General features: G+C 44.7%; 2 protein-coding genes across 3 annotated transcripts in view; one reads left to right on the top strand and one right to left on the bottom strand.

Annotated features, from left to right (window-relative positions):
- CCDC177 (coiled-coil domain containing 177) overlaps positions 1-2,080 on the bottom strand; it is a 7,739-nt gene extending 5,659 nt beyond the window's left edge. Inside the window, exon 1 of the mRNA XM_075282936.1 lies at positions 1,988-2,080. The gene's annotated coding sequence lies outside the window, so the exon portion shown is untranslated. The remainder of the gene's footprint in view (positions 1-1,987) is intronic.
- A 20,942-nt stretch (positions 2,081-23,022) lies between these two features.
- SUSD6 (sushi domain containing 6) lies at positions 23,023-58,978 on the top strand. 2 transcript variants are annotated; one of them, XM_075283006.1, is made up of 6 exons: positions 23,023-23,247; positions 34,876-35,041; positions 50,385-50,582; positions 50,665-50,803; positions 53,081-53,505; positions 55,884-58,978. In XM_075283006.1, the coding sequence occupies exons 2-6, from the start codon at positions 34,933-34,935 to the stop codon at positions 55,907-55,909; spliced, it is 897 nt and encodes a 298-aa protein (XP_075139107.1). In that variant the 5' UTR covers positions 23,023-23,247; positions 34,876-34,932; the 3' UTR covers positions 55,910-58,978. The 2 variants fall into 2 exon arrangements, with proteins under 2 accessions (XP_075139107.1, XP_075139108.1); XM_075283007.1 differs by having other exon boundaries at positions 23,023-23,251; positions 34,881-35,041.
- The last annotated feature ends 13,111 nt before the right edge of the window (positions 58,979-72,089 follow it).

Raw genomic sequence — 72,089 nt, 5'->3', positions numbered from 1 at the left:
TTTTTTTTTTTTTTTTTATTAAATAAAGCAGTATGTTGTTGCTTTTCTGGCATTTTTCCAATAGGCTTCTCTACAGGACATTAAAAATGCATGCTACAAATGTAACATATTAAAATGCTTGTAAAATGCTATGGACTACTAATGCATGCATTTGGTAATTCAGGTGGATCATGTTGGTATATATTACTTACTTTTGATGGTACAGAATAGTTGTATTTGGCACTGCAAAAAATCTTTACATAATGTTCCTTCTTTTGTTACTGTTTAAGTCAGCGGGTTTTCAGATCCAGACATATGCTGTTCCTTTGCATATATTTACAAATTTGTTCATCAGAGAAGTAGACCTGCATCTCTAATTAATAGTGTCGCCTAGAAATTTACATGTAAACTCCTTTTTTTTTAAGTCTTGATAAGGCCTTGTTCACACAACTGATTTTTCATGCTAAATTTGCAGTTTGCCCTGCCATGGATCCATATACTGATTAGCCCTGTTCATTGGGGATAAACAACTTATGGCTACCCACTACAATTTAATGCTATTTAAATGCAGAAACTGCATCAAGAATCGACAAGTCAATGTGATTTCTGGGAAGTGCATTTCACACATTCTCCAAAATTATGGAATACATGTGAATATTAACCCTTGTGAAGATTCCCTAATGACTGTGTTATGCATTAGCATATAATATGATGATGGCAATTACCCCTTTATAACAATAACATTGCAGAGAAGGAAGTCATTTGCAGGTACTTGCAGAGTGGAAAGGAAATTGCAGGTACATACAGAGTAGTAAGACATTTGCAGGTACTTGCAGAGGGGGAGGCATTTGCAGGTACTTGCAGAACAAGAAGGCATTTGCAGGTACTTGCAGAGCAGGAAGGCATTTGCAAGTACTTGCAGAGCAGAATGGCATTTGCAGATACTTGCAGAGTAGGAAGACATTTGCAGGCACTTGTAGAGCAGGAAGGCATTTGCAGGTACTTGCAGAGCAGAATGGCATTTGCAGATACTTGCAGAGTAGGAAGACATTTGCAGGTACTTGCAGAGTAGGAAGGTATTTACAGGTACTCGCAGAGTAGCAAGACATTTGCAGGTACTTGCAGAGCAGAATGGCATTTGCAGGTACTTGCAGAGTAGGAAGGCATTTACAGGTACTTGCACAGTAGGAAGGCATTTGCAGGTAGTTGCAGAGCAGAAAGGCATTTGCAGTTACTTGCAGAGTAGTAAGATATTTGCAGGTACTTGCAGAGTAGTAAGATATTTGCAGGTACTTGTTGCCACCTCTAGGCACCATGTGCAGTGCAGGAGCTGTTCATGGCTACCTGTATTCTGTATATTAGATAAATGTCTAATTTGCAATTTCACAATACGATTGACTGTTGGGGTAACACTAAATAGGATTACTAATTTGTAATCTATGCCTTCACATTACATATGGTTGGCAGGTTTGGGCATAAAGTGTAACAAATATAACACAAATAGTGAATTATGTATAGTACCAACATTCATTAAATATAGACATAAAAATACAGGAAATAGCCAGGGCCCATCTTTTAGATGATCACCATAATATTAAATCATGAATTTCCAATTGCTTTTGTACATCACCGTGTCCTTATAACCAGTTTAATGTCACTACCTCTGCCAGATGCTTCACTAATCCCTACTAGTTCTGAGAGAGAAATAGATCAATGCAGGATGGATAGGGGCATCAAGGAGGAGGGCACAGAAAGCTAGTGAGGTAGTATGAGACCAAAATGAACAGCATACAGAATATACAGATGACACCACCTTATACCATATTATCCTATACCTTCCTATTGTTATTGGTAACATTCTAGATCTACATAGAAATACAGGGCTATACATTTAGTTAATGGATGCAGGCTTTATACATGAAACACAGGAGTATACACACAGCAAGGGTTAACCATGGAAATATGATGAGTGTAGCATTCAATCACATCATGGAGGATTTCCATTTACCTTCATCTCCCACTTCAGGATGTCGGGTGTGTATAGCAGAGGTTTCAGCACCACAGCAGTGGACAGCGACTAGATAATAGCAGGGAGAGGAGGCTGTGAAGAACAGCCAGGGCTCAGCACAGGAGGGAGGGGACGAGAACAGGGATCAGCTGGTGGCAGTATGCAGGAGTGTATGAATACAGCCAGAGACTGGAGGGAAAGAGACAACTGCTGGGAACAGCCACTCTATGGAGAGGAGGGAGGGTAAAGCAATGATCAGCATGGCCATAAATAGGTAGGACACAGGAAAGGCTCCAGTCATGGACACATACAGTAGTGACATCAGGGGCTGCAAAGCAGCTGGTTCTATGTCATTGGGAGGAATGGAGAATACAGGGTAGTCATAGATGCATTTACTGAGTATGCATAGCCTTCAGAAAAAAAATTAGTAAATAGGCTCCTGTCTGCTGTCAAGTTGCTAAGATTCAGTTCTCTAGTTACAGCTACTCAGTGTTGTCACTCAGCTTTCCTAAAGTCCGGAAGAACAAATCAACATAGTTACGCTCTGATGCATATTGTAAGATATGTTGTTCAGGAAAACTGGGTAAGAACCAATGCATATGTATTGTTAAAGGGGTTGTCCAGTTTCAGCAAATAAATGTTATTGTTTGTATAATGAGAAGGTCTACAATTTTGCAATATATTTTCTGTATTACTTCCTCACGGTTTTTTCTAGATCCCTGCTCTGCTAGCTGTCATTGTTTGTTTACTTCCAGTACATGGTTGTGTGATAGACACACAGGTACAAAGCCACAGCTACAGTGTTAGGGTATGTTCACATAGAGTTTTTTGCAAGTGGATTTCGACGCAGAATCCGCCTGCAAAAACTTCAACCATTCATTTCAATGGGTGTCCCTTGCTTTTTTCCGGCATTGATTTTTTCTGCTAGCGGGAAAAAAAAAAGCGGCATGCCCTATCTGCCCGCGAATTCCGTGGCTGAGCCAGCTGCGGCGTCCGTGGCTCAAACTCACTCCTGATTAGGCCCATTCATCCGGGACTAATCAGGACTAATCTGGGACTAATCAGGAGCAGGATACTGATGCACTCCCATTGTGTCTAGCCGAGTAGAAAAGTCACCATGGTGGAAACTTACCCTTAGGGGGAGTTCACATGTAGGAATTTGACACATATTCCGCCTCAAATTCCACCTGAAATCTGCTCCCCATTCATTTCAGTGGCAGACAGTAGCTGATTTTTTTTTCTGTGGGTTGATTTTTTCAGGTAGCACAAAAAAAAAAATAAGCATCCTGCTCATTCACCAGGCAGATTCTGCTTGAGAACTTCCTTATAAATGAATAGGAGACAGAAAATACACCTTTGGTACAGAATTTGTCAAAATCTGCTCGTGGGATCTGGAATTTGGCACTGCCTAATGAAGGCAACATAGGCAAAGTAGAGTGGCACTCTTCTCCAAATTTAGCATCAAATTCCACTTCCAATTCAGCACCAAAATCAGCTTCAAATACCTACATGTGAACATACCCTTACAGTTACAGCTCAGTAATCAGATGTCCGTGCACCTGTGGGTCCATCACACGACCATGGATTGTGTCCATCACACGACCGTGGATTGTGTCCATCACACGACCGTGGATTGTGTCCATCACACGACCGTGGATTGTGTCCATCACACGACCGTGGATTGTGTCCATCACACGACCGTGGATTGTGTCCATCACACGACCGTGGATTGTGTCCATCACACGACCGTGGATTGTGTCCATCACACGACCTTGGATTGTGTCCATCACACGACCGTGGATTGTGTCCATCACACGACCGTGGATTGTGTCCATCACACGACCTTGGATTGTGTCCATCACACGACCATGGATTGTGTCCATCACACGACCATGGATTGTGTCTATCACACGACCATGGATTGTGTCCATCACATGACCATGGACTGATTTTTATCCACCCAGAATAAACGAAGAATGACAATAAACAGAGATCTAGAAAATCATGAGGAGTTAGTACAGAAAGTATATTGAAACCATTTTCCTTAGGAAAAATTTGATGGAAAATGAAAATTTCAAGTGAACATGGCAATGAAAGCGGTTGTCCTGTCTAGATAAAGCCCTTCATATAGTGGCCGTATACCTCCAATCCCCCCTAACATGCACATTTGGATTAGTGTGTATTCTTAATGGGGAAGAGAAAATAAGCGTCCATATCTCATTTGGCATTCAACGTGCTCTAACCTTTTTAACCCCAACATCAGGTATCAGGTTAAAGTCAGGACACCCCCGACACATCAGATAGTAGGCCAAGTGTAATTGGTGGCCGATGTTAATCCACCTCAAATATCTGCCTCTGATTCCTTTCGGGGGGTACAAAGGCTTCTTTTTTTTCCAATGAAAAAAAAAACGTATTCGATTATTGGGTGGATTTCCAAATTGAAGTGTAAGGGAGCAGACATTTTTCTGCTGTTGCCAGGAAGACTCACATGGTAGATTTTGCATGGCAGGATCCACCACAAAATCCGCTGTGTGAAACTTACCCTAAAGCATATTAGAATAAATCTGCCAAGATCAGCAGATCGAAGGGGGTCTGGCTTCTTTAATTTTGTAATTTGCAATATTGTCACTGCCCCTCTGGGCACATGTAGTATACATGAATGGGCAACCATATAATGCATGGTGTAGAAGAGAGCTTGTAAGTAGTTTTCAGTAAGAGGTCCTAAGTGCAGAACCCTTTGTTATGACGCCCATGTATTGCCAATCCTTTAATCATAAACTAGATTATTTTCTATGCATTTTACTTAGAAATATCCGACATGTTTCACAACACTGAAGCTGAATATATTTACGGTAAATACATGGAAGGAGGAGGATTAAATATCTTGTACATGCACCTGGGCCCCTATTCCTGGAGGGCACATAGGCTTCTCTAATACACAATAGCACTATGTGTGTGTGATGTGAAGACGCAAATATACAAATGAATGGAGAAATATTCTTACTAAATGGACCTTTGCCATGCTATAGATGAATACTTTATTTTTATAATGTATATAGATGCTCCACAGCATGACTTCATAATATACAGCAGTGTATAGATGGTTAGGTTATATAGAATGTGCATTGTAGTATATTAGCTGCTATTAACACAGCCAAGCCTCAAGAGAGCTTCTCCGTGTATGTCCATATCATTGAATCACTCTGATGTGTTTGATAGTAGATATGAATACTGTTGTAGCCTAAATGCAGACATGTAACATAATAGCTGTACTTCCCTTTCATGCTGGGAATGTAACTAAGGATAAAGTGGTTGTTACACCAAAGCAACTTAACCCTTGTTCACAAAATAGGGAATGTTACAGATTTCAGATAGTTACAGATATCTTTGACAGTCCCGTTGAAATGAATAGAGTGGGGACACTCGCTTCCAAACACTGCACCATTCACATTGGGGAGCAAACCAGCCCTGTACTTGTTAACATTGGGGTCCCCAACAGTCAGACCCCTATTGATCTGTAACATATTTCCTATCCTGTGGATAGGGGATAAATTGCTTTGGTAGGAAAACCCCTTTAAAAGGATTTCCCACCAACACTTATTCATTATCCACAGAGAAAGGATAATAAGTTATCACTGAGAGTCGGACCATTCAGGTCTCCAGCAAGGAGTGGTCACATGTGTGTGAATGGGGTGTTAGTGCACATGTATGACCATGCCAGTCCCATATGATTGAATGGATTGGGTGATGGTCATTTATGCACACTACTGATCTATTCAAATAGGGGATCCTGTGGGGTTCCAACTTTCGGAGTCCTAGTAGCAGAAGCCTCAGTCCCAGCAGTTGGAGTCCCCTTATTCCCTACCCCATGAATGGTGTTTAGGAACATGAAAGTGGGCATTGCATCATTACTTTTTAGGGACAATATTACTTTTATGGGGCATACACAGAGGACATTATTAATTTTTAAGGTAAACAGATTTTTTTTTAATGTAGGGCCTTATTACTGGTAAAAAGGGGATTTATTATTGTCTAAAAGGAATTATTACTTTGTAGGGGCGCACAATTATGGGCATTATTAATATGTGGGAGCAAAAAAGGGAACCTGTCACTGTGTGGGGCATTATGGGGAGCACTATTACTATTGGAGTCAGTGGGCAGTGTAACTTTTCTGGGGCACTGAGAAGATCGCTAGTACCATCTGAGGCACTATTATTTTGGAGGCACTATTTATAGTGGCATAATAAATTATTATATGGGTAATTATAGTTATAACAGCATTATATTTGAAGGCAAATGGGGCACCAACTGGCACAGAACAGAGGGTAGCGGCATGGTGGGAAGTATATATAGGTAGGGAGGGTGGAGTAATACCGGAGGCAAGGATGTCTTTTCAGCAGACTGTGCATCCATAAGCAGTGGCTGGCAGAATTTTCATTTTGTTCAAGGACAGATGAATAAAGAAGAGTATAATGAGAGAAGATGTCGGCTGTGAGTCACTGGATATAGCTGTATTGAATCCACTTATAGGGATCCACATTGTTATTATAGTTTATTTCTATAGCACCATTAATTCCATGGTGCTTTACATTTGGGGGTTACATACAGTACACAAAATATACAGGTAGATATAATGCTAACAATAACCGACTGGCACAGTGGGATAAGAGGGCCCTGCCCGCGAGGGCTTACGGTCTATAAGGGTAGAGGGATAGAGAAAGGAGGTGAGGGGAGAGACTGTTCAGATGGTGATGTGGTGACACATTCCAGAACATTCTGTTGAAAGATAAGCCTTTTATAATCAGAAACTGCCTCCGTGCTTCAGACAGCACAAGTCGAGGCCTGAATGGTGGAGCACATAGCTAATATTTCTGTCCTCCACCATTGTATTCTGTGGACGCAGATAAAGTTGAAATCAGGACCCACTGCCACTGTCCCACTGAGAGAGGGCCCCCCTGCTGCCATAGGGCCTGGTGCAATTGAACTGTTTGCCTTATTGCTAAAGCGGTCCTATCTATAAATACTTTGCACTATCCCAAGTCATGCCAGAAAAGCTGCTAAGAACCAGTAGGTGGCGCTAAGTATTTTTGCTTTTCATTTGCAAGTTATTTGAAAATCATGAAGTCAAAATACGGAAGGAGAACATGACATTCTATTAATACTTGAAGCAAATTTTTCCAGGAAACTTTGAAATATTTTTTTATAGATATTTTCTATTTTTGTGTAGTTACCATTTCAAACAAATTTCAGGCATGTCATAGTGACATATCAGATGTTAGGATTGTGTGGAAATGATTGGACTGAGATCCCCACCAATTACTAAAAGCAAGAGCAAGAGGTATGCAGATTCATAGCAAGGCTATGGAGTTTTATAAAGCTAGCTTCTGCCCGCAACTTCATCTGTGTTGACTTCAGAATTGGGTCCAGAAAAAAATGAAAAATGTGTCAGTAATAAAAAAAAATTAATGGGATAAAAAAATTCCACCTGTCATATTGCTTGCATTGTAATAGAGACAAATAGCTTGCTCAATCCTCCTCAGTTCCACTTGAGGAGAAGTCTGTTGACTTATGACTACCTTCATAGCTCTCGTTTTTTGAGAACTTTGCAACAAATTAGATTTTTATTTTCATGGCATGTTTAAATTAGGAAACTGACAGGTTGGATTAAAGGGGTTTTCCCATCTCAGTCTCTCGGCACACTTTCTGCAGTGTCAGCTTCTCACTTCTTCCATTTCTCTCCCCCTTCCTTCCTCTAGGTGAACAGGACATACAATAGTTATGCGGATCAGATAATCTGCAGATGCTTGTACACAATGGACTCAGTGTTATCTGTGTGTTTACCTAGACAGATAACAGACCAGGCTTTATCAGCAAACTGCAATTAGCTGAGAGAGTCCTGCCGGCAAGAGCAGCTTAATATTAGTAGGAAATTATAGTATATTAACATAAGTCGTGAAGCCATGTCATTTACCAGGATAAAACGTATCCTATGTGTTAATTCAGGTGTACCAAATTTCATCCAAATCCGTTCAGCTGTTTTTGCATGATTAACAAACATCCAAACTTTCACTTTTATAATATTAGTAGGATACATCACACACTTGGTGAGTGCACAAACTAAAAGCTAAGTACTTCTACCCCTCTGTTTGAGAGACCATGGGGGTCTCAGTAGCTAATGTCACATGTTTATTTATTTCTCTTAGGCTACGTTCATAGCTGCGCCACAGCTGTTAAACAGAGAACACTGGGGTAAAAAACAGCATTTGAATAGTTGAATATTGAGGGTCTATTCGAATCGAATTTCAAATATCGAATATATCACTACTCGTTCATCTCTAATGAGATGAGAATATTTTATTGAATACCAGCATGGCAGAGTGACAACTGACTAAGGCTGAGTTCAGACTGGGTTTTTTGGTCAGGATTTTGAAGCAGAATCCATTAAATCAATGGGAGCCAGTCATTTCCTTTTTCCGCTCGTGTATCCTTATTTTTTGGACGAAGCAAAAGTGCTGCAAGTCCAAATTTTGTTTCTGTCCAAAAGAGCGAATACATGGCGGAAATACTCCAAACATGGCTGGTTTTAAAAAAAACATTTTTTTTTTAAACAGTAAGTTTTTATCACAAACGCTGATTAAGTGCATAGACACGGGAGGATGTGGCGGGAACGCATCGTGGTTCTTACAGCGGCGCTTTGAACAGAAAGTTCACAGAGCTTTTCACTGCAGACTTTTTTTTTTTTTTTTTTTAAATATAGATTATGAGCCCCACATAGAGCTCACAATGTACATTTTTCCCTATCAGTATGTCTTTGGAATATGGGATGGAAATCCATGCAAACATGGGGAGAACATACAAACTCCTTGCAGATGGTTTTTTGTCCTTGGTGGGATTTGAGCACCAGGACTCCAGCGCAGCAAGGCTGCAGTGCTAACCACTGAGCCACCGTGTGGCCCCCTGCAGACTTTCTGTTACAATTATATCTACGGGAAAGCCGCCAGCAGTTTGAAAAACAAAGTGGGAATGGGATTCGCATGAATCCCATCCACTTTGCACATACTGTAAAACGCCACAATTTTTCCAGTGGCGTTTCTGGCCCGAGAATCTGTCAGCAGGATCACCCAGAGTAAACTACCATGTCAATCAAAATGATATGGGCAGAAGCAAATGGTGTAGGGGTGCGGAGGCACGAGCAGAGATGGGGTAATTGTAGGCACAGATGGTTTGGAAGGAGTGTTTCAGCCCTGTGCAAGTAAATAATGGGGTACAAGCTGCAGCAATCCTGTGTACAAAGTGGAGTGAAGGGGTGCAGCAGTTTTTTGTAAGTAAAGAAGTGGGTGAAGATTAGAGTAGTGTAAATTAATGACAGGACAGCTGTACCTCTCTGCTCCATATTTTACACAGGGATAGCATTAGAGATGAGCGAGTAGTGAAATATTCAATTCGAATAGACCCTCAATATTCGACTATTTGACTGAATATCGAATCCCATTATAGTCTATGGGGAAAAAATGCTTGTTTCAGGGGAAACCCAAATTCGACTAATTGGAGTCACCAAGTCCACTATGACACCTCAGGAAATGATGCCAACACCTCTGGAATGCAACTAGGACAGCAGGGGAAGCATGTCTGGGGGCATCTAACACGCCCAAGTCACAGTATTACCCCACTATCACAGCTTATCGACTAGACACTCCAAACTCAATATGGAAAGTGGAAAAATACTTAGAAACCTTCTTTCCTCTCCATTAGTATGGACAGAATGACAAATTTTAAGCTAAAGAAACATTAGCATGAACCCCTTTAAAGCACGTTGCCCATGACAACCACAGATGGCATAGGCAAGGGGGAAATCCAACAGCCCCCACCCTTAACTGTCATTGTGTGTGTGATGTGGTGAAACCTCCAAAAATTACTTTTGAGGCCCTTCACGTGAGCCCTTCCAAATTAAATTAGAGACCCTTCAGTTGAGCCATACATAAATTTACTTTTCAGGCCCTTGGGGTGAGCCCTCCCAAACTTAGCTTCAGGACCTTGGGGTGAATTGAGCCTTTAACCAGCAGAGAATTAGGCCCTTGAAGTCAATTGAACTGTGTACCAGCAGAGTATGAAGCCCTTGAAGTGAGTTGAGCCTTGTAGTAGCAGAGTATTAGGGTCCATTGACACGGAGTAATGTGCCGCGTGATGTGGCACGTATATGGCGTGTGAGACTTTGCGTGCCGTAAAAGCTTCCATTGATTTCAATGGGAGCCTGGATTTTGCGGCCGCAAAATAACGCGGCGTATACGATCCAGGCTCCCACTGAAATCAATGGGAGCTTTTACGGCGCGCAAAGTCTCACGTCTTATACGTGCCACATCACGCGGCACGTTACTCCGTGTGAATGCACCCTTAGGCTCTTGGGATGAAATGAGGCTTGTAGGAGCATAAAATTATGCTCCTATGGGATGAATTGAGCCTTTTAGGAGCACACTATTATGCTCTTGGTATTAATTTAGCCTTGTAGGAGCATCCAAGGCGTAAAGCGCAAGTTCCAGCCACAAGTCCAACTTTGACACCCAATACATGTAGGGCGCAGAGGGATCGGAGAGGACAGGGCTGTGGTCAGCCAGGTACGCAACATGCGCCTATACTTGTCCCTCCTGGTGACGCTAGGCCCCTCAGTAGTGGTAGTTTGGCGAGGGGGTGCAATTAAGGTGTCCCAGACCTTAGAGAGTGTGCCCCTGGTGGGTGTGGACCAGATGGCAGTTGTTAGCCTCTTGGAGGAACTCTCCTCTCTGCCGCCAGTCAGAGTTTATGGAAACATTTCCATCATATTTTGCACTAGTTGCTTGTGGCAATCATGAATGCAATTGGCCCTCCCCTCTACCGGAATGAAAGACGATATTTTATTTTTATACCAGGGGTCGAGGATTGCAAAAATCCAGTATTGGTTGCTCTCCATGATTTTAACAAAGCGTTTGTCACTAGGAAAGCAGCCCAACATGAAGTCATGTTACTTGGCATGATTTCGCTGCCCCCACCAGAAGTGTCACTGTCCATTTCCTCCTCCCCTTCGCCCCATCCGCACTGAAGTAATGGGACGCACTGAACTTCCCCTCTAGCCTCGTGTGTGACAATGATAAAATCTGCCACTTTATCCTCCTCCGTCATTACAGGCTGAGAAGCTGACAGGAGTGTGCACTGACTATCCTGCTGGGATGGGTCTGCTCCTATCCCCGACTCCTCAGCGTGCAATGCGTTATCCCTGATGGTGATGAGGGATTCTCACATGACACACAGGAGTGGGATGTTACACTCACTAGTGCGTTGTCACAGCTGACCCTCTTCGTGGACTCTCGCGTAGTATCTCGCATAAGTCTGCCATCCATGGCCACTTATGGTGCAGAAACTGTGGAAGTTGACTTTGAGGAACCCTTGGGTTTTGTAGATGGTACTCTATCAAGGGTTCTGCTGCTCACACACCCTGTTCAACATCTGGATCGTCGAGTTCCAGCATGTGGGGACGTCGCACAACAGCCAGTGTTCGGGCAGATGTAGGAGTTGCTGGAGGGTTCTGAGGCTAGCAGCGGCTACAGTAAACTTACAAAAGTGGGCGCACAAGTGCCACACTTTCACCAGTAGCTCATGAAGATTGGGATACGTTTTTAAAAACCGTTGCACCCCTAAGTTGAAAACGTGGGCCAGGCATGGAACGTGTTGGAGGATGGCAAGCTCCAGAGCTGCTACCAGGTTGCAGCCGTTATCACACACGACCATGCCTGGGCCCAGGTGCAGTGGCGCAAACCACATTGCTGTCTCATCGAGGATGGCATCCCTCACCTTGGAGGCAGTGTGCTGTCTGTCGCCCAAGCTGATGAGCTTCAGCACGGCCTGCTAACGTCTCCCCACGCCAGTGCTGCAGCATTTCCAGCTCGCAGCTAGGGTCGATGTTACGGCGGAGGAGGGTGGTTCAGAACCCCTGCCAGGAATCTTGGGCGGGGAGAGGAGGTAGGCCGCACCACATTGCGATCCGGTCCCAGCCTGCACCACATTCACCCAGTGTGCCATCAGTGAAATTTAGTGTCCCTGTCTGCATGCTCTTGTCCATGCATTGGTGGTCAAGTGTACCTTAGTGCACAGTTCGGAACTAAGGGCCCGCCTGATGTTACAGGACACGTGCTGGTGCAAGGTGGGGATGGCACACCGGGAAAAGTAGTGACGGCTAGGGATGGCATAGCGAGGTGCCGAAGCTGCCATCAGGTCACAGAAAGCCTGAACGGCAACATCTCCAGGGCCAGCAGTTTGGAGATATGCCCATTTAAGGCTTGGGCATGTGGGTGGGTTGCGCTATATTTTTGCCTGCACTCAAACGCCTGGGAAATGGTGGGTTGCTGGGAAGAGGCGCATGATGGTGTAGGAGAAGGAGTGGAGGCAGGAAAACGGGAGGATGAGGGTGAATTCCCCAAAGTGACAGAGGCAGATGTGGAGGTGTCCTGGCTGGTGGTCTGGACTGCAGCGACAGCACTGGACACAGTGGAAGAGGCAGTGGCGGCAACGCCAGACGATGATTGTCCTGCGTTTGCTCTCTCCCACTGGGCCCAGTGCTTGCCTTACAAATGATGGCGCATGCCTGAGGTGGTAAGGTTGCTCTTTTCAGAGCCCCTACTAAGTTTAGAGTTGCACAGTGTGTAAACCGCAATAAATTTCTCCTCCGCTCATACATTGAAAAATCTCCACACCATCGAGGAACGTGGCCTTGATGGGGGAGTTTTCCTCGAGTGGCTAGGACAGGGAACATCTTGGGCCTAGCTGGGTCTGGTCTGGCTTCTGTGAAGCAGCTGTCCTCTGCCTCTGCCTGAAGCCACCTTTTTTGGTGCTGCGCTTGCCTCCAGATCTACACTGCTTTACCCGCTAGACATCACCCTTGCCCAGGTCGGGTGCCTCGTTGTCCACCATCTCCTTTTCCAATTCCTCAACCCTGCTCCTCCTCCTGCACACCGCACACGACAACAGCCTACCCTGATGGCAACTGTGTCTCATCATCATCACTGATGACGGGTTGCGGGTCCACAAACACAAAATCGCCAGGAGATGGCGGATGCTCCAGTGTTTGGGCATCAGTACACACAAAGTCGTCTAGTAGCTCCTGGGATTCAGGAAGTGGTTGAACAGAGGGAGAGACAGTAAAAGGACCTGAAAATGGCTCCTGGGAGGGGGCAAAAGTGGGATGACTCTACTGGGAAGATTGGGCATGTTGGGAGGAAGGAGGGCCAGACTCTTGGCTAGGAAGACAACTGGAGGTAGTGGCTGACTGGCTGGTGGAAAAGCTGCTGGAAGCATTATCCGCTAGCCACTATAACACCTGTTCCTGGTGCTCGGGCCTGGTCAGTGTTGTACCCTTCATCCTGCTTAATGTAGCCTTCAAGCCAGGGATTGTGGAGAAGCGCAATGCTGACTGCCCCTCACCAGTAAGGATTGGATGCGCTGTAGCTTAACCGCAACCTTGCTCCCTAGCTGCATTTCCACGCTCCCGTTCCTTTGCGCTAGCCTAACGCATTTTGAGATGTATACAAATGTATGTTTTGTATACATGGAGGGTAGATATATTGAGCATATCTACTGCCATATATACCGGATGACAGTATACAGGTTTCTTCTCACCCAATGGGATAGTTAGAATGAGCGAGTTCACAAACTGATGTATACAAATGTTTTTGGCTTTTTTTTGCATACATGGAGGGTAGATATATTGAGCATATCTACTGCTGTATATACCGGATGATAGTATATAGGTTTCTTCTTACCCCTATGGGACAGTTAGAATGTATACCAGTGGTAGGGAATTTGAGCCCTAAAAAGGGCTTTTGTGAAATTTCTGCAGATGAGTGTACATAATATTGGTGTATATATACTCTTCAAGCAGTTTTAGCTCTGAAAAGAGCTTTTGTTTTTAATTTGTCCTGCCTAACCAAACCTAAATCCTCTTTAGCCCTCAGTAGTATGTCTGCCCCTGTCTCACCAAACCGCATCGGACACGAATATGGCTGACACTATTCTTATAAATCGGAGGTCACCTGATTTAGCCAGACAATGACTTTTTCCTATTTTTTTCCGATGCCTACGTTTTCCTGTCCCACCTTCCCTGTACAGTTATTGGTACAAAAAAAGCGCCAGGTAAGGTGGGAGGGGATACGAATATTTACTGCGTATACCGTGTGGTATTCGATTGGAATCAAATATCTTGAATACCTTAGTAGTCGATCAAATACCTACTCAATCGAACGGTATTCTCTCATCTCTATATAGCATCCATTCAGCTATTAATACGATTTTACCTGCCAAATCAATGTAAATACTGTGTCTACAGCAAGTCTACATTATTTTCAACCTAAACATGTGAACATAGTCCTAGACCTGACCTCAAAATGAAAAAGAGATCCCAGAACAGAACAAAATAAAAAAAAATGTAACTACAAACCTGCAAATATGAGGGGCAACATGGCGGCTCAGTGGTTAGCACTGCAGCCTTGCAGCGCTGGAGTCCTGGGTTCAAATCCTGCCAGGAAAACATCTGCATGGAGTTTGCATGTTCTCCCCGTGTTTGTGTGGATTTCCTCCCTGTCTACAAAGGCATACTCATAGGGAAAAAGAAATGTACATTGTGATCCCTATATGGGGCTCACAATCTACATTTAAAAAAAAAAACAAAAACCTGCAAATATGGTACTGTAAAGTATGGGTAGTAATCTTCATGTCACTTATCTTCTACCGCAGTCTTGTTGTCCTCCTAAGCATATGTCCTCCAAACCCTTCCAAGTTTCAATGTTTTCTTTTCTCACAATTTGCATGCTTATCGCTCATCCTCTTCTAGTATCCTCCAAGGAATGCTTGGGAATCAGCCCATTGCATCAGTGCCCCTATCTCCTGTATTGATCATTTCTTACATCAAAGATTTATTAAGAATAGCAGCAGTAGTGTCTTATGATAGACATGAGCGCTCCAGGTGCCAGGAACAATTAAAGGGAACTTGTCAGGTTGATTTGAGACACAAAATCACCCACAAGTCATTATGGACCGGTGGATTAGTGTCCTAAATAACCTTCAACAAAGCCAAGGTCCAGTACATACACACTGAAACTGACACGGTTGTGTCTATGCCCGAGCAACCATAATACTGAATGCTTCATGAACCTCTATGGAAATGAGGTAGGAAAGCTGACCCTGGCGCTACAACGGCTGACTAGGCCCTGCCTAAAGGTGTTTGTCAGCTGTACCCAAGATAAGCTTGGCCCCGACAACTAGATCTCTGAATGTGAAGACAGATGGGGAGAGAGCTGAAAAAGGCTAGGGCAGGGGTAGGGAACCTTCGGCTCTCCAGCTGCTATGAAACTACAACTCCCAACATGCTCCATTCACTTCCATGGAAGTTCCAAGAACAGCAGAGCAAGTATGCATGCTGGGAGTTGTAGTTTTGCAACAGCTGGAGAGCCGTACGTTCCCTACCCCTGGGCTAGGGACTGGGATACTAAAGCCGGTCACCCCTAATGAAAGAATAGGTCCAGCTGCAAACAGTAACAACTAGGATGGGACGTGCTGGAGAACTAACAGGTGCAGCACAACCATAAGCACACAACAGGAATTGAGGAGGGGAAAAGTGGAGTAGTGAGGAAGGGGTATCACAGGACAGGGGGAAAACAACCCTGAAACCCAAAACAAAAACTCACTAATACCAAAACAGTGACAGGCAACCAGAAATGCAGGACAGGGGTGGAGTAGAAATGTTGAGGGTAAAACAGACTCTCACACAGAACAAACTCACACCACTTCCAATCCAGCTCCCGAGACCGTACAACTCCAACAAAACAATCCTCCTAAACTGGGCCAAGAATCCTAGTTGGTAACAACAAAAACCAGTGAGGACTGAACCCAGCAGTCAGCCTTATACAAACCCCAGAAAGACTTGATAGGTTGATGACAATGTCCAACACCTGAAGCTCACATCTACTGAGACACCAAACCAGCTCGAGTATACACTGAGGCAGATGCCCAACCCCTGAGTCCACAGCTCAGTGGCAAAGAGAATTACCAGAGAACCACAGAACACCGGCTCCAAACACCACCAGAAAATACACAACAATTTTATAAAACAACTCTGGTCCTGACAACTTGTTAAGTATGAAGGTTTTATAAAGTAGCCACTATGTGCAGGATTACAATAGAAGTGGGCTATTTAGGATACTAAACCACTGGTCTATAAAGCACCATGGAATTAATGGTGCTATAGAAATAAACAATAATAATAATAATAAGGACCTAAGAGTGTTTTTTTTTTGTCCCAAATAGAACTGATTGGTTCCCTTTAAAATCCAACCCCAATTCCAATACTACTGAGCAGTGTATATAGGTTTTAGAACAACATATGCTCCCATCAAGGCAACGTCTCTTTCAAGGAAGGCCATGCTTATTTCAGTATGACAATGCTAAACCTCTTACTGCGTCCATCACAGCAGCATGGCTTCTTGGAAGAAGAGTCTGGCCGCTAAACTGGCCTAACTGTAGTCCAGACCAACAGAAAACATATTGTGCATTATAGAATGGAAAATCTGTCAAAATGACCAAGGGCTGTGGGTCAGCTAGAATCCTACATCAGACAAGAATGGGACAATATTCCTCTCCCAACACTCCAGCAATTCGTCTCCTCACCTCCCAGATATTTATAGACTGTCACTCCAACTTTTTTGAGATGTGTTTTTACTAGAAATGAGCAATAGAGTTGAGCGAGTACTGTTCAGATCAGCCGATCCGAACAGCACGCACACATTGAAATCAAAGCACGCAGCCGGCACGCAGCGGGTTAAGCGGCCGGCTGCTGTCAAACCGGAAGCACCAGGTGCTTCCATTCATTTCAATGCGTGCGTGCTGTTAGGATCGCTGATCCGAACAGTACTCGCTCAACTCTAATGAGCAAGTAGTGAAATATTCAAGATTCCAGATTCGTTTCAAGTAGAGCCTCAATATTCGACTACTCGATTGAATATCGAATCCCATTATAGTCTATGGGAAAAAATGCTCGTTTCAGGGGAAACCACTATTCGACTAAAGGAGAGTCACCAAGTCCACAAGTAGCAGGAGGAGAGTGTTTAGGAGGAGAGCTGTGCAGTTAACGCGCACGGACCCTATTATAGTCTATGCAGCTTGCAGTTGCGCTGATAAAAAGTAAGCTCCCTCGTAACCGCAAGCTGCCAGCTCTCCTGACTAGCAAAGACCTGCCTGCGGCTAGTCAACACTGGGTCTGCAGCAGGCTCGTCCTTGCTAGTCGGAAGAGCTGGCAGTTTGCTGTTACGAGGGAGCTTACTTTTTCTCATAGAAATGCATTAACCAGCGTTGATTGGCCAGTGTACACCAATCAACGCTGGTTCTGCCGGAGGCTCGTCTGTGAGGAGGTGGAGTCTAAGATCGGACCACAGCAGTCTCCATTGTGGTCCGATCTTAGACTCCGCCTCCTCACAGACGAGCCTGCGGCAGAACCAGCGTTGATTTGCCGAATGCTATACAGTGTATAGCATTCGGCAAATCAATGTTGGTTCTGAATCAAATCTTTACTGCAAATAGCGATTATCGTTCAATTATCCTACTCGATCGAATACTACTCGCTCATCTCTAGTTTTTACCATAAATTTCTAAATTACTTGATTTTTTTAAATGAAATGGAAAAATCTTTCACCTTCTCACTAATACATACATGAGCACACAAAAAAAACATAAAATCTGCCACATATTTTTGATCAAATGAAAAATACTCCTCAATGTCTCAGTGCATTCTCCTCTCCTGGAGGGACAGGCAATAGGTATGCGAGGTCCTTGGCACAAGTCCACCTGCTCCACTCCACACTGTCATGCTGGAATTATACAAGCAGGTTTTTTCAGCCAAAGCCAAAAATCGAAAAAAGAAGTTATGGAGAAAATATTTCTCCTTCCTATTGTATACATTTGAGTTTTTTCCATTTGCATGTGTTATTCCAATACAGACAAAACTATATAAATTCAATAACAGAAATGTAATATTTTACCAAACCATTTGTAAATAAAAGTGGTAAATAGTATATGTGCAAAGCAGGAAAAAAAATCAGAACACATAAAAAAATCTTTATTTAAAAAAAAAATAAAAATAAAAAAAAATAGTACTTGTCACCGGTAATGAAATGCTAATGTAAACGCTCCAAATTGCCACCAGATCAATTCACTACCAAAAAACTAAATTTCGGGCATTCCTTGTGTCTGTAAGGCCTGGTTCACATATGCGTTCGGTAATCCATTCGGTGAGTCTGCATAGGGACCCCCCTGAACGGATTACCGAATGCATTGGCAAGCGGTGAGCTTATGAGCCCATACGGACCCCATAGAATGTAATGGGGTCCATGTGGTTTCTGCGCGGTGTCCACATGGAATATGCAGACAGAAAAGTACCTCATGATCTACTCTGCTGCCCACATGACTCGTGCAGAGACCGTGCGGAAAGCACATAGACCCCATTATAGTCTATGGGGTCCGTGTGCTTTCACTGCACACCGCTTGCCAATGCGTTCGGTATTTCCATCGGGAGGTCCCCGTGCGGACTCCCTGGACGGATTACAGAACGCAGATGTAGACCCGGCCTAAGGATTGATTTTAAAGAGCTCCATCTGCACAGTAAAGCACCTGACGGACTACTGAGAAGATGAATTCTTGACTGGCCAATTCTGTCCTGATCTTGCTATATTTTAGTGTTCCAACTGAATCAAAAAATTCTCCCCTCAGCCTCATCCAACGTGCAGTCCCATGTAACTACATCACTCGCTTCCCTTAGCCTAATACAACGTGCAGTCCCATGTAACTACATCACTCGCTTCCCTCAGCCTCAACCAACGTGCAGTCCCATGTAACTACATCACTCTCTCCCCTCAGCCTCATCCAACATGCAATCCCATGTAACTACATCACTCTCTCCCCTCAGCCTCATCCAACATGCAGTCCCATGTAACTACATCACTCTCTCCCCTCAGCCTCATCCAACATGCAGTCCCATGTAACTACATCACTCTCTCCCCTCAGCCTCATCCAACGTGCAGTCCCATGTAACTACATCACTCTCTCCCCTCCGCCTCATCCAACATGCAGTCCCATGTAACTACATCACTCTCTCCCCTCAGCCTCATCCAACGTGCAGTCCCATGTAACTACATCACTTGCTTTCCTCAGCCTCATCCAACATGCAGTCCCATGTAACTACATCACTCTCTCCCCTCAGCCTCATCCAACGTGTAGTCCCATGTAACTACATCACTCTCTCCCCTCAGCCAACATGCAGTCCTATGTAACTACATTACTCTCTCCCCTCAGTCTCATCCAACATGCAGTCCTATGTAACTACATCACTCTCTCCCCTCAGCCTCATCCAACGTGTAGTCCCATGTAACTACATCACTCTCTCCCCTCAGCCAACATGCAGTCCTATGTAACTACATTACTCTCTCCCCTCAGTCTCATCCAACATGCAGTCCCATGTAACTACATCACTCTCTCCCCTCAGCCTAATCCAACGTGCAGTCCCATGTAACTACATCACTCTCTCCCCTCAGCCTAATCCAACGTGCAGTCCCATGTAACTACATCACTCTCTCCCCTCAGCCAACATGCAGTCCTATGTAACTACATCACTCTCTCCCCTCAGCCTCATCCAACATGCAGTCCCATGTAACTACATCACTCTCTCCCCTCAGCCTCATCCAACATGCAGTCCCATGTAACTACATCACTCTCTCCCCTCCGCCTCATCCAACATGCAGTCCCATGTAACTACATCACTCTCCCCCCTCAGCCTCATCCAACGTGCAGTCCCATGTAACTACATAACTTTCTCTCCTCAACCTCATCCAACACGCAGTCCCATGTAACTACATCACTTTCTCTCCTCAACCTCATCCAACATGCAGTCCCATGTAACTACATCACTCTCTCCCCTCAGCCAACATGCAGTCCTATGTAACTACATTACTCTCTCCCCTCAGTCTCATCCAACATGCAGTCCTATGTAACTACATTACTCTCTCCCCTCAGTCTCATCCAACATGCAGTCCCATGTAACTACATCACTCTCTCCCCTCAGCCTAATCCAACGTGCAGTCCCATGTAACTACATCACTCTCCCCCCTCAGCCTCATCCAACATGCAGTCCCATGTAACTACATCACTCTCTCCCCTCAGCCTCATCCAACATGCAGTCCCATGTAACTACATCACTCTCTCCCCTCAGCCTCATCCAACGTGCAGTCCCATGTAACTACATCACTTGCTTTCCTCAGCCTCATCCAACATGCAGTCCCATGTAACTACATCACTCTCTCCCCTCAGCCTCATCCAACGTGTAGTCCCATGTAACTACATCACTCTCTCCCCTCAGCCAACATGCAGTCCTATGTAACTACATTACTCTCTCCCCTCAGTCTCATCCAACATGCAGTCCTATGTAACTACATCACTCTCTCCCCTCAGCCTCATCCAACGTGTAGTCCCATGTAACTACATCACTCTCTCCCCTCAGCCAACATGCAGTCCTATGTAACTACATTACTCTCTCCCCTCAGTCTCATCCAACATGCAGTCCCATGTAACTACATCACTCTCTCCCCTCAGCCTAATCCAACGTGCAGTCCCATGTAACTACATCACTCTCTCCCCTCAGCCTAATCCAACGTGCAGTCCCATGTAACTACATCACTCTCTCCCCTCAGCCAACATGCAGTCCTATGTAACTACATCACTCTCTCCCCTCAGCCTCATCCAACATGCAGTCCCATGTAACTACATCACTCTCTCCCCTCAGCCTCATCCAACATGCAGTCCCATGTAACTACATCACTCTCTCCCCTCCGCCTCATCCAACATGCAGTCCCATGTAACTACATCACTCTCTCCCCTCAGCCTCATCCAACGTGCAGTCCCATGTAACTACATAACTTTCTCTCCTCAACCTCATCCAACACGCAGTCCCATGTAACTACATCACTTTCTCTCCTCAACCTCATCCAACATGCAGTCCCATGTAACTACATCACTCTCTCCCCTCAGCCAACATGCAGTCCTATGTAACTACATTACTCTCTCCCCTCAGTCTCATCCAACATGCAGTCCTATGTAACTACATTACTCTCTCCCCTCAGTCTCATCCAACATGCAGTCCCATGTAACTACATCACTCTCTCCCCTCAGCCTAATCCAACGTGCAGTCCCATGTAACTACATCACTCTCCCCCCTCAGCCTCATCCAACATGCAGTCCCATGTAACTACATCACTCTCTCCCCTCAGCCTCATCCAACATGCAGTCCCATGTAACTACATCACTCTCTCCCCTCCGCCTCATCCAACATGCAGTCCCATGTAACTACATCACTCTCTCCCCTCAGCCTCATCCAACGTGCAGTCCCATGTAACTACATCACTTGCTTTCCTCAGCCTCATCCAACATGCAGCCCCATGTAACTACATCACTCTCTCCCCTCAGCCTCATCCAACGTGTAGTCCCATGTAACTACATCACTCTCTCCCCTCAGCCAACATGCAGTCCTATGTAACTACATTACTCTCTCCCCTCAGTCTCATCCAACATGCAGTCCCATGTAACTACATCACTCTCTCCCCTCAGCCTAATCCAACGTGCAGTCCCATGTAACTACATCACTCTCTCCCCTCAGCCAACATGCAGTCCTATGTAACTACATCACTCTCTCCCCTCAGCCTCATCCAACATGCAGTCCCATGTAACTACATCACTCTCTCCCCTCAGCCTCATCCAACGTGCAGTCCCATGTAACTATATCACTCTCTCCTCTCAGCCTCATCCAACGTGCAGTCCCATGTAACTACATCACTCTCTCCCCTCAGCCTCATCCAACGTGCAGTCCCATGTAACTACATCACTCTCTCCCCTCAGCCTCATCCAACGTGCAGTCCCATGTAACTACATCACTTGCTTTCCTCAGCCTCATCCAACATGCAGTCCCATGTAACTACATCACTCTCTCCCTTCAACCTCATCCAACGTGCAGTCCCATGTAACTACATCACTTTCTCTCCTCAACCTCATCCAACATGCAGTCCCATGTAACTACATCACTCTCTCCCCTCAGCCAACATGCAGTCCTATGTAACTACATTACTCTCTCCCCTCAGTCTCATCCAACATGCAGTCCTATGTAACTACATCACTCTCTCCCCTCAGCCTCATCCAACATGCAGTCCCATGTAACTACATCACTTGCTTTCCTCAGCCTCATCCAACGTGCAGTCCCATGTAACTACATCACTCTCTCCCCTCAGCCTCATCCAACGTGCAGTCCCATGTAACTACATCACTTGCTTTCCTCAGCCTCATCCAACATGCAGTCCCATGTAACTACATCACTCTCTCCCCTCAGCCTCATCCAACATGCAGTCCCATGTAACTACATCACTTTCTCTCCTCAACCTCATCCAACATGCAGTCCCATGTAACTACATCACTCTCTCCCCTCAGCCTCATCCAACGTGCAGTCCCATGTAACTACATCACTTGCTTTCCTCAGCCTCATCCAACATGCAGTCCCATGTAACTACATCACTCTCTCCCCTCAGCCTCATCCAACATGCAGTCCCATGTAACTACATCACTTTCTCTCCTCAACCTCATCCAACATGCCGCCTCATGTAAAACAAACCTGTCTCTCCCCTTCCATCCTCCATTACCACATGACAATCCTCTCTGCTTTCTGTTATCCAGCTCCATGTACTCGGCTCCGGCTTCCTCTATACAGCACAGAACAGTGATGCCGAAACTCCGCCCTCCTCGGAGAGGCCACGCCCCCTGTGACATCATACCTACCAGGAGTAACTCCACTCTAGTCACGACCATAGGAAATTAGTACATGGGGATCACATGACCGCTCCAGACCACGTGACTGATACGTTACCACACCTACCAGGAGTAACTCCGCCCATCTCCAGATACGGCCGCCCAGTGACAGTGTACACAAAAGAGAACATGGCCGCCATGTTGTGGTGACACAATAGTTCTCTGCTACCGCTAGCAATGGACGTCAGGAGGAGGAGCGCCCACTAGCGCCCCCTCCTCCTCCTCAGCTGCGGCCGTCATTTCCGGGAGTAGAACAAGACGGAACAGCCACGGAAAGACTGACACCGGGACTGGAGGCTCTGTACCGGGGAGACACTGTGACACGGAGGCGGAGGAGCCGGGAGCAGCCGGTGAGTACAGGGAGCTTGTGTGTTATATACTGCCCTGTACCGGAGAGGAGGAGGAGGAATGTATACAGGAAGAGCCGGGCATTGTATACATCTGTATTGTCTGCTGTATACTAGTCCTAGAGGATAAGAGCACCTATGTCGTCTGTATACCGGTGTTATCGGATAGGAGCACCTATAGCCTCTGTGTACACGTCCTGTAGCATAGTATTGCCTGTATGGTGTGTCTACTGAACCTATAGGATAGCTTCGCTTGTATGCTACTGAGATAGCACTGCCTGTGTCCCCTGTATACTGATCCTATAGGATAGCACTGCCTGTGTCCCCTGTATACTGATCCTATAGGATAGCACTGCCTGTGTCCCCTGTATACTGATCCTATAGGATAGCACTGCCTGTGTCCCCTGTATACTGATCCTATAGGATAGCACTGCCTGTGTCCACTGTATACTGATTCTATAGCATAGCACTGCCTGTGTCCCCTGTATACTGATTCTATAGCATAGCACTGCCTGTGTCCCCTGTATACTGATTCTATAGCATAGCACTGCCTGTGTCCCCTGTATACTGATTCTATAGCATAGCACTGCCTGTGTCCCCTGTATACTGATTCTATAGCATAGCACTGCCTGTGTCCCCCTGTATATTGATCCTATAGCATAGTACTGCCTGTGTCTCCTGTATACTGCCTGTGTCCCCTGTATACTGATTCTATAGCATAGCACTGCCTGTGTCCCCTGTATACTGATCCTTTGAGATAGCATTGCTTCTGTCCTTTGTATACTGATTCTATAGCATAGTACTCATCTGTATACTGATCCTATAGCATAGCACTGCCTATGTCCCCTGTATACTGATTCTATAGCATAGTACTCATCTGTATACTGATCCTATAGCATAGCACTGCCTATGTCCCCTGTATACTGATTCTATAGCATAGCACTGCCTGTGTCCCCTGTATACTGATCCTATAGCATAGCACTGCCTGTGTCCCCTGTATACTGATCCATTAGGATAGCACTGCCTGTGTCCCCTGTATACTGATCCATTAGGATAGCACTGCCTGTGTCCCCTGTATACTGATCCTATAGGATAGTACTGCCTGTGTCCCCTGTATACTGATCCTATAGGATAGCACTGCCTGTGTCCCCTGTATACTGATCCTATAGCATAGTACTGCCTGTGTCCCCTGTATACTGATCCTATAGGATAGCACTGCCTGTGTCCCCTGTATACTGATCCTATAGGATAGTACTGCCTGTCTCCCCTGTATACTGATCCTATAGGGTAGCATGCCTGTGGCCTCAGTACTATCCTATAGGATGAGTATACAGTCTGTGTACCCTATATACTGATACTATAGGATAGTACTGCCCGTATCCCCTGTATACTGATCCTTTGAGATAGCATTGCTTGTGTCGCCTGTATGCTGATCCTATAGGATAGTACTGCCTGTGTCCTTGTATACTGATCCTATAGGATAGTAATGCCTGTGTCCCCTGTATACTCATCCTATAGTATAGCACTGCCTGTGTCCCCTCTATACTTATCCTATAGGATAGTACTGTCTGTACCCTATATACTAATCCTATAGGATAGCACTGCCCGTGTACCTTGTATGCTGATCCTATAGGATAGCACTGCCTGTGTCCCCTGTATACTGAACCTATTGGATAGCATTGCTTATGCGCTCTGTATACTGATCCTATAGGATGGTATCGCCTGTGTCCCCTGTATACTTATCCTATAGGATAGTACTGTCTGTACCCTATATACTAATCCTATAGGATAGCACTGCCCGTGTACCTTGTATACCGATCCTATAGGATAGCACTGCCTGTGTCCCCTGTATACTGAACCTATTGGATAGCATTGCTTATGCGCTCTGTATACTGATCCTATAGGATGGTATCGCCTGTGTCCCCTGTAGACTAATCCTATAGCCTCTTTATCTCTCTTTACAACCCATCTGCACTGGTTATCTGTGTTCTGTACACTTGGTCCTGTAGGTTATTATTACTTATGTTAGCTGTATAGACTCTGGTTACGTGTTTTGTCCTCTTGTTGGCTATTATTACCCGTGTTGTCTGTACTCGTTGCCCTATAGGTTGTATTTAGGTATCTTATCTGTTTATTGTAACAGCCTGTTATTATCTATATTATAGATTTCTAATGAGATGCCACAGTTCTGAGTAGGCAGATATAATAAAAGTATACAGACAACATACATAATAGTAGCCTATAGTGCTCACTATACAGACGTATAAGTAATGAGTAGAAACTCCGAATGGGAAGTCATTACTTATGCTGTCTGTATACAGTTCCCTATAGGTTATTATTATTACTCCATCCTATAGTGTGAAATCTTGTCTTGCTAGAGCTGTCAGTGCTGTAGCTTATCTATGTTTTCTGTATGTGCAGTGCTGTCGCCTTGTGTGACATTGTATGTCCTAGGGTGAATTGTAATATCTATGCTTGTCTTATGGTCACAATGCTTGGTACGGTGTTCCTTCCACCGCATGACCTGTACCCAATTGTGTTCACATATGAATGTCGCTCACTCGAGCAGAAATGCTGTTTATATCCTGTGACGTCAGTCACTTTGCATATTTATCTCCATACTCTGGTGGTGGCAGCGACGGCTCCATCTGTTATTTTATGCTAATGGATTACATGTGCATCGATAACTGCATAGGCAGCAGTCCGAAAAGAAATAAGACTGCCCCTTTAGTATATAGATTAGTATATGTACGTGGTAGTAAGCGCTCCTTTACTAAAGCCTTGGAATGGCCACATCTAACGTCTCACATTTCCTTTGCAGCGTCAGGGGTTTGAGAAGCCATACTCACTTAAGGGGGCGTCTTGATCAGATATCTACATTAAACCACCCGGTGTCTGCTGAGATGCTACCGGAATTCTTATATCCCTATAGTTTCCCTGCTTTATTATTTTGTAGTTGTCTCTTAGGTTAAGACGGTCAGACCACATGGTCCGTGGCAGAAATCCTGCTCAACCCCGGTGACCAAAGACTGAATGATTTTTCATGCAATTACCTTAAAGGGATTCTATCATTAAAATCAATTTTTTTTTCGCTATTCTTCTCCTACCTTTAGAAAGGCTATTCTTCTCCTACCTTTAGATGTCTTCTCCGCGCCACCATTCGGTAGAAATCCCGGTTTTCGTTTATATGCAAATGAGTTCTCTCGCAGGACTGGGGGCGTCTCCAATGCTGTGAGAGAACTCTCCAGTGCCGCCTCCATCTTCTTCAGGATCGGGCTCTTCACGCGTCTTCTTCCGGAGCTGGGTTTAAACTTCTAGGTCTTGGGCACAGCTGCCTGCACAGACCACAAGAAAATGGCCACTTACACAGCTGTGTAAGCGGCCATTTTTCTTGTGGCAGCGGGCATGCGCATCAGCGCTAGAGACCGCCCCCAGTGCTGCGAGAGATCTGACGAAAACCGGGATTTCTACCGAATGGCGGCGCGGAGAAGACCTCTAAAGGTAGGAGAAGAATAACCTTTCTTAAGGGTACCCTGATGGACCCAGGTATAAGTTAATGGGGTCTGGCACACACTGCTGGTGTCCATTATATGATGTATACACTGCTCCGATCATTCAGAGTATATAAAATAGCTTGTTGCCAAATCGATTATTGCAGGGGACCTATTGACTATTACAGAAGCCGTGGTCCTCTCAAGACGGCTTCTGGCCTTACGTAATTGAGAGAATCCCAATTTGGAGACCCTCCCCATTATCTCAGCATGGGCTTCTGGTTGTGAGGGGGGTTTGGGGGTAGTTATAAAACCTCTTGCATTATTGACTAGCCTTTTGGCAGCAGTAAAATAATCGGCCTAAATGAGATGCCATAAAGCAGCTTGAGGTGCAGCGGTTTATGGCTCTCCTTGCTCTGCCCTCTGCCATATCAGCGCTATGATGTCCTGTGTAAGCAGCTACTGCCATGTCCTGCTGTAATATAAGACCGCTCCTGCCTCCATTCTCTCAGAACAAGGATAACATTTTTTCGCCTGACATTTCAAAACCCTAGCGTAAATTTATGAGGCCGCTCTTGGCAGCCTTAGAATATGACTTCATATTGGATAGACTTTAAAGGATCCACCAGGGGATTGTTCAGATAGCAACGCCATAATATAAAGTTATCAGAACTGCCCATTTAACCGTGAGAACTTCCTTAAAATAGATCTGGAATGGGGGGGGTGGATTTTACAAGTTCTCCATAATACTTTTGCAACCAACTGTAACACTTAACTTCCTTGTTTCGTGTCCGAAAGCAGGAAGTGTTAGCAAAAAGTGTGGACGTATAGGATAAGGGTGCGTTTGTGTCAGACATTGATAGGAGGCATGTCAACAGAACGCAGGAAAAAGGAATGAAAGCAACTAATGTGGAGGGAACAATGGGCAACCGGGAAGATACGGATGCTGCAGAGAGTGGAAGTGGTGTGTAGCCATAAAAAACATGGCAGCTGTCCATGGTCAGTAACCACATTACAAGCAGCTCGACAACTGCCAGCAATTGAGTAGCTGTCAGTCTCTGCTTGGTTAGCCATAACATAAAAACCACCTGCCTAATATTGTGTAGGTCCCCTCCCCCTTATGACCTTGTGAGGTATGGAATGTACAAGGGATTGTGATCTCTTATACCGTTCCTTAACTATTTTCTTGCAGTTTGCCAGGGGCAATTTTCTGGTAAAAGAGAGCACTGAGATACTGTTACCATGTAAGGGGGGAGACTTGACATCCACGTGAATGCAAAGACCCAAGGTTTCTTGCCAGAACATCAGGGCACCAGCTTGCCTTCCGTGGTGCATCTTGGTGCCATCTCTTATCAATCTAAACAATTTATATGCACTTGGACATCTTCATGATGATGAAGAAGAGAATGGTTTTATTTTTTTCTTCTTCACGCTAGGCTAGCTTCTTTTATTGCTCTATGACCGCCTTCTGACCCATTGTAGCCACTTTTAGTGGTCAATGTGGGCACTGACTGGTCTGTTGCTATACATATCTGCGTTCGGTTTTTCATTTGGGGAATCCGCTTGGGGACCCCCGAATGGAAACCTAATCTGCATAAAAAAGCAGTTACCTAAGAAAACCCACGGACCCCATAGACTTTTTAATGTGGTCCGTGTGGTTTCCGCACAAAAATGCAGAGAGAAAAGTGCTGTGTCTCTCCGCATATTTCGTGCGGAGAGGGGAACGGAATGGCCCAAACACAGATGTGAACCGGACCTTCCTTGGACTACTTTTGATAGGTACTAACCTTTGTATACCAAAGACGCATGACCTGCTGCTGGTAGATGTCCAGTTTAGCCCTTGACAGTCACCCTGATCCCTACTCTTGCAATTTTTCCGGCAAATCCTCTTGCTGCTTCATATATGCCACCCCTTTACAGGCGCCTCTGTAACAAAACCTTCATTGAATGTTTAATTCAGTGTGTTGGTGGTTTTATTGTTATGAGGCTTCAGACTCAGCCTTGTTTTCTTTCCTCTGTACAGACTGATCAGAAGTAATACTATAATGCAGTGACAGCTATGGTGGTCACCATGGCAGCTACAAAATTACTGCCAGCGTCCAGGTCCTGCCTGTCCTGTCAATCCTGTCTGCGTTCAGCAACTGTGAGATTACGCCCACCGCTCAGCTGTATAGCAAAGTGTCATAGATCAGAATGGTGCAATGTCAAGAGATATAGATAGATCTTATCACATGAATTTACTGGCGATAACCTAACCTGGCAGCCATCTAAACTGTATCAGGCGAGAATTGAAAGTGTATTGCCACTTTAAGGGCTAGTTCACGTAACACTTGCAATACATTCTTGGCTGACATATAGTCCAAACATATGGCTGGATTCTGTACTGCAGTCCAGCATGACTGTAAAGCACTGTTTTGGTCTGACAGCATTGACGTCACGTTACCAGATTATGTGGTCTGCATCATACTCTGATAAAATGGTGACCATCGTGTGACCGATCTTGGTCCTGAGGAAGAAAAATGGGGAAAGAAAAAGTAAATTATTCTGCTTATGGGGGTACCAGTGTCGGGCACACACTAAGACTGGGTTCACATCTGCGCTCAGTAACCGTTTGAGGATTTTGTCCCCCATTCCACTTAAAGGGATTCTACTAAAGATGAGCGAGTACTGTTCGGATCAGCCGATCCGAACAGCACGCACGCATTGTAATGAATGGACGCAGCCGGCACGTGGGGGGTTAAGCGGCCGGCGTCAAAGCGGAAGTACCAGGTGCTTCCATTCATTTCAATGCGTGCGTGCTGTTCGGATCGGCTGATCCGAACAGTACTCGCTCATCTCTAGATTCTACCATTAAAATCTTTTTTTTTTTTTTTTTTTTTTTTTCTCGTTCACACGTAGGAATAGCCTTAAGAAAGGCTATTCTTCTCCTACCTTTAGATGTCTTCTCCGCGCCGCCGTTCGGTAGAAATCCTGGTTTTCGTTGTATGCAAATGAGTTCTCTCACAGCACTGGGGGCGTCCCCAATGCTGCGAGAGAATTCTCCAGCGATGCCTCCATCTTCTTCAGTAAAGTCCTCTTCACACTTCTTCTTCCGGCGCAGGCGGTCAAACTTCGTCCTCGGGCAGTCTCGACTGTGCCTGCCCATGGCCACAAGAAAAATGGCTGCTTACACAGTAAGTAAGCAGCCATTTTCTTGTGGCCTGTGGGCATGTGCAGTCGGCTCTGCCCGAGTCCTAGAAGTTTGCCTGCCTGCGTGTGAAGAGGACGTTCCTGAAGAAGATGGAGGCGGCACTGGAGAGTTCTGTCGCAGCATTAGGGATGCCCCCAGTGCTGTGAGAGAACTCATTTGCATACTGACGAAAACAAGGATTTCTACCGAACGGGCGCGGAGAAGCCATCTAAAGGTAGGAGAAGAATAGCCTTTCTTAAGGCTATTCAACGAGAAAAAAATTATTTTAATGGTAAAATCCCTTTAAAAATGCGGAGAGAAAAGTCCTGCAAGCACTAGGAGAAAACTCGGCGGAGACTATTATATTCTATGGGGTCTGTGGGTTTCCGCGGGTAATCACTTTTTAACAAGATTGGGTTTCCGTTTTTCACGGCCCTGAAGTACGGAAGCCCCAACGCAGATGTGAACCTGGTGTAAAAGTTCTGAGGGTCTTTTAGCTTTTCACTTATCAGGTCATGGATGACTATTCAGCTCAGACTTCCCGCTGCTATAGAGGAGATCTGCCTTCTTAAACTATGTTTGGCAGTGTTTGTGTCTCAGTATTTGAGGATGGTGGGTTGTTTGGCCGGCAGTAGACCTCCAAGAGCTCGGAACTAGAGTGCCCAGTAATCCTGCCTCTCCTAGAGCAATGGTTCTATGTCATGGCACATACCCTTGGGGTACCTGGGCCAGGGGGTGAGAGCCCCTGGTCTATATCCTCCTTGTGATGAATTATTACATATGTAAAAGCTGGAAACATAGCTGAGACAACAAGTGGGTCCCCTTTTACTTTTGTGCACCCGGATAAAAAAGGATAGTGCACGATGTACTTACAGGATTATCTTTACCAACATCACATGGTATGTAGAATATGTTCATGATGCGGGCAAGCAATTTATGCAATGTGTTGTTTTTTTTTTTGTTTTTTTTAGTTGGACTCTGTTCACCTCTACAGGACTGCTGGGGGTCACTGATACAGAAATACCATAAAAGTGAATGTAGCACTGAGCATGCCCACTAGTGTGCTGTTCATATAGGGCACCTACAGACCCTTGTTCTCCAGATCGCTGGGTCGGGGGTTCCAACGATTAGACATTTATCCTCTGTCCTGTGGATAAATCTAAAATCTTTTAAGCAGAATACTCATTGCCCCCTGCTTCAGAGAGACTAGAACTTGCGTTCTTTCTGTTCGTCACGGTTTTTGGCATTTGATGTGACATATTGATAGGATAAACGCTGCTTTACGGTGACTCATTCCTCCTCCTCCTCCTTTAGTTCTGTCTGAATTTCATTCCCAGATATTTTGAGCTTTGTATTTACTTTCTGCTTTCCTGTCCTATTTTTATGTAGAAGCAAACTCCCTAAAAGGAAGAAGCGTTTCTGTATCTCGGACCTCCGGCTAGTTTCTGGAGAAGGATGAAGAAAATATGTTTTGTGGGAAGGGTCTGAGCTATTCTTTGTTTAGGGAAGCTCCAGTTTGTGTCTGTACAATATATACCAGGGAGTGACATGCAAAGTAAAGGTTGTTAACCCCTATGGCTATTTACCACCGGTGCGACTGGTTTTACTGACAACAACCGGATTTCTAAGAAATAGAGTTCCATCTTTTCTCTTACAATTCTAGGTACTGCAACTAAGCCTAATGCTATAGGCTTAGCCAAATAGAGTATCATGCCTACTTATTGGTGAATAAAATGCAAAAACTGAAGTGTAGACCGACATAGGGAGAAAAGCATAAGAGGATGGGGATGTGTTTATACAAGGCAGATTTATTGGGAATAAAAGATTTAGGAAAAGTGGGGCCCGGCAGCATAATGAGTCCCAAAAAATAAATAAACAAAAATATATATATATGTATATAATACATATATATATATTGTGTAACTTTGTAGGAAATTGGTCTACATAGATGGTCAATATCTGGAACAAGTAACATGTGGGTGATATGGTTACAAGAATTTCTCCAGAGTCTGTTATTTATGTCATTTCTGTACTATTGGAAGTGCCCTCCACACCCTCCCATTAATCAATATGTTACTCATGTTGGAGAGAACATAGCTGGAAGAATATACTGGAGTAATAATATATTTAACGGAACACCAAACCTAGAAAAACTGAACATAAACGTAGTTGCCCTCGTTGTTTGCTAGTTGGCAGTATCTTCTACTTGATGCTGGCACACATTCTTGTAGAATCCCTCCAGAGATACTGCTGATCTTGTCCATCTTGTGCTGGTGACCAGCTGAAGGGGTGGAAGGTGGCAAAGGGGACCTGCTTTCATAATATGTATTCATGGTAGTAGGGAGAGGCTCCTGCTGCAGCTGGTTGTCTTATGACCACACACTGGACATTGAGGAGCAGGAGTGTGGATATGGCTGAGCTCATGAAACACCTAGTGAAGAATTATTTATGTCATTCTCAGTTTTCGGCTCCATGCACAGGATTGTGTGTATGTATGGGGTCAGAGAGACAACATTATGGACACATGGTGGCACTTGGATTATATTAATTTGCCTCCTCTGCCAATCATGGAACCATTTGCTGCATTAATAAGCCTGAGGTGCAAAATGAACAGTAAATGGACCTGTCTGCAATTTCGGTTCTTGGCTCTCTGCCCCCCTACATGGACATGTGATTATTATACACAGCCTTGTGTATGGGGCCATAAGAAATACATGGGTCACTCTGCTAGCCATTAGAAATACAGCTAGCCCTCTGACTAGGTGGAGCCTAAACTGTAATATGCGATAAAATAGTAAGGACTGTGAGATGTGGCTTTTTTTTTTTATTGTTGTGTATTTGCTTTTAGCGTTCCTTTTAAGCAGAGAAGATATTAGCATGTCAACACATTTATATCAAGTCGACTTGAAGATCCGCACAAATGGATGTGATCACAAGGTCGCTGCGACGCAGCTTTAATTGTTTCCAGTGAAGGAAAAATGGCAAGTAGTGGCAAGTCAGAAACTTGGCAGGAGTCACCATGTTACTGGTGAACTTTCTTCCTATGGGAAAAGATTGATCTCAAAATCTCCTCTACTGTTACGTGGCTCTCCTTTTCACCGTTTACAGTGATGGCCCCGGGCGTGTATTCTGATAGCGAGAGAACTCTCCTGCATTCATAGGCATTTACTACTACGCGGTATCACAAAACAGGTATCACTCTATAATATACACATGTTGGGACTTGGCTTTGGAGCTGGCTTTTGGTGATTTGTAACTCAAGGAGGTGGGGGTTGTGTTATCCTTAAGCTTGTCCAGCAGGTTTGGAGAAATTCTAGTAGATGACGGAGCCTGTTGGAGCGCTCCAGGAGATAGTGTAACTTTCTTAGGTATTATTGTGAAATGGCTGTGCTGCGCTCCTTGGTTTAGTTATATCTTATACTGTGTGCACCCAAGCATAGGCCACATAGGATATTTTATTAGCTTGTGGTTTGTACTTGTACACATTTATACACCTGTTACTGTGTATCATGTTTTATTATGTGTGCTATTATGCTTATAGTCAGTTTTCCATTACTATTAATGGTCTATGCTACAGCAGGATAGGTAATTAATATTTTCTTCCTGGAAAACCCCTTTAAGAGTCTGTGACAAGCTTGACAACCAGTAGAATTCTGCATGCAGTTTTAGGGGGCGTTCACACTAGCGTCGGTGTCCGATGCTAATGTCCGGGCAAAATCTTGTGCGGACATTAGCATCGGACATTAGCTGTGTCCGTTACATTTTGCATTGATTTAAATGGGACATCAGGTGTGTTCTTTACAGTCCGTGTCTGTCCTTAAGTGTCCGTTCCCAAAGATGTCTGACTTTTCAAGCGGACAGAAAAAACCTACATGTAGGTTATTGTTTAAAAAGAGACACAGACTGTAAAGGACACTACATGATGTCCCATTTAAATCAATGCAAAATGTAACAGACACAGCTAATGTCCGATGCTAATGTCCGCACAAGATTTTGCGCAACATTAGTATCTGACACTAGCTGTCAGACACCGACGCTAGTATGAACGCCCCCTTAGATGGGCAGCATGATAGCTCATTGGTTAGCACTGTAGTCTTGCAGCCCTGGAGTCCTGGGTTCGAATCCTGCCAAGGACCACTTCTGCAAGGAGTTTGTATGTTCTCCCTGTATTGATGCAGGTTTCCGCCAACATCACAAAGACATGCTGAAAGGGAATGTAGATTGTGAGCCCTAAATGGGACAGTGACTGACAACGGCTATAAAGTGTTGCAGAATATGATGATGCTATATAAGTACAAAATAAAAAAAAGTAATAGACTGTATTACTCAGGAACTACCTTATAAATAATGCTGTTTTTGCAAAGGGACTCAATCTTCTACACATTGGCAAAGGTCTGTTTCCAGCTGCGGCAGTTTTCTGGTGTGGAGGGATGATATTGTGACGTACATTTGGACCAAGGTCCTTTCTTGCTCCAAACATTTTGCTACTGACCCTGATCTTGCCCGCCACATTGTGTGAATGTGCGCAAGCTTTCTGGTGTGAATTATAATGGAAATCTACTTCAGTTCCTAATGGTGTAAACCTCCATTATGGCGCTGGGGCGTGCAGCTAATTTATGAAGCCAGTTGGGTCCTTTATTAAGGTTGTGTATCTGTCTCACTCTCTTTTAATTATTATATAATATAATTAAAAACATATGTTGGTATTTATCCAGGTATTGCAGCTGTAATAGAGATGGTAAAATGCACCCACATTACTGATGTCTAAAAACCTGCCTTTCTTATGGCCGGGCTATGACGCTCTGTCTGGAAGACGGTAGTTTACGGTCATTGTACCGTGATGTCTGAATGGCAGCAATAATGGCAATGTAATGTCTTTTACACACAATGTAAATGAAGCCGCAGAGGACTTCTGCTTTTTATTTCTTCATTGTGCATTAACAAAACCTTGTTCCTTTTTTGTTTCCTCAGACCAGGTGCTGGTTGTCTTACCTCTGCCCTGGCTTACAAATCTCGTAAGGTGGTAAAATGTGGCCCAGAATACCAGAAAGAAGCCAGTGGTGTGACGCCTGGTCCTCTAGAAGAAGTGGATTATTAGTACTGCTGCTATCCTGTCTGCCATATAGCTTCAGCTCAGGTAAGAACATCTTTAATGTAACATTAAGGAGGAGATTTGGGGCTGATAGAGGGAGGTCGGCTGTCCAGGGTGTGCACCTTTGTGTGCATAGACAGCCCCTGAATTTCAGTGGGGAAATGTTATGCTTTACTTCTTTTGTGGGGCATACTGAACACTTGGGGTCAAGTACACCCTACAGATTGCATCTGATCGCAGGGAGTCTAAGGTAGCCCATACATATGTAAGTCAGCTGAGCCCACTGATTTTTAACAGGTTCAGCCAATCATCTAACGTGTATGGGGGCTTCCTGAATTTTCTCTATGGCATAGGTCAGGAGGGATAAGGATCGGGCTGTTGTATTTTATCTGCCCAATCCTATTGTTTACAGGGAGAAAAGCAGCTGCCGTGAATATAGGCATGTAGTACTTGGCCAAACCGAGCATGCAAGTGTATAGAAAGATGGAGGGATGTGAATACCTGGCCTAAGGCAGGATATACACATTATATTTTGTTTGGCCAAGAGCTATTCCTTCTGATCCTGCCTCTGTTCATGAACTATTTAGCCTGAGAACAAGAGAATCACGAATGTTGATGTCCTCCAGTCAAAACTTGTGGGATTCCTTGATGGTACTCTGTTTATGGCCACCTTTAGTGCACCCTTTCAGCTGCATATTGTCAGGTGACTTGTCCACTTTGTACAAATTTAATTTATTTTTTGTGATAAAAGCCTGTGAGTTGGCCAAAGATCTTGGAGATATTTCACGGATTTGATCAAAGTTCGGCAGTCCACTATTATCACCCCCCCCCTCCCCCTATAAACATTGTGAAAACGAAAGTAATGACTCTGATATTACTTATTGCTGACTGCTTCTTGTTACTTGCAGAGAATCTGCCCTTGTTAAAGGACACACACTCACATTGAGTTTTTCGGTCAGGAATCCGCCTCAAAATTAGTCTTAAAAAAAAAAAAGCCTCCCGATAGATCCGGATTGGGAGGCTTTTTTTGGAGGTTGATTTTGAGGCAGATTCCTGACCAAAAAACGCAGTGTGAGCTGAGCCTCCTCCTACAACTTCCCAAGTCTTTAGTCGGCATTACACAAGTCTGTGGTTTCCCCTGCTTTTTCCACCGTCCCTGTGAGATTTTCTTAGGAATGCAATCTTACAAAATATCTCTCCAACTACCTAAGCTATAAGGAAGTCGTAAACCTCACTCAGTAGGTAGCTTCATTGTCCTCTTTGTTCTGGATGCCAAGCCTTATCTTTTTGGCAGTGTTGTCTCTATTAGATGAAGTTTCTTGTTTGGTGACTTGTTATTGATTTAGCCCAGACAATAACTGAAGTAAACTGGGAAAAGGTCTCAGCGTATAGGCGAAGCTGATCACTAAGGCTCCATTCACCTGACAAAGGCCAACAGTGTTCTTTTGGCCTCTGCTTAGTATATGGCAATGGGCCACAAAGAAGGAATGGAATGGCATAGTAGACTGCGCAGTTTGAGGGATCCTATTGTGACGTGTACTGCTGCACAGTACACGTCACAATAGGATCTTATAGATGACAAGTATGCCCATGAAGTGGGATGCTTCATAACCCAAAATTGTATAGTGGAAGTTTTACCTCAACTGAAAGGCCATGGCATGATACCATCAGGTCCTTATAAAACCAGCTGTTTGACTAGTCTGAATCCACACACCGCGCTATTAAATACATGTTCCTCTGGTTTTATAGAGCAGGGAGGCATCATACGTTTTTGCACTTTCGCTCAGCACAGTCATTGCCTAATGCGGCTTTCGCATTTCTGAAGCTCGCCTTATGCATTCAAGGACAATTCTCATGACAGACATTTTAGGCATAATATATATCTCCATATCATAGAATGCCATAAATGTCTCATCATTGTGGGCTCATCTGTGTGTTTTATGCCAATCTCTAGAATAGAAGACCTCTGACTAGGTCATGTGGCTTCTGGCCGCTGCATCATGCGGCCAGTAGAGTTATAGCTTTTGGCCGACTGACCATTCCGACATTTAAAAAAATAAAAAAACAATGGGTAAAAGTAAAGCAAGCTACGGTACTACTTGTCTTCTGAGGCTGACATATTGCTTGGGGGGACAAAGGATCAGACATATTAATTCTGCTTATGGGGAATGTTCAGGAGGTCCCTATATACTTTAGATTGTGAGCTGATCCTGCTGAAGGTTGGCCTACTCTTTTATATGATAGATAGATATTATATAGAGATAGATATTACATAGAACAAATTAAGCCTATTTATGTTTATGAGCAATGCTCTTAATGGTTTGTAGTGGCCGGCCTCTATAAGATGGAGGGCTCTCCTTGACTATTGAACCTTCTGCTTCCTTGTTTCTGTTTTTTGGGGCCTCTAGGGGACCCAATGAACGAAAACCTCATCCACTTAAAAAGTGGATAGACTACAATGGGGTCTGTCGTGTTTTTCAAGCAGATTTGGGAACGGAGACCCCGAACGTGAAGCAGGCGCAGGTATGACCCTAGCCTAAGTAAGATGTCTCCATTTTGCCCATGTCATTCAGATGCTTGCTGACTACATTTTGTAAGTGAACCTCTCGGTGACTTAAGGGTTAAGGAGTTCTTCATCAGCAGTAGGGGCAGAGACTTGCTAACAGCAGGGGTCCCAGTCCTCATCTTGTAAATTACTCCCAGGCCCTGATAAAAACCATTAACCACAAATGCTCTCACAAAACCATGCTGGTGGTCTGGCAGCAAATGGTGGCTAGAGATGGGGGGGGGGGGGTGTTTGGTTATTATTAGGGTATATGAGACACCAGGCCCAGCTCTAGAGGGGTGACTACTTGTCCTGTGTATAACAACCTTTGTGACTCTCGCACTTGTTAGGCGTGTCGGGATATGCTTGCAGCAGGTTTAACCTGTTGTGCCTCATTTACTGAATATCAGTCAAATGTTTTTCAGTATTTTGACCTTGAGGAGCAACTTTACATTATGTTACTTATTATGATCATTTTTCGCTCATTATTGTGCTTCTGCACTGTATTAGTATCAGACTGGGGATATATAACAGTATGATGTGGGGTGCAACATTTTTACCCCATCATGGCCTACAGGCATATAATAGATATAAGATGCACACAGCAGATTTTTTTGCATTGGAAAAATCTGCAGTGGGATCAGAGGCTGAGCTTCGTGTTTCTGCCATGTATTTGCCGACTGTAGGGGTGCAGATCCTTGTACAGCTTAGCACAGAGACCAGGACACATGGATTGAATCTGGGACAGTTCAGATGGGAACATAACCTAAATGTGCACAGACAAAAGCGAAGTGCTGCTATAGTTCTAATGTGTGGATATATATTATAGCTGTGTTATATGTTATTAGACCGGTTGGACACATCACAATAGATCAACAAGACTGGTCTCTTATCCAGAGCTTCTGGTATTCAATGGCTGCTGGCCTGGTTATATTTCATCCTAGCGTCCTATGGGATGTCCATACATGTGGCAGTGGGCTTACAAAGCTATAATACACAAGGCCCATAGTCTCTGCATGTAATACACAATGTGATTGATACTTATGGTGACCCTGAGGCATTGCACTGACCCCGCCATCTGTCTGCAGAGAACACAAGCATCTTCTGTATTTGGGGATCAGTCTGCAATCCAATTCAATTAGCATTTCAATAGGAGTGAGAGGCCAGGTCACTTTAAGATAATTGAAAATGAAAGCCATAACCCATTTTACAGCCCCCATTCATTATTTGTATGGCAGGTCCGTACCCTGCCACACGTCAGCCATCTCTGCTGCAGCTGATCTGCGTCTTTCTTTATAACCTTGGCCTAAACTGATCCCAATAGTCTCAGCCTCTGAATGCTGTGGGCATTAGCCGTTATTAATAGGGAAAGTTGCAGAACATTTGCCATCTGTATAATATATGGACGGGCCGGATTTGCTGCCTCTGATACTATCCAGATTGCCTTATGGGCAGGGGTCTTTAGCGGGGAACCCCCCCTTCCATTCCCTTCTGTAATTTCTGTATAGGGCGAGTGTTTCTCTGTATGATGCGGGGACTTGATATTTTTCTTTCTTATTTGCATGTCTAGTAAAGCATTGGTAGTTCTTGTAGGTGGATGCTTATATCGTAATATGTAAAGAAGCTGCCGTTATGATTTCCAGTAAGTTGAAGAATACTGAAATTACATCAGGCTGTTCTGACCTCAAATATGGAGGAAGTGAGAGCGGTAACAACTAACATGGATTCTGCTCAAGCACCCAGCGAACTCTAGACAGATGTTTGTGAAGAGATAAGAGTGATCTCCTACAAATACTGTGTAGCTAAGACATGCAACCCATATGACTGAAGCAGTCTGAACACAAACTTTCGGGCAACTTTGTAATATGTAGAGACCGAGCTATCCTCATGGGTAGTGCCAAGTGGTCCTGCTGTTAACCTATGATCCAAACAGTACTCACTCATCTCTATATAACCTTCTCCCGCTGACTATACACCAGTGTTATAGTCATTTTAACCTACACTCTTCAGTATGAACCTGGCTGTGACTCTTGTCTCCAGTTCGGTTAGAAGGCCTCCATCAACTTGAGATTGTCCACTTTGGCGTAATAGGTATGGTCAGGATAAAGAGGTCGCCTCACGATTAAATGTTAAAGGGTTATTCCGATTTGACAAATCGCTTCTAATCAGGGAATGACTGCTCCCAAGTATTGACCCCCTAGGGTGTGACTCTACACCATATCTGGCACTCCCAAAGCGTTGAATGTGAGTTACAGAAACTACACTGCGCTGATCTCGGCTCCACGTTTACGGCAACAGCGTAACTAAATGCTTATACTGTTTTCGTTGCCCTCATTGATGGCTAGTAGTTATGGTAACTGTCTAGAGCAGCGTTGCTCGGCTGTTCCCGTAAGTCCTGCCCTAGAGGTCAAGACTTTTCTACAGAGATGGGAATAAGCCCTTTGTTTGTCAGATCAATAAAGTGTTGTGTTAACTGGAATCATTTGTTAAAACTTGCTCCTGTGTCTGGTTATTGCTGTTACCTATTTATAATGGTGCCCCCTGGGGGTGTCTCTTTCAGAACATCCACCTCGTGTCTGTTTCTGATGGTCACACGTGCTCAATAGCGCAGGTAGACTACTGGGATCTTTTTGTAGACCATGGAACAATTCTTGCTGTTGTGCAAGCAACGAATACAAATGGATACTATACTATAAGTTGTTTCTTTTCACTGTCGCGGGACATACACTATGTGATCAAAAGTATCCAGACACCCCCAAAAACATACGTTTTTCATATTAGGTGCATTGTGCTGTCACCTACTGCCAGGTACTCCATATCAGCGACCTCAGTTGACATTAGACATCAAGAGAGAGCAGAATGGGGCGCTGCGCGGAACTCATGGACTTCGAATGCGGTCAGGTGATTGGGTGCCACACATCATGCAGGTCAATGCCAAACGACGCCTCGCTTGGTGTAAGGAGCGTAAACATTGGACGATTGAACAGTGGAAAAACGTTGTGTGGAGTGACGAATCACGGTACACAATGTGGCGATCCGGTGGCAGGGTGTGGGTATGGCGAATGCCCGGTGAACATCATCTGCCAGCGTGTGTAGTGCCAACAGTAAAATTCGGAGGCGGTGGTGTTATGGTGTGGTTGTGTTTTTCATGGAGGGGGCTTGCACCCCTTGTTGTTTTGCGTGGCACTATCACAGCACAGGCCTACATTGATGTATTAAACACCTTCTTGCTTCCCACTGTTGAAGAGCAATTCGGGGATGGCGATTGCATCTTTCAACACAATCGAGCACCTGTTCATGCTGCACAGCCTGTGGCGGAGTGGTTACACCACAATGACATCTCTGTAATGGACTGGCCTGCACAGAGTCCTGACTTGAATCCTATAGAACACCTTTGGGATGTTTTGGAACGCCGACTTTGTGCCAGGCCTTCCCGACCTACATCGATACCTCTCCTCAGTACAGCAGTCCATGAAGAATGGGCTGCCATTCCCCAAGAAACCTTCCAGCACCTGATTGAACGTATGCCTGCGAGAGTGGAAGCTGTCATCAAGACTAAGGGTGGGACAACACCATATTGAATTCCAGCATTACCGATGGAGGGCGCCACAAACTTGTAAGTCATTTTCAGCCAGGTGTCCGGATACTTTTGATCACATAGTGTATTTACATAGTAGTTGAGGTTGTATGTAGACACTGGTTGATAAGTCCTACCTAAACACTACAGTATTGATCCAGAGAAATCCAAAAACCCCATGAGGCTGTTACAGTTAAAAGTTAAAATTCTGGTTCGGCTTGTCTTCACCAAAAATTTAAAACCCGTAACCCATGATATTGGCTTCAGTGGTTGCGTGCGGCAAGGACTTCTGAGGGAACAGGAGGGGGAGTGGACAGTGGCCTGGAGCAATTGGGAACTTGTGAATATAAATTTTTTTTTTAATTATCTATTGTTTTTACCTTTTGACCACTCCAAAAAAACAAAACAGTTTTCCCTGTATAACCCCTTTTAAATTGAAGGTGTGCTTTTATTGACCTGTCCGTCACCCCACTGTAGAACATTACCCAGTCTCTCTCTAGTCTAAATGGATAATTTTATTCAGCTGTCTAACATGGAGCAGAAAGAGAACGCTTATTGTAAGATGGGAATATTTTCGTGCCTCCTATTGTTTAGTTCTGGGAATAAACATGTCTAATAACACGACAATTGTTCTCCTTCATCCAGTATCTATGTATGTGTTGTGCTCCTTGTGCTAAGTGATATGGGCGGCACTACCAGTTACATGTTCTCATGGGAGCAGTGAGTAAGTGAACCACTCGGAAGCCTGGACTGACTGCCAGAAAAGTGCCGTCGCTTCCTCTCTGGGAAAGTCCCGAACAGCTACTGATCATTCCTCATTTCTTACATAGAAATCTGTGACTTTGACATTTGACGTTGCGAATGTAACCACAATTCTAGCAGATGGAGGAGTAAAAGTCAAAGCCATATCGCGATATTAATACACTTTAATGTCGGCATGAAACCTCGGGAAAAGAGATCAAGTATAGCAGCAAATTATTATTCATTACATTTCTAGAGTAAAACGGTTTACCATTAAATAACTAGGTGGTAAAAAATTTTTGGGAAGAAATCTGCATAAGGTATTGGGTACAGAGTTGGCTTATATGATAACTCTTCTACTGTAGGCTCATGATTTACTATTTCACACTACCTCTATAGGTCATTGCGGGGCAGCGTAAGGTATTGGCTTCATCCGTAATCTAAAGTGTGTCTCCGATTAAAAGCAGCTTTGCATAAATAAGTAGTACAAACTGTTAACTCACTTTGTCAAAATCTGTCTACAAAGAGAGATGCTCTTCAGCTTCATTGAGAGAACTGGCTGCAGCTGTATGTCAAAATCTGTGGTGTGGGGATGGGGAAGAAGCGGTCTCAGCGAGAGATAAGTGTTGCTGCTGAATGCTCTGGTAAGTTTTATATCTTAACCAGGTTCTGGTGTTACTGCAGAGCTGCACTGGCCATTACTGCTGTACAATGTCCTCCATGCTGCTGCTACCACCGAGGATGTGCTATACAGGGATAGTGAAAAGAGGATCCCCTGTCTTGAGGTCTTACTTGGATTGCCCTTAGCCAGAATTCTTAGCAGGGCATGCATGGTCTATTAAGTCCCTGTACAGTCTCCTTACTGAGACACAATACCCCCCCCCCCCCAACTCTCCATTGGCTTATATGGGAGACTCATAGCAGCTAGTCTTCGACTTCAGACATCTGTGGGCAGCATCTGTAACCTGATCTCTCCTTGAGACTGAAGAGCTGTTTCGAGGGTACACTTTAGTTTCCGGTGGTCCAGAGCCATTGCCAGTTACTATTTCGTCTAGAGGGCTGCTGCCAGTCCGGTTTCGTTCACCAAGACATGGCTCAAGCTTGCTACTGTTCAAAGCTTTCTGTTATATACAGTAGATAACTGGCTTCATACTTTCTGCTCATGCCATGTGTTGCACTTCAGCATCTGATAAGTGTGACCTTATTTGCTTTTTTTGCAGATTATCTAAATCCTGTCACCCACCACTTTCTGTGGTTTTCGTCTGCTATCCTCCTCCTCTCTTATGACCTAGCCTACACTAGCCACAGTTATCCAGCTGTAAAAATAAATGAAGGTTTCCGTGGGCAAAAATGTAGAACAGAAATCTGTTTTCTTGGTAGCCTACTTCTAGTTTCCTGAGACTCGCCAGGACGAGTATGAGCCAATTTCCTCTCCATATTTGAAAGGTGCTGAATACAGAGGTCATGTTAGTGGAAATATAGATGTGTCCTTCCTTAAACGGCTGTTCTGACACTTTTTTTTATTTGTTTTTTTTTTTAAAACTTGCAGACAACTTTTTGATTTCCGGGCAGTATTTGTGAAATTAATACATTTCGTGGGCAACACTGTGTCTCAGTGGTTAGCACTGCAGCCTTGCAGCGCTGGAGTCCTGGATTCAAATCCTTCCAGGAACAACATCAGCAAGGACTTTGTGTGTTCTCCCTGTGTTTGTGTTGATTTCCTCCCATTCTACAAAAAACATACTTAAAGGGATTCTACCATTAAAACTTTTTTTTTTTTTTTTGTAGGAAAGACGTCGGAATAGCCTTTAGAAAGCCTATTCGTCTCTTACCTTTAGATGTGATCTCCGCCACACCGTTCCTTAGAAATACCGGTTTTTACCGGTATGTAAATTAGTTCTCTGTCAGTGATGGGGGTGGGCCCCAGCGCTGGAAATGCAATAGGGGCGTCCCCACTGCTGCTCGAGAACACAATCCTGCGCCGCCTCTATCTTCGGCTGGATCCTCCCCTTCTCTGTCGTCTTCCTCCTGCGTCACCTCCGACGCCTGCGCAGTTGGCTCTGCCAGTGAGAGACTAGTAGAGCCAACTGCGCATGCTGGCCGGCGGCCATCTTTGGGAGGCCGCTCTTGTAGTTCAATGCAGGAGTGGCCTCCCAAAAATGGCTGCCCGCCGGCATGCGCACTCTGCTGGTGTCTTACTGGCAGAGCCAACTGCGCAGGCGTCTGAAGTGACGCAGGAGGAAGACGACAGAGAAGGGGAGGATCCAGCTGAAGATAGAGGCATTGTAGAATCGTGTTCTCGAGCAGCAGTGGGGACACCTCCATCGCATTTTCAGCACTGGGGCCCGCCCCCATCGCTGCCAGAGAACTAATTTACATACCAGTAAAAAACGGTATTTCTAAGGAACGACGTGGCGGAGATCACATCTAAAAGTAAGAGACAAATAGCCTTTATAAAGACTATTCCGCCGTCTTATCCACAAAAAAGGAGGTTTTAATGATAGAATCCCTTTAAATGGAAAAAAATAAAATAAAAATGTACATTGTGATCCCTATATGGGGTTCAAAATCTACATAAAAAAAAAATCCATTATATACTTTATTAATGGGGTATTCCCACGTCGCATACTCACCAGTCTTCGTTGTTGCAAAATCTATCTTCCGGCTTTGTTACGTCATTGGTGGGCGGGGTCACATATGCAAAACCAAGCGGCGAGATGCGCCTCTCTATTACAGCGGATGCCGGGTCACATATTCACATATGCATAAGCCAAGCGGCGAGATGCCGCTGGCCCTGCGTGCGCGCTCACAGACCAGTCTAGCTTTCACAATGCATACAGACCCGACATCCGCCTCTCTCTATTACAGTGGGTGCCGGGTCTGTATTCGCATTGTGAAGGCTAGACTGGTCTATGAGCGGGCACGCAGGGCCAGCGGCATCTCGCCGCTTGGCTTATGCATATGTGAATGTGACCCGGCATCCGCTGTAATAGAGAGGCGGATGCCGGGGAGTGTAGACGCCGGCACAGATGCCAGCAACATCGCTATGCTTCTGCCCTGCATGAAGCCAGCAGTGGCAGAAGCAATGCTGTTATTCCGCTCCTGCCGCTGCTGGCTTCATGCAGGGCAGAAGCATAGCGATGTTGCTAGCATCTGTGCTGGCGTCTAACCATCCCCGGCATCCGCCTATCTATTACAGCGGATGCCGGGGAGTGTATTGGCAGTCCCTTCCCCCCCAAAGGGTAAACTACCCCCCCCCCCCTCCAGGCTCGCTCCCGTGCACTTTAGCCCCTCCTCCCTCCCCCCTCAGAGCAGCAGATACATCACTTGACTTATGACCAGGTAAGTCAAGGGCTGTGTCAACAGAGAATTGAATAAAGTAAGATAGTGGACAAACAAAGCAGTTTTGCTGAAGCAGTGTATTTAGGAAAAGTCTTACATTCACATTAACAAGCAGTATAGACAGGATCCTTGTGATGGGACAACCCCTTTAACCAATTTTGGGTCATTTCTAAATTCTATATCTTGAAAATCTATATATTGAGATCTGTTTCTGCTTCTCACTGAATGTTACTGTGTATGGAGTACGGGGCTGTGTAACATGTAATAGTAAATTATTTCCAGATATATCACTGGTTGAAAACACAATCGGGATTAGGATATTTTAACATGATCTAAAACCCCAATGCCCTGTGAAAGAAGAGAACCTCCTTTTTCAAATGCAAGTTTGTATGTTTTATAATGTCTGAGATATAACCATTTGAGGTGACCCTCACCCACCTTCATTTTCTCTACATATTACACAGCCCCTTACTCCATACACAGTAACATTCAGTGAGAACCAGGAACAGCTTTCAATACAGAAATCAGGGGAAGGGTGAAAATAATGCAGGATTTCACAGAAAGGATCCAAAATCTGTTATAGTATATTACAAAATGTATTTTTGACACACATACTGTCAAAAGTTGTCTGAGTTTCGTTACACTTTAAGTTCTATGGCTTTTGCATCTAAAAATAATCTTGCTCAGTTGCATTGTGAGACTTTTTCTATATGACTGTCAGGTTTTTTTTTGGTTTTTTTTGTAGAAAGTACTTAATAATCTTCTATTAGTCGACTTTATAATGTGCTCCTGTTTGTAAAAAGACTTACTGACCCGGACGTTTTTGATGCACTTTCTATTACTTCATAGGTAATGTTCATGTAACGTGTGATCTTTTCTTGATGATTATTGCACCATTATATGTATCATAGGCAATGAGTGTTATGTATGTGGCCTGTCTAGCAATGCTTCCCAGAACCTGTTCTGTACTTCAGATCTTCATGAGGTCATTTGGATGCTTATTTGGCGGTGTCCTGGGTCATAATCTGAGGGAACTAGAGGGTGTAATGGGTAGGTACAGAGATTGCAAGCGTCTGAACATATGGCTTATCCCCAAATCTATAAATGCAAAGTGAAAACAAGCTAAATGTGACATAAAGATAGGGAGGGTGTCAGAATGATATAGATATAATTCACAATATAATGTGCAGTATTTTTCAAGTGACCAAAAAACCCCTTTAATTCCTTTCTAATATCAGCTGAATCATGTGTGTCTATTGTGACCAGTTTCCTTCAACAGTCCTAATCCATCCCCCGTTAATGCAAGGTGCACCAGGCCTAGTTCACATGTATGTTTGAGGAGCCCGCTTGGGGGGGGCCCCCCACTCCCCGAACGGAAACCTATATGCATTAAGAAGTGGTCACCTGGGAAACCCACAGACCCCATAGACTGTAATGGGGTCTGTGTGGTTTCTGCACGAAACATGTGGAGAGAAACGTCCTGCAAGCAACACTTTACTCTCCGCGTGTTTCGTGCCGAAACCAAGCAGAAACCACATGGACCCTATTACAGTCTATGGCAGGGGTAGGGAACGTACGGCTCTCCAGCTGTTTCAAAACTACAACTCCCAGCATGCATACTTGCTCTGCTGTTCTGGGAACTCCCATGGAAGTGACTGGAGCATGCTGGGAGTTGTAGTTTCACAGCAGCTGGAGAGCCAAAGGTTCCCTAGCCCTGGTCTATGGGGTCCGCGGATTTCCTTTAGGTGATTGCTTTTTGATGTGTATAGGTTTCCGTTCGAGGGGTCCCCAAACGGAAACCCGAACGCAGATGCATCAAGGGAGGTCCCATACTCCTGAACTGAAATCTAAATCGGCCAGGGTCTGCCCTAGCTTTCAGCTAGTTTCTGGAGTGAGTTCTAGTAAATCAGATCGGTGGAGGAGTCCCTGGCGTGCCTTGATTCTTGACCCACTCCACCCGCTGTCATGAAAAGTGGCAGTCTGTGTGCTAAAACCATAAAGTGGTGCATCTTTGACACCAATATGGTCTGTGTTCAGGAGATATGCCACTACTTCTACACTAGTTTTCTGGCATAGATGGAATAGTAAAGTCCCCTTAGTGTGTCACATGTGGTTTGGCACTTCCTAAATACCCTCCACACTTCTAGAGAAGTATACCATGCATGAAATCCAGCAGAAACCTGGATCCATATTTAGATTGTACAAGTCTTACAAGCCAAGGACAATGACAATACAGTACAAAATAATGGCCATTTGTAAAACGTTCCTGTGTAAGCCAGTGTTCTGCACATAATACATCCCTGGTCTGTTTATAGACCTAACAATCCGATGTCCCTGTATACCGAAACCTCACAGCCTTTACTTTATGTGCATTCAATTCCAATTGTGAAAGTTTCTCACCCACACACAAATCTGCCGTTATGTAAAATACAGCGCTTGGTACCCATCCAGCAAATGACATAACTGCGTATCTCTGACAGCCACGTGTCCCGCTCCATGTGCAGTAGTATGATGCAGCCATGTATCCATTAGCTGAACATAAGTCTGGGAAGCGGTCCATCTGCTCGATGAAAGATGATGGATGGAGTACCTGTATAGTATGGATATACTGTATGTCCGGATGGGCTTGCATCTCTGGAGGCAGCCTATCTCCATTTCAGCTTGCCATCCCAAGGCACACTTCAGTTGGTTTTTTTTTTTTGTTTTTTTTTTTATATACATGGGCCGACCATGGAAGAAATGATCGGGAGCAAACCTTCATAAGATGGATCGTTTCTGGTCATTGGCAGGAAACCATCACTACCATATGGGAAGTGCATAACCAACCATTTATTTATTGAAATTTCACCTATTTCTACTTTTTTTTCCTTTTTTGTTTAATGTCCCCTGGATAATGAATTAAAAAAAAATGTGGACAATCTTAACAGCCGCTTCTTTTTATTAGTCTTTTATTTCCTCTTTTTTTTTTTTTTTTTTTTTTTTTTTTTTATAAAGTAAATATCTAGAGCAATGCAATTACTTAATCCTGTTATGGGGAAATATGTCGTCACAATGCTGAAACTCTGGTGAACTGTGGTGCAATTTCTGATAATTCCTGTTATGATTCAGGCTGTTTCTTCTTATTTGCTATCTTCGTTATTCTTAAGGTGGCACTCCAGTATTTAATAGTAGATTAAAAATCTGCTATTACTGATGTTATCCATGTCTAGTAATTGTATTTGTGTCATGTTTCTGCAAACCAATGCAGTGCTAATACTAAAATGCACCTTCCAGGACTTTAGACTGTGAGAATGAGGTCACCTAAGGTCCTTGTTAAGCTGTACCAACTGCGGGGAAATACTGGGGAAAGTAATGGTGACCACAATGTGTGTGAGTGGGGGGCTATAGGAAGCAGGTTATCATAGACCTAGAGAAAGTATGACAGAAGAGGTAGGGCAAAAACAATGGAGAGAGGCCAATGTAGACTGACTAGTCACCGTGCCAGATTTATCAAAGTGTACCGCCACAAATTCCTAGACCCCCTGTGGTTCTTTTGAGTAAAGTTAGATCACCATTGAACTCTCTGTAGAACCACAAGGAATCAATGCCTATAGTGCTGACGCCTGCACATCATGACTGGTTGTCTGTGACAATGGCAGCACAGTATGTGATGTGTATTACTCATGTTTTTGGTGCGTCTATACTTGCTCTTTCTTCCCCTTCCTGTGGTGTCTGTCTTCTTTGGCTTGTGACCCTCTCTCGCTCCCTGCCCCCTCACTCGGTATGTTTTTCACCAGTGTGGTTTCCTGCTGTTATTGATGTTCTGCTTCAGCTGCTATTACCACAGACATGTCCTCCTCGTACGCTCGCTCTCTGCTGCCTCCAGTAGACATGACTGTATGTTCTCAGCTGTTCAAGCCACGTGGACAGTTCTCGCTAAATCTGGAGTCCTCGGGGAAGAGACCATCTGCTTTATGACACTTTACAGATCAGTGGCAGTCATCCTGTCCTGACTTGCTCATGGCTTCACTTTTGCTCTGCACTCCTCCTCTACTTAGACTAGACAAAAACTAAACTTTCATTTCTCCATTGAAGATGCAAACACTGCTGTTTTTTTGTTTGTTTGCTTTTTCATACCAGCCATCTAATGGCTATGGAGGCCTCTGGACTCTCACCTGACAGTACATATATGAGGAGAGAAGGATCTGGTGGACAAAATTTAACAGTCCTGATCTTTAGGTTCTCATCGATAATAGGCCATTGCTAGAACAGTCTAGTTGTGTCTTAGGCCCGGTTCACACAGGGCACAGATGGCGGATTGTGGTCCTGATTCTGACGCAGGAAGCCGCGTTAGAATATGGCCAAAATCCGCCTGCCGTGACTTCCGACAGTCGCAGCACTCCGGTCCAGCGTTGGCCCAAATGAGTGGGCCTAGTCCGCAGCGTGCTGCCGCGACGTGGACGCTGCTGCCTAATCAGCCAAAGAATCTGCCTGAAGATAGGGCAGCTCACTTCTTTGTTCCGTGAGCGCCAACATGCCGTTCACGGGAAAAAAGAGCTTTAGCGGTCTACATAGACCGTTATTGTGAGGGAGCGGATTATGACGTGGATTCAGCGCCAAAATCTGCCCCCTCTTGCCCCGTGTGAGCAGGGCCTTAGTACCCTCTCCCCGTTCAGGGCACATACATGACTGGCCATACCAGGGATGGGAGCGTTAGTACTTGCTGGGAGGAATAGCTGACTGTTCATATCTGAAGTGCATGACCAGCCTAAAGGGAGTCTGTCATCAGAACGGTCCCTATTGGACTATAAGAACTGTCAGATAGCCAGGGTTCATTTGAGTAAAACTTTGTTCCTGATCAATGCCTCCATTTCGGAGATATTAGATTTTTCCCTGATATGTTAATTAGCTATATGGTGCAATGAAGACGTCACTATTGCTCTCATTGCACCAAAGAGCTACCTCTCTACTATGACAGGACCAGTCAGTGAACATGTCATTCATGGAAGGGATGGAGGGACTGGGCACTGGCTATCCAATAGGTGTGAGTTAGAAGTAATTTACATATATTTGCATATTGTGTATTCTTTAGCACAGGAGAATATATGATTAAATCCTATGGTTGCTGCCAATTTAGTATATCTAGTGCAGTGGGTGTTATGCAATGCTGACTCTTATATGTTCTTGTCTGTTTTTATATACAGTATGTCCTCCACCTCCGGAACCAGAAAATGGTGGTTTCATATGTCACCCCCCACACTGTGAAAAGCCCTTCACCTCGGGTAGTGTTATTGAGTACTTCTGCGCAGAGGGATATATGTTAAAAGGAGACTATAAATTCCTAACCTGCAAAAATGGAGCCTGGAACCCACCCATGGGAGTGAGCTGCAGACTTAGCCAAGGTGAGTCTTCTAGTCTGCCCGAGTTCTCCTATTCCGCTCAATGTTTTCAGCACTAAAACTAATTCTTTACATTGTATTTTAGAAACCAACAGGAATACCAGCCTCGGGGTTCCAACACTATCAATTGTTGCCTCAACCGCTAGCTCGGTGGCCTTGATATTGCTGCTTATTGTCTTATTTGTTCTTCTACAACCCAAAATCAAGTCCTTTCACCATAGCAGGTAGGTGACTGTTAGCTCCTATACAGATATAGTTTCACTCTGCTTTGGAGAGTTCTGCAGTAAAAGCATGTAACTTATCCCTCCATGACTAATGGCTTCTGTAAAACCAGAAAAACCTCATTCAGTAATTGCTGTAATTTAGAGAGAAATGAGTGTCAGTGTGAATTGCCTGTAAAAAGTTCACTTACTTTACTGACCTGCTAATAGTTATGTTGCCTGAATTGGGACTTAAAGAGCAGTTTTTTTGGAAAAGGGTAGTATGCAACAGCTTTAAAAAAAGGACCTTTCACCCTGTCCAACAAGTCCACCCCCTGACATCATGTAATAGTCACTGCTCCACTGATTCTGGGACACTTGAAAGCTTTTCTCTAGCCAGCACCGTTCCTGAGCAGTCAGTGCTGTTAGGCCTGCTTCTCATCTGTGTTCGGGCCATTCCGTTCCTCTCTCCCCATGAAAGATGTGGAGAGAAGTCCTGCAAGCAGCACTTTTCTCTCCACATTTTTCTGAGCGGAAACCACACATTATAGTCTATGAGGTCCGTGAGTTTCCTAAGGTAACCGGTTTTTTATGCTTTTTAGGTTTCCATTTGGACGAACTCCCCAAACAGAAATCTATGCGCAGATGTGAGCCGGGCCTTAGTTTGTAACTGTATCAAGTGGCCGGTGTCAGACAGGAGCAGACAAGGGGTGTGATTCTGATCTCTGAAACTGGCCGCCTCTGAGTGGAGATCTGAATCACAGCACCCCCTGCCTGACACCACCCTACTGACATTGCAGAGCTTACATCAGGGACCAAAATGAACACAATTGATTGCTGAGGAACGATGGGGGGCTAGAGAAAAAATAGGTGGAGTGTCTCCTATTTACAGGTGCTAAAAACTAGTATTGGTGGAGGTGGTGAAAGGTCTTCTTTCAAGGGGTTTTCCACCCGAACGATATTGATTGTTAGGATATGTCATCGACATTGGATTGGTGGGGGTCCTATACCTGGGACCCCCACTTCCCAATCAGCTGTTCTCATCAACCTCTATATGGAGAACAGAGCTTGAAGCAGATGGCTTTGTTCTCTGCGTAGTGGATGTGCCCATTTGCCTGTGTACGAGCTAAGCTTCAGTAACTCACCACAGTTGTTACACAGATGGATCTCATGGACACTGCCATAGTTATTTGCAGTTGCAGATAAAAGACATTTCTATGGCCCCGTACATGTATTTGTAGTTTTTACGGCTGTGTGTTCACGCTGTAGAAAAGAGCCACAAAACATGGAGTATGGGTCAGTGAAAATCACAGATGACTCATTGATACCAATCTGGGTCACCCATAAGCCTGACAAAATGATCTCCTTTCAGCTCTTCTTTCCATACAGCAACTGATCAGACAGCTGATCAGCATTTTCCCAGGTTGACGGGCCCCTGCTGTTCTGATATTGGTGGCCTATCCTAACGGTGGTTCATCCATATCAATTGCCTGGAAAACCCTTTTAAAGGAAGGTACTCAGAAATTTTGAAAAATAGAAACCATTTGCAGGTAGATGGTGGTTGTGAAATGTGGGCTGGAATTTTGGCACAACTTCAAATAAACATGGCCATGGTGATATTATAACACCGTCGCTACTGACTCCATTTTATTTATACTGTCAACACATTACAAATAGCTTTATAGAAACTGTCATCGCTCACGTCAGTGTCTCCATTCATATAAGTGGCAGCATATTTCACAGAGGTGTACAGAGATTGTAGGACTCAGTGGGGAGAGGCACCAAGATGAGTGACCAGCTGAATCCCAAATTAACCTGTTAGTATGTTTTTGGTGACGGACAGGATGCTTATGCTCCTACACACAGCAGCCTACAGGTCAGGGGAACGGTCCCATAGATTTCAATAGTACAAAACTGCAATAACGACACTCGTTGCCACAGTTTGTATGGCGAGTGAGCAGAGCGGCTTGCGCCATACAAACTATATCAAAAGCTGCGCTGTCTGGGTCCCAGGGGTCAGACACGCACAGGTCTAAAGTTTCTATATAACACACATTATAATAAATTTGTGGGGCTGAGGCGTCCATGCTTCGCCCACAAAAAATAAAAAGTGGCAATTGAGACGCGAAATAAGGGAAGAGGGGCATATTAGGCACAAGAAAAAGGGCCATGCACCAAAGATTTGCTGCAACTTTTCCCATCAAGCCAGTCCGTTTAGGCAGATTGACTTATTGTAAAATGATTTTCCTGTGGGGGAAAAAACGTAAATTTTGTGTTTATTAAATGTCTTATCTCTTCCAGGCGTGATGCATGTGTGCCAGGGGAACAAGTATCTATTATGGTTGATGGTGTGCAGGTCGCCCTTCCTTCTTATGAAGAAGCAGTGTATGGCAGTGCAGGAAACTGTATTCCTTCTGCTAGCTCTCGTGTCCAGATAGTATTATCTGAAGGACCAGGGGAGGATCAAGACATACAGCAGGAGGTGTCTTGCTCCAACACCAGGGGACAATCTATGGGGAGTATTCAAGTCACAGGCCAAACTATGGCAAATACTTCACAATATCCAGCAGGCGGCGCACAACGCTCAGAGACTGTGCTGGTCCACCAGACCTCTTCGCAGTGGGCCGCAGGAGCAGCGAGCAGGACATTAGGACGGGAAGGAGCAGAATCGGAAACCAGTGATGTGCAGAGTCTCCTGTCCCTGTCCTCTGAGGAGTATACAGATGGTGAGTCGTTCTTCATCACAAGCTTTCAGAAGCTCACTTTTCTAGAGACTAATGATAGGACTTCTGGTGTGTACCCCTAATCCTTCTAGATTGTTAAATTACGTGGTTAGGGAGTTAATTGTGTTAATATGAGGTGGAGTCCACACACAGCGGATTTGCTGGTGTAGCTGTGGAATCTTTACATACTTACATAAAAGTCCATGGCAGCTAGAATCCTCTTGGCAAAATACCTTTACAGCAAAAATTTTAGCAAGTAATAAACACAGAAATTTTCTACATGAGTGTGAGGGTAAGTTCACACAGGGTTTTTTGGTCAAGGTTTTGAGGCCGTATCCGCCTCAAAACCGTGACCAAAAGACGGTTCCCATTGAAATCAAGAAACTGCTCCCGGAAAAAAGAAGTGAGATGCTCATTCTTCAGGCTGAGTCGTCTCGCGATTCGACCTGAAGACACTCCCTCCTCCGGACTAGGCCCATTCATTGGGCCTAATCCGGAGCAGAGTGCGCAGCTGGATGGCAGTGGAGTGCATCGGCTTTCAGTTGCGGCTGCTCGGTTTTTGAGGCCTCCACCTCCGTTTCCAATCCAAAAACCCCCATGTGCACTTACCCTGAGAGAGTTTCTGCAAAATACTTCATACACTCACCGGCCACTTTATTAGGTACACCATGCTAGTAACGGGTTGGACCCCCTTTTGCCTTCAGAACTGCCTCAATTCTTCGTGGCATAGATTCAACAAGGTGCTGGAAGCATTCCTCAGAGATTTTGGTCCATATTGACATGATGGCATCACACAGTTGCCGCAGATTTGTCGGCTGCACATCCATGATGCGAATCTCCCGTTCCACCACATCCCAAAGATGCTCTATTGGATTGAGATCTGGTGACTGTGGAGGCCATTGGAGTACAGTGAACTCATTGTCATGTTCAAGAAACCAGTCTGAGATGATTCCAGCTTTATGACATGGCGCATTATCCTGCTGAAAGTAGCCATCAGATGTTGGGTACATTGTGGTCATAAAGGGATGGACATGGTCAGCAACAATACTCAGGTAGGCTTTGGCGTTGCAACGATGCTCAATTGGTACCAAGGGGCCCAAAGAGTGCCAAGAAAATATTCCCCACACCATGACACCACCACCACCAGCCTGAACCGTTGATACAAGGCAGGATGGATCCATGCTTTCATGTTGTTGACGCCAAATTCTGACCCTACCATCCGAATGTCGCAGCAGAAATCGAGACTCATCAGACCAGGCAACGTTTTTCCAATCTTCAATTGTCCAATTTCGATGAGCTTGTGCAAATTGTAGCCTCAGTTTCCTGTTCTTAGCTGAAAGGAGTGGCACCCGGTGTGGTCTTCTGCTGCTGTAGCCCATCTGCCTCAAAGTTCGACGTACTGTGCGTTCAGAGATGCTCTTCTGGCTACCTTGGTTGTAACGGGTGGCTATTTGAGTCACTGTTGCCTTTCTATCAGCTCGAACCAGTCTGGCCATTCTCCTCTGACCTCTGGCATCAACAACGCATTTCCGCCCACAGAACTGCCGCTCACTGGATGTTTTTTCTTTTTCGGACCATTCTCTGTAAACCCTAGAGATGGTTGTGCGTGAAAATCCCAGTAGATCAGCAGTTTCTGAAATACTCAGACCAGCCCTTCTGGCACCAACAACCATGCCACGTTCAAAGGCACTCAAATCACCTTTCTTCCCCATACTGATGCTCGGTTTGAACTGCAGGAGATTGTCTTGACCATGTCTACATGCCTAAATGCACTAGGTTGCCGCCATGTGATTGGCTGATTAGAAATTAAGTGTTAACGAGCAGTTGGACAGGTGTACCTAATAAAGTGGCCTGTGAGTGTATGTATTGCATGGCCAACAGAGTAGTGCCTGAATGATGAGAGGGAACCTGGTGGTGAATGACAGCTGGAGTCAGAGATGGCTCCAAAACCAGATTCAAAATCATCTTGCCCATTAGAAATGGGGAGAAAATGGTGATCAAAATGTCATTGATAATATATCGCCCCAAAATCAAAAGGATCAGGTGGCAGAGATCCAAAATCTGCTGTCTGGGAAAAGTTCCCAATACACAATAATATGGTCAGCGGATTCAGCCAAAACATCTCTTATCTTATAGCACTATCATATTCTACAGTGCTTTATGTACCTTGTCAGTCACTGTCCCATATAGGGCTCACAATCTACATTCCCTATCAGTATGTCTTTGGAGTGTGGGAGGAACCTGAAATACCCAGAGGAAACCCACACACGCTAGTTGCTAGTCGCTAGAGTCTGTTTGGACCCACTTGTTTGCTTCTTGTAGCATTTTTAATTTAGGTATATGTTGTTTTTTTTTAAGCTAATTGTCTTTTCTCTCTCCAGATATCCCTCTGCTGAAAGAAGCTTGAATACCTCTGACGTCTGACTCAACCATGCAGGATCTGTACAATCGTCCTGTATTGACAGGAGCTCTGGAGCTGACAATTCGTGCCTCCCCCACCTCACTATCTCACTGAGCACAGACATTTTGTTCCCCATCTGCAGAGCACTGGGAGCAGATAGTCTGAGCCTTGCTTGCAGAGGTGTACAATTATATTTCATATGTATGTAATACTATAGGCTATATACAAATATAGGAATACCCCTGTGATTGGGGGGGGGGCTGGATCTTACATTACCTGGCACTTATCCCTACAGATTATAATAATGCCTCTTGGCCTTCCCACTGGTTTCAGCACTCGCACGGTATACCCTCGGCTTCTGTAAGGCACACACTCCTATGTACAGCATATATCTGGTCCCTAGTAAAGGACCTTTTGTCTCAGGCTGGCGCTATAAGAGTCCACTAACGCAGTACGCAACATGCAAAAAGTCCAGTGCACTATTTATTTTTTGTTTGTCCAGAGCAGCACATGGCATGGAGCCCTCCATCTGTCAGAGAGGCCCTATGTGCCTGACAGGCCGACTACATTTCATACCGTATATTATGTATCATACTATATAGTACTACATTGCTCACCTTGTCCGACTAAAAGTTTCTTTTAAGGCTTTTACATACTTCCTCTGCTCCTTCCCCCAGCTAGGGGGTTTCTCATAAGGTTGGCCCTTTAATACAAGTGCTCTGAAGGGCTACATGGCAACTTTGGTTGTGTGTTGCAGCATTGCGGGTAGTGTGTTTTGTTTTGTTTTTTGTGTGGTTGCATTATTACACACAGCATCAAGCAACCCTGACACAACAGTCACACAGAGTCCAAACCTTGCGGACTCGTATCGCCGGATCAAAGATCAAGTGAATTTCCAGCATGTGGGTCCGCATGCAAATGTGACTTGGTATCTGATAAGTGTTGCTAATCCTAAATCGCATGTGACTTTCAGTGCATTAGTAAAATTGCACCTATTCTGTGGTGGCAACCCAAATCGCCATGTAGCCCGAGCCTTAAAGGGGAAGTATCTTGAAATGTTCCACCTTTTTGTTTTTGCCCATTTCCACTCAGTCCATTGACTTTAATTTGGAGTCCATATTTGCCTACTAAATTACAACTGGGCCTGTCATTCTAGTTCCAGGGGCTGCTAGTTCTATGTCTGATCCCAGAACACAGTGATGGTTTGGATACAGAGTCTGCGCCTCCATAACTTTAGTGTATTTATAGTACACTTTCTTTATTGTATAAGACATTTTCGACAATGTATTCTTATGTACCATTATATTTGCATTCCTATTCCTGCCGGTGCTTTTATTATTAGCAGTAAAGTTGTAAATGCCTGAAGCATACTTCCCCTTTAACTTAAGGGGAATATATAATCGGTAAATTTCCCTATGGCGGGTTGGACTCCCCTTTATCCTGAGAGCTGTAGCCTTGGTGCATGAAATCAGTAACACAGCAGCCCAGACGGTAATGTGGTAATGTGTTCTACAGGAAAGGCCAAATTGGAAGCGGGATGAGGTCAGGTAGGAAGTGACAGAGCAGTAATCGGGGCTGTGCGGAGGTATAATGGGGTATAATGCAGGAAATGTCCTGAAGGTTAATGCTTTAAGCACACAATGTCCCTGTCCTGTTCATGGAGGCAGCCAGAATATTTGTAGAGCAGGAACAGAGTCTTGCACGAGTGTGTATCATTTACTACATAACTAATGTCCCATGCACTCTTACACAAAGAACCAGTGTAGGTGGGCGTGCTTGTGTGGGTGTGCATATGTTAGCGTGTTTATGTGTGTGTTTGTATGCTTTTTGGGCCTCCTTTTTTTACCATTATGTCACAGATATAATATAGACTGTTCAGAGACTACACTGTGGGGGATCGAAATACCTTTGTGCCACTTTTTATATTGAATTAAAAATATATATATATATGACGGTGAATATCATTGCCGTCATAAAAGCGACCTCTCATCTACACAGTGGACGCCATCTTTACAAGCTACAACCCTAGCCTGTCCCTCATTCCGGTCATTGACCTGTAGGGCACATTGAGGGATTAAAGGGGTTTCGATGATCTATCAGTAGGGGTCTGACACTTGGCACTCTGTCAATGACCTGTTTAAAGAGGCCGCACTGCTCGGCGGAGTTCTGCACACTCTTTATTGTTTACATTGGTCTGTCTACCTACTATTTTCCCTGAGATCAAAAGGATCAGATAAATCCAATAGCCCAATTTGTATTCCCCCTACCTCTTCTGTCGAGAGAGGTACACATTAGATGTTGGTTGTTCCCACTGAAATGTGTGTTCAGTCGACAACAGTGCATAAGGCCACCAATAGAAAAATGTAGCGCCGCCATCTGGAGCACATTAATAAATCTCTTATTGTGCGTTGTGTCTTGATAAAGTGATTTTAACAAATGAACTGACGGCTTTACATTGGCTGCCCGTACTGTGTGTAGATGACGGATCGGGTTGATCTCTCGTGTGCCACATTCACCCTCCTGTCTTTTAGGCGTCCCTCCCACAATCAGATGTGCAATATATTGGGGAGCATTACATGTACACGGTCCTATGACCTGCACCCTCATTCAATGACTTGTAAATAACTTTCAGACTCCTCTGCAACTGTAACCAAGGCTTTGCTTTAACTTGTGGGGGCTTCATGTTTTTCATTTTGTTCTTTTTTTTGTTGGGGTGATGAACACTGCCCCCTCATATATCAGGTGGTCTGAATTTCTACCCACTATCTAGAACGTTTAGAAGTAAGGTTTACAGCCCTGGGCATCACATGAGAGATGTTGATAGATAACCACTCCAATGGTGATCTACCTTCTATACCGTCTGTCAGGTGTTACTTGCTGTGTCGTATAGTAGGGGGCAGCGCATGCGTGTGTACAGGGCTTGTTAACCCCTCTGGTGCCAGAATGATACATTATAAATAAATCACAGCTTTATTCCCTCTGCTCTGACTGTCACCCTGGACATTGCTGTGGGGCTGAAGATAATATTTTAATATTTGTACAAAGTAATTTAATTTTAATTGTTCTATGTATATAACTGCATTTCTAAATAATAAAAAAAAAAGTTTCTTTTAAAATTAAACTTTGTAAAGTTTTTTTTTTGTTCTATAAAATTTTGGGTGGCACTCTGGTTCCTTTTAAAGAGACCTGTAGCATATGTCTTAGGCCTGGGTCACATCTGCGTTCGGACCATTCCTTTCGCCTATCCGCATGAAATATGCGGAGAGAAGTCCTGCAAACAGCACTTTTTCTCTCTGAATTTTTCGTGCAGAAACCACATGGACCCCATTATAGTCTATTGGGTTCATGGGTTTCCGTTTTTTTTTTTTTTGTTTGTTTGTTTTTATTCAGCTATTTCTGTCCAGGGGTCCTCAAGCGGACTTCCCGAACGGAAACCTGGACGCAAATGTGAAGCGGGCCTTAGTACATACTTATATTCCAAATAATATAACTATGCTGGAGCACATTTTCTTAGGGGATTTTACTCTCCTCCATCATAAGAAGAGCGTGTCAGACTTAGGGGGCATTCACACGGAGTAACGCCGGGCGTGTATCACAGCCGTACACGCTGGCGCTACGGCAGACTGCCGAACACTTCCCATTCACTTTAATGGGAGCGATCGTAAACGCCGCTGTTACGAGCGCTCCCATTGAAGTGAATGTGAAGTGTTCGGCAGTCTGCCGTAACACCGGCGTGTACGGCTGTAATACACGCCTGGCGTTACTCCGTGTGAATGCCCCCTTAAACGGCGATAGTAACTGACAAAGTCTGTTGCTTTCATCTTATGACGGATGATGGCAACGGACATTAATAATGGTAGTGTGGCCGACTCCCGCTCCTACAATTTTCTGGGAGCCGTAGTCAGTCAAATGCAGTAAAGCTCCTCTAATTCCTAAAAAAAAAATGAATTGCTATAAAAGTAAATATGCAACAAACTATACATCTATTTATACTATAGTAATAATTGTAGAATATAAGGGGCTCTATCAGCAAAATCATGCTGCTAGAGCCCCACATATGTGTGAATAGCCTTTAAAAAGGCTATTCAGGCACCGTAAATGTTATATTGAACTACCCCCACACCCCATTTTAAAATAACCTAAAAAATAATGTGCTGTACTTACGGATCATGCACGCTGGGTGGGCATTCAGGGTGTGTCTTCATCTTCATCCACGCCTCTTCTTCCTCCGATCCCATCCTCCTCTGGCGCTCGCGGGGGGGGGGGGGGGAGTTTAATATAACATTTACGGTGCCTGAATAGCCTTTTTAAAGGCTATTCACGCATATGTGGGGCTCTATCAGCATGATTTTGCTGATAGAGCCCCTTTAAAGCTAAAGTCAGTAGCTTTTTATCAGGCTGCAGCCAAAATTGGTTCTGACCCCAAGACCTGATGGAAATACAGTGACCTCTATTCAACAGAATTTCGTAGTTTGGAATCCTCAATGCAGAACTATAGAAGAGCCATTAATTCCTCTTTTCTTTGGAAATTAGATAAAAACAATGACCCTATTCAAGTACTTCTAAAGGAACTTAAAAGATCTTGTTCAGATGAGCTGTGAAGCTGCCTGCGTGATGTTCCTCCGAGCACATCATGAACTGACCTCCTATCGCTCAGAGGTAATAATGGGGTCAGACGTTGTTCACATGAATAATTCTAATGAAGACTTTTCAGGTTTTTTGTGCAAGTATTCAGTGCATCTATTAAAAATGATTTGCAAGTCAGAACCTACAAGAGAAGATCACCTGCTATTTATATTCCTCATACCTGCTCTGCTACATTAGTAGGGAGTAGAGATGAGCGAGTACTCCCGTTTCGAATAGCACGCACCCATAGGAATGAATGGACGCAGCCGGCACGGAGCTGTGATCCGTGACTATAGTTTATGTACAGTGCCTACAGGGAGTCTGATGTAGTCTGAGATACATCCCCCCTCTCATCATTGGTTCAGGTTGCTGTTCTCCCTCCCCTAAGGCTCGGCCTCACCCAATTGGCTGCTGTATATAAACACAAGTCCATCATATGGTCAGCACACGGAAACCTGATTTCTATTGCAGAAAAGGACAGAACGATTACAAAATACAGATTACATAGTATATGAGGTTGGATGAAGACACAAGACCACCAAGTCCAACTTATAACTCTACAATGTAGATCCAGAGGAAGGTTGATGCCAATCGCCCCATGTCAGGGGAAAACATTTCTTCTCAACTCCAAATCCGGCCAGCTCTATAAACCCCGGATCAAGTTGTCTTTACCAAGATCTAAAACCTGTAAGATTTTCTGTTCAAGAAAGGCGTCCAGGTCCTCTGTTGCACTTGCACAATGAATCCACCATCACCGCATCCTGTAGCAGTTCTTTGTCTCACTAAACCAGCAGTGATATTATCGGCCATTGCCACACACCTAGTAAGGAAGAGCAATGGAGAAAGCCCCTTGGCATGTTGTCATATGACGAATGAATTCCTTTGGTCTGTGGCTTCTCTGTACGGCATAAACCATACATTATATGATAACAATGGGTCTACGCCTCATAGAGACTTGTTCGGTTGCGGTCTCCTTACTAAGCAGTGGGCGTAGTGATGACGGCTGGAGAGATTTTTTTTTAACATTGTTTCCTAAAACAAAAGTCTTTTCAGAGCAAAAATAGAAGATTTTATACAATTCTTAAAACAAAGTATGAGTCCGTTTCCAGTAACCTTCACATGGTTGCAGTAGTAAGTGGGAATTTATGGTCATGTCCTGGTATTGAGATATATAAAACCCCCTTTAAGGCCGGGGCCCACGTGATGTAAATACTGCGTTTTCACTATTGCTGTGTGATCACTATTGATCATGTCATCTGGGGGTTAATCCACCAGAGTCGGAGTATATTCCAACTCTGGTGGCCGGTCCCGGCCGAGCCGTAAGTAAAGCTCCTGTGCCCGCAGCAGTACAGTGCCATTAGCATTAACTATACAGCGCAGAGCGTTAAGGAGTTAAATGAGTTCCCAGAATTGGAATTTATCGCCTAGTTACACGATGGTTCATAAGTGTCTCATAGCTGGAGGTCTCTTCGTTCTATAGGATGTCATCCATATCAGATCGGTGTGGGTGCCAGGTGTCAGACCCCCACCCATGAGCTGTTGGAAGAGCCTGTGGCACTTGGGTGAGTGCTGTGGCATCTTCATTGAACACCAAGTACAGTATAGTGCTGGTATTATTTTCAATGGAAGGCAGAGATCAGAGCAAGACGCTGAAAGACGCTCCTCAGGGAGCCAGGAGGTGAACAATGGAGAGAAATCCAAGGCAGATGTCTGCCTCAAATTCCTTTTCATGTTCCACCATGTGAACATACCTTAAGTCTTAGGCCTGGTTCACCCCATAGACTATAATGGGGTCCGTGCGCTCTCCGTGCGGTTTCCGCACAAGACGTGTGGACAGCAAAGCAGATCATGAAGTACTTTCCTGTCCGCATGTTCTGTGCGGAGAGCACACAGACCCCATTATAGTCTATGCGGACTTCCCAAACGGATTACCGAACACAGATGTGAACCAGGCCTGAGCTGACTTTCACCTATTTTTAGTTTTTATTTTAGTGTTTTTTGCAGTCTGGCAGGTTTATTGTATACCATGAACTTGCTCATGACCACAGTGTGGAATTACCCAATAAGTATTCGGTGTGGGCGTCTCTCAGGAACATATTTCCTTCTCCCTTGTATCATGTGAGTAGATAATAAAACCGAATATTCCTTTATAGCCAGCGCTGAGAGGCCTCCGCAGATCCTGAACAAGCAGTTGGTACAATGGTGGCAGTGTATAAAATATATAGGAACATGGGTGGGATAAGGTAGAGAAAAACTTTTTTTTAACCCATAAATTAGTAGCCCCTCTGATCTCAATTTTTTAAAATTTTTCATTACTTTGCCTTTTTTTTTATGAGCAGATGTATGACGGAAATAATGATTTAATGTAAAAGAAAATGTGTAAAGAAAATCTTTGATTTTATCCTTGACGTTATCAAAGAAAACATGATGAAGGTCGCCACCTAGTGGACTCCATGGGATTTCCGTTTGTGAACTTGTTCGAGATCTATGATATATATAATTCATAGCTGACGTACCTTAATAGTTTCCGTTCTATTTCATCACTACTATTACAGCCGGGAGGAGACGGGATGCCGGAGGCCCCAAGGCAATTGGCCCTTTTACCTTTTCCTGTTATCCAGTCCTTAAAGGGGTTGTGCAATCGATACAAATGGTTATAAGTAAACTGAAAATGCAATTTAGAGTAGCTTTGTAAAAGTTTGTATGATGTACACATGTCATTCTACGAGGAGATGTGGCTTGTGCTGTACAGAGGCGTATGCATGCCCTGCTAAGGATTCTGGGAAAAGAATATGATAATAAGCCCTCCTTGGTGGGAAAAGGAAAACTTGTTCTGGAGCCGCCTGAATAGTAATGTTCCTGAAATTCTGAGTGGGGTATGAATAGTTTAATACGTTTCTGTACACCACAAGATGGCCTGATATGGCAAGATCTCCTTAAGGAGACATGGTACCTCTTCTGGCCCACATCTGTCACCTCTCACCCGGCCATCTCATAATCTGCTTTGTACTGATGTACCAATAATACTCCTATAATAATATTGCTAGGTTGGTCTTGTTTCTGTAAGAGATATTCTGTCTTGAGTCTACTCTAAATTTATGCCACTAGATTTCAGAAAACGTTAAGGCTCTGTGAGAAAATCTCATTACAAAAGTTTGTCATTGTCAATGTATAAAAGACGCTGCCCAAGATGGAAGCAGAAGGAAAGCCTATGTCCAGCCTAAGCAATATCGCTGCTTCTTTCTCTGAGGATACAGCAGAAGCTGGACTGTATTCTACTGGGCATATATTATCAACACAGCCTCAGCAGAATAACATGGTTCGGAGAATAATATCACTCCTTAAGGAGAGAGCAGCTTTGCAGGAGACTTACAAAGCCATTTTTGCTCCATTGGGGGGATTATGGGAAATATGCAAATCTGTTTTCCAGGATGTAATTAGGAAAACAGTGCTTCTTCTTGCTGCCCTCTAGGGACAGCCCTCTTAAACATCATGCATGATTTTTTCAACAAGCCTTTCAACGGACTACTGAATTGGTTTTACAATAAATGGGAGTCCTTAACTAAACTCAAGCTAAGATATTGGTGGGCGCATTAGTACTTGCCAATATAGTGTGGCTGCCAATAATAGTGTGGTGTTTATGAAGTCACAGTTTATCAAGCACAGTGATGTGTATGCTCTTGCAAGTCCTCCATTCATAACCTGTGACCTAAACCACCAGGAGCTGATTGACAGATTTCTCCCTATGTCTAATAATGCCAATAAAATGATATTGTATGTCTAGGTAAAGCAAATTGTAATGAAGGGGTCTGCTCCTGCCATCATACTATTACTCCTAGCAGGTGTCTGGATACTTTGGCTTGGTTTCTCATTGAGCAGTTTGTGCTTTTTCACGCTGCTATGCTTGTGCAATTCCTGCTGCTGGACGGTCCTGTATGGCAGGCATGCCCTCCCTCTCTTTTATTTTGTGGGTCAATGTGCACACATGTTGTTCTTCTCCAGCCTATCCTTGTCCATCTGAAGGATTACAAGTTAGCTTCATTTGCCACTCCCTGCCTGAGCAAAGGTTCTAGTGTATTAGACTTGCTGTAAGGTGTGCCTGATGGCTGTTGTGACATTTGCTGTCTGCTATTCCTGGCCTGTCTGATACTCATGCATGGCCCTTGGATTGTACCAGAGCTCTAATTCAGTGTGCTCACCTCAACAACCTGCCTGGACCTGACTATTTTCTTTCCTGCCTTCTGGTACTTCACACTGTTTTCTCTTGGCCCATTGGCCCAGCTGCTACCAACATTGGGACCACATCATTAGGCAACAACCTGGCAGGCTTCCCTCAACAAAATCCAAATTCTTGTATAGATCATAACGGATAAATACCAGGGAGTCTGCTTAGTCAGAACCCTAACGCTGGTCTTACACGACCGTAATGTAAGTCCCCAAATGGTCCGCAATTGAGGGTTTTCAATTGCGCACACATTATATTCAATGCGTCCTCTTACACCACCGGATATTTTATCCGTGGTGTGGCCGGGCCGCAACCATGGTGCGCAATTTATAGGACATGTCTGTAATGGCCGTGAATTGCGGCTCTGCACGGACTCGCCCATAGAACTGTATGGGCGAGTGCAGCAGGACACGGACGTCTGCGGAGTCTATGTTGCCGATCAGCCACTTGCGGACCGTACATTCAATACGGTCGTGTAAGACCAGCCTTAGAGGGGGTCCAAAGTCAAACAGGTTTGGTAGCGCAGAGGGTCTACAATGGGCATGTTCTTTTGCATAAACAGTAATACATTGAAGTCTGAATTGAAAAAGGAACGCTTTCTAAATATAGGTACGGCTAAATTCACACATCCATTGGAGGTTGTACAGAGCCGATCTCACCAATATCACCGGATCTGAAAGGGAAGAAGAGTGCAGCATGCATCACTATTCTCACCGTCAAAAAACAGACACATGATGGAACCCCAGCCAGCTCTATAACAATAATGGAATTCACTGGTCACTAGTGGTGTCCATCCGACATTAAAGCCATGAGAGTTGTGATATTTATAGTAAACACAAGCCATGACACAGGTGTGAACATGGCCGTGCATCAGGGCTTCAGTGTTTATTAGTAACTGGTGGAAAGTGAAGCTTGCAGAGTCTTAGTAATGTGTTTCAAAGCTGATCTGCTTCTTTATGTGACATTAAGTGAGTTCCGTCACCTGTCTCTGGGGAACCTGACAATCCATGTACTACAATTATGTGCAGCCCACGCACCCACGGTCTTTCCATTGCCCAGTGCTGTGCCTGTACATTTCATTAGCTCAGTAGCATGCCAATGGGTTGTTCTAGCTATTGGTGCTCAGATCATTTTCTTCTCTAGTTATATATTTTCCAGAGAACACAAATATGAAGTACTTCGTGCACCTCTACCATCAAAGGATTACATATCGTGTCACTGGAGCATTGGTCTCTTTACAAATTGTACTAGCAACTAGTAGCCATTACAGGGATTCCAGCTGTCACAATTACTGTAGACAGTACTGAAATTGGGAAAAAATTTAGGGGGAACTCAACACCCTCCCCTGAAGACCCTGACCAACTGACTAAGGAACCCCCCCCCCCTCTTCCTGCACACTATTATGCCCCATAGTGGCCCCTGCACAAAGTATTATGCCCCATAGTGGAACCTGCACAGAGTATTATGCCCCTTAGTGACCCTTGCACACAGTATTATGCCCCATAGTGGCCCCTGCACACAGTATTATGTCCCATAGTGGCCCCTGCACACAGTATTATGCCCCATAGTGGCCCTTGCACACAGTATTATGTCCAATTGTGGGCACCCATGAACAATTATTATACTTGGGGGTCATTTCAGACCCCAGAGTATAATAATCGGAGACCCAGGGGAGGATACAAATGTAAAAAAGTTACTTACCTCTCCCTGGACACGGTGCACTCCCTGCTGATGTCAGCCATCTTCTTTGATGTACAGGACGTCACGTGAGCAGGGGCTTGTGTTGCGACACAAAAGGAAGAATACGTGTGAAGAGGCCATTGCTGAAGAAGATGGAGGCGGCACTGGAGAAAGATCTCTCGCAGCATTGGGGACGCCCCCAGTGCTGCAAGAGAACTCATTTGCATACCGATAAAAACCAGGATTTCAAGCGACCGGTGGCGCGGAGCAGACATCGAAAGGTAGGAGAAGAATAGCCTTTCTTAAGGCTATTCTGATGTGTTAGTAAGAAAAAAATTAGTTTGAATGATAGGATCCCTTTAAGCAAGGACTGTAGGCTAATTTCTTGCATAGCATATAAAGGAAAATGGTTATATACACTAGGATGCCCACTATTATATATCAGCAGAGTTTGCTGAATAGAGGATGTAGGCAGAGCAGTGCAATGTCCCAGTCATAGAGCTCTGTTTGAAGGTTGTTCACAATGATAATCTCCACCATATGGAAAGTGAAGCATCGCGTAATACCCATTGGTATCTATGGGCTGTCCATGTAATGTGTGAACTGGGTAGGTCTTCTAGAGTGTGGCACATCAGAAAGCTGTCCTACATGCTGTGTACTATATTTATTATATGCTTTAGACCCTTTTTAAAACGTATCTGACAAAGGGGAGGGGCTTGACGGCAAAGCAGTGTGGCCTCGCTGGAAAGGTTGCAGAGCCTGACGTGTGACAATGTGTACCAGAATTGCAGTGTACATCTTTGTCCCAAACTAAGCCAACTAATAGGTGCCATATGGTTAGACAATCTGAAGGATGCACTTGCTTTATCATCCAGCATCAGTCACTGTGATAAATCTGGAGCATTAATAAATCTGTCCTGCTATTTGTGGCCATTCTGTGTTTTGGCTGTAGTCACATGTGTAAATTGAGCATTATCTCTGTCACACCATGGACATATATGAAGCGCTGGTCCCGCATGTGTACTACTGCTCCATTCACACGGAGGACCCCATTCTCCTAATTGTTAGGGGTCCTCTGTGTGAATGGCTATAATGGCTATTAAAGGCTATTCACGCATATGTGGGGCTCTATCAACATAATTTTGCTGATAGAACCCCTTTAAAACTCACAGGTAAAAAAAAATCTGCAGCAATTCAGTTTTTATTTTAAACTGTAATTTTTATTGAAATTTATATAAGGTGCAAACAAACAAAATGAGAAACAGGATTGGAACAAAGAAAAATTTATATATAACTAGTCAGTCAATGACAACACAAATAACACAGGCTGGGTGGGGGAGACAACAAGGGAAAAGAGGGAGGGGGAGAAAAAGGAGAAGGAGTCAGAGACCATGTAAAATACAGTAGCGTCCCAGGATGACCACACAGCGTGAAATGCTTCCATTGTATGATTAAGAGAACCGTCAAATACTCCATATCTCGGACATCTTTCACACAAGCAATAAGCTCCAGTCCGGTGGGAGGGAAATTAGGGTTTTGGCGGCAGTACATAAGTATAGAAACAATTTGGAAGTCTGCTTACCCAGATGTTTGGGGTGGGGGTGGGGGAGGGGAGTTAAGCAAATTGGTAAAGGGTTCCAGGGGAACACCTTGAATAAAAAAGGTCATCAGTAAGAGATCTGACTTCCATTCCAAAGGGGCGGATCACTGAGCGATCCCAGAAAATGTGGGATAGTGTACAAGGGATGCTAGGGTTAATGGAACGGAACAAGGCGGGGTGTGGTACCAGTGTATGAGCAACTTATATTGGGTTTCGCAGAAAGTGATACATGTGGAGGACTTGGCAACACGAAACCAGATAATTTGCCACTGCCTGGGCGAGTCCTGAACCACTTGACCATATGTAGTATGGATAAAACTCCAGCTCCAACCGAATCACGAATCATCCAAATAGATGTGGCATAAAAACTTTTTCTTTATTCAATATCCAGTAAAAAAGTCATATTTCAGCTTACAACGACAAGCTACGCGTTTCGGGATAACTTCCCTTCGTCACGGCACGGCATCCCGAAACGCGTAGCTTGTCGTTGTAAGCTGAAATATGACTTTTTTACTGGATATTGAATAAAGAAAAAGTTTTTATGCCACATCTATTTGGATGATTCGTGATTCGGTTGGAGCTGGAGTTTTATCCATACTACAGTTACCATTGACTCTGGAGTTCCTGAGAGTCTCCGTGCTCCTGGATACACGTTACTAAAGAAGTTTAAAGGTGGTGAGCTGGATCTAATTGTTTGTTGCCACTTGACCATATACCTGTGAGAGAAGGGGGCCTGTCCCTCAGGGGAGGAGAGGAGCCTGTAGATGCCCAATATCAGGCCCGCTGTGGAAGCACCCGCCTGATAGACCTTTTCAAAGGTAGTGGGTACCGAGATCTTCATGGAACCAAACTGGGCGGACACGAAGTGGACAGTTTGCCGGTAATGGAACCACTCAGAGGTAGGCAAGTGTAGCACAGAGGTAAAAGAGTCAAAGGGACTGAACTCCAAGGTTGAAAAAATTCAGTTTTGCCCCAATAGGGAGCTACAAACAAATTCTCACACTCCAAAAGCCTTCTTACATAGGCTCCTCTTTATACAGATACAATTCTGTATCATGGTTTCTTTGCTGATAACAATCATAATGTTGAATAAAGAGTAAAATGTAATTTTCCACATTGATTGTTATGTCCCTTAAAGTCAATGTCACATTGCTAAATGACATATATTCTATAGGAGCACCAGCTACATTCAGTGTCCATCGATGGACAACAGGTCCCTGTCCCCGCATGCACAATGTGAAACCTCATGTGACTGCCGCTCTGTCTATTAAAGACGATTTTAGAAGAAAGCAAACCCCACAAGGCTGAAAAGTCAGCGTCCTATATCTATAGAGCACACATGAACAAATAAAAGTCTCGTAAAGCAGATTTCAAGGATCGTGTTGTTTGCACTTAGGTTTGGAAAAAGAAGGTTGGACACAATGTCATGTCAGTCTAATATCTAACTTGTTTCTGCTTTTCTACATTACAAAATATAAAAACATTGCCTTTTGCCTCTCTTAATGGAGAAAATTCACATGGCCCACAGCCTTTCAGGCACCCCAAGGACACAGCTTTTTTTGTCTATGCTCAACAATATTGTTAATAGAGATAAAGCCTTCACAAAATGGATTCCCCAAAGGAACGAACAGATGTATCTTCCCAGTAATGAGAATATAGAGACCATTAAAGATTTCCAGGATAGTCTAGATGCAGCAATATAATGGAGTTGGAAAAACACTCGGCATGATACAATGTCTCAGGTGTGGGTGTGCCCGAGACCTGGAACAATATAGGACCCACTGAATAGCTGGAATTGGCCGGTGGGCTCTCATTGCCATCAAAGGAACTTTTCAGGGACAGATATTTGTAGATCTCTCACCATCTTAGGCCCCATTTACATCAGCGCTCCAGTTTCCGTTCGGGAAGTCCGCTTGAGGACCCCCCGAACGCAAACCTATATGCATTAAAAAGCGGTTACCTAAGAAACCACACTGACCCCAAAGACTATAATGAGGTCCGTGTGTTTTCCACTTGGTTTCCGCACGAAACATGGGGAGAGAAAAGTACTTACTACCTCTCTTCTACAACTACAAGGCAAGATATTCTAGCCTCTATATGGCAGAACTCAAGACAGACATATTTTATTCTTAAGGCCAAAGTGACAGGCAGCTGTAACCTGAAGACTGAGACGAAGACCATGTCACCATTGATCAGCCGCATTGATTTGTGGTACAGCCACACACCGCTGCGGTTTTTGGGCACTAGGTGCAGAATAACCACCATCAGGCTTTATTTAGCATCTTTCTTTTACCTTGTGCTTCAGTGACGTGACATTAGTACTGTTCATCTTGTGTAGTTGTGGTTTGCAGTTGCTATTCACAAAGAACGCTTAGTTGTGCAGAAATTGGTACTTTACAGAGCCCATCATTTAGCAATTAACCCCATCATGTTCCGCACATTAACCCCCTGTGTGCTTTACATAAGGGACACTGATATGTGAGTCATATGGAGGTAATAAGTGAACATCTTCATTATATAGGTCCTTCATTAGTACCCCCATATGTCTCACACATCAGTAACCCTTATGTGAGCCACACAGGGGTTAATGTGAGGGACATGATGGGGTTAACTGTTATTAATATGAGGCACATGGAGTTACTAAAACTAAAGTAATAACCCCAAATGCCTGACATTAATAAGAATGGTTAGTAACACACAGGTACCTGGTGTTGTGTTTACTTTCGAAATAGCCCTAAACTGAATAAGGAAAGGGCTGCTGACTCATTGGCTAAGATTTTGTATATTTGGTAAATATGGTGATGTTTTGGTAAGTCCATATATAATAGAGGGCACGTAGGCGGGAAACTCACCTTCTACCAGCGCTGGTGAGAGGAACAGGACCTGCCATGGCAGACTCTTTGGAGCAGATGGTGAGGGATCGGGTGGCTAGCCAGGGCCCTGGCTGGCTTCTAGGCCTCCTACAGCAGACTTGCAGAGACGGGGCCGGGGGATCGGCGTCTGGTGGAAGTGGGCGGCCGCAGCGGGTGTCTCGCCCGCCGTCGCGGCTGAGTCCTAGCCCGCCTGCTCGAGGCGTTTCCAGCGCTTCCAGACAGAGGAAGGATACCCGTGCGCGTGGGAGACAGTCGGCGTCCGGCTCCGGCAGACAAGGTGAGCGGGTGGGTCGGGTTCCCCAGTGTGTTCGGCCCTCGGCGGGTGGGGGTGGGTCACTTGTGCAGCCGGGTATAGATCCCGCCGTGTCCAACATGGCGGACGCCACGAGGTCGTCTGAAATGGCTGCCGCCGAGATGCCTAGGGGAGGAGCTTCTCCTCTCCTGTTCGGGGACGCGTAACTGGAGGGGGCGGGGCTTGCGTGTGACGTCGGCGACGCGCCCGGAAGTGCCGGGGCGGAAGGGGCGGGGCTTACCGCCGGGAGCTCCGTGCAGGACAAGGCCCTGCCTGGGCCTGTTTTCTCTGATTCTGCTGGCGAAGGCTTCACTTCTAAGGTGGGTGCTGCCTCTGCCGGGACAGCAACAGGGCATAGTGCAGCCGAGCGGCGCGGGCCGGGTGTATCGGGCGCAGTCCCCGGGGGGGGCGGGGCCTCGGGTGTCACCACAGTGGGGGAAGTTGGCTTAGCCCCGGGATCATCTGCAGCCGGTTGGTCTGTGGGTGGTACCGGCGGTTTTGATAGACGGGCGGCTCTGTCTTATCGGGGCTCGTCTGTACTTCATTGCCGCGATGAAGGGGTTAGAGGTTGGGAGAGGTCGGCCAGGGGTCCAGGGTACCGTGATAATGTGTCCTCTTTTTCTGAGTCTTCTTCTTCAGAAGACTCCAGGTACCGCCGCAGCAGTGGGCGCCACAGAGAATCTTCCAGAAGACGCAGTAGTCAACGACGCCATCGCAGTCGGGCATGCCTGGACAGACGTCGTACCCCGCGCAGCCGTTCGTCCTCAAGGGCAAGGCGGAGCTTCAGCCGTTCAGACAGGAGGCTGCATGGCGGGTCACGTCATTCCTCCACACTTCAGGAGAGTCGTCAGGGGTCTCCAGCGGCTGTTCGACCGGAGAGGGCTGCCTCT

This window comes from Leptodactylus fuscus, chromosome 7, assembly GCF_031893055.1.
Source record: "Leptodactylus fuscus isolate aLepFus1 chromosome 7, aLepFus1.hap2, whole genome shotgun sequence".
Lineage (NCBI taxonomy): Eukaryota > Metazoa > Chordata > Amphibia > Anura > Leptodactylidae > Leptodactylus > Leptodactylus fuscus.
Note: the sequence above shows the minus strand (reverse complement) of the source record. Positions and strands in the feature narration are given on the sequence as shown.

Coding starts and splice junctions, on each gene's coding strand:
- SUSD6 (XM_075283006.1), top strand. CDS start 34,933: ATGTGGCCCAGAATACCAGAAAGAAGCCAGTGGTGTGACGCCTGGTCC. Junction 35,042..50,384: donor GCCATATAGCTTCAGCTCAG/GTAAGAACATCT, acceptor TTTTATATACAG/TATGTCCTCCACCTCCGGAA. Junction 50,804..53,080: donor AAGTCCTTTCACCATAGCAG/GTAGGTGACTGT, acceptor TATCTCTTCCAG/GCGTGATGCATGTGTGCCAG.